At 34.8% G+C, this 72,089-nt stretch overlaps 1 long non-coding RNA gene across 2 annotated transcripts; it reads right to left on the bottom strand.

The window, feature by feature from the left end:
- Positions 1-13,331: 13,331 nt before the first annotated feature.
- Positions 13,332-45,384, bottom strand: LOC140623444 (uncharacterized). 2 transcript variants are annotated; one of them, XR_012023062.1, is made up of 4 exons: positions 45,272-45,384; positions 45,070-45,152; positions 41,332-41,497; positions 13,332-16,393 (listed from the first exon to the last, which is right to left on the bottom strand). It is a non-coding gene; the product is annotated as an uncharacterized lncRNA (long non-coding RNA). The 2 variants fall into 2 exon arrangements; XR_012023063.1 differs by lacking the exon at positions 13,332-16,393 and adding an exon at positions 29,674-31,482.
- Between the last annotated feature and the right edge of the window lie 26,705 nt (positions 45,385-72,089).

Here is a 72,089-nt window from a genome sequence, read left to right as displayed (position 1 = left end):
CTCATCTGTTTATTAACTTGGTGAATTTATCAAGACTGCATAAGTTTCCTTGTTGATGTTGACAAAGAGTGATCTAACAAAATGCAGTGAAACATGTGGTTCCAACTCACCTCATTTAGGAAGTCTAATCCTAAATGCCTGAGTTACAGGATAGTGGGAGGAGTATTAGCATCAAGCCAGTAGGAAAATGCAGAAACTTTCTGGTTTCTCAAAACCATTTATAGTTTATGACAAAATACAAATATGTTTTATAATGGTTTCTGTCCTTTAAAGTGTTGTATGAAATACATAAAATTCTTGGAATTATACATGAATATTTTATTGAAATACTAAATTCATAGGAACTTTGAAAAAGATATATATTTAGATTATTTTACAATCTCTGCCTCTTAGCAAAATTTACTCATTTTTATCATCAACTTAAACATTTGACTTGATGTTTAAAAGTTTTGGATTGAATTATGTAGCTATAAAATAATATGTATAGAAGTACATGAAGAACTAAAGTGTACTGATATTTGGCAGTGTCAACATTTTATTTACCTTTCACTGAAAAAAACCCCTCAGGTTTAATAACTAATAAATTTATTAGAACCTCAAACATTAGTCTTTATTGTGTGGAATTTGAATATTTTCTTCTAGCTTAATAAATACACTCAGAAAAAGCAAGATTTTGGTAGACCTAGATTAATGCATTATTAATTCTATCACTCTAAAGCATTAAACACCTACATGCCTAGGGGCCTAACTTTGAACATTTTCAAATCAAATACTATAGAATAAAATATTTATAAATATGGAGCTACTTGCAAAAATTTCAAATAATAATCAAGAATAAAGTGTGTGCCATGGAGGCAACAAAGACCTGTGTAACCTTCATTAAATATTCCAGTTAAGTGACAAACCTGAAGCATTCAGAGAAAAAAAATGAAGTACCAAGTGTATGAATGTCATTTTAAGTACAATAGAAATGAAAGTTCTATGTCTTTTATACAAAATGAATTTTATGTACTATTTTATTAATTTTAATCCTGACAGTGATCTTGTAGGATATGAAGATAGCGAGTCTCAGAAACATAAAAAGATTGCCTATAGCCACAGAAATAGTGATTGGCAGGACTAAATTTAACACGTGCCTGCTGTTCTCTAAAGCTAAGGCTATTTCCATTGTATTTGTGTGTGTATGTGTGTAATCATTTATTAGTAAGAATTGAGAGGAAGAAATAATGTAGGATTTGGTAAGCAGCTTAAATTTAATGGAATAAGTAAGCTTTAAGCCTCTTTCTAGAATTGGAATAATTTAGATAGGGGAAGGCCTCTCCAGATTAAGGTAATGGCATAAACTTCAAGATAATCATGTCATTCCTTTCTTCTAAATAATGGTTCTTCAGTTAACTTTTGTTCTAGTCCTCTACTCTATTATAGAGCCTCATTTTAAATGATTGCCAGAGGCTTCAAACTAAATCAGAATCTCCAACAGTGTCATCTTCATCTAATGTAGACATCAGACCAATCTTTATAAAATGTGCATTCATTCATTCCTTCATTATCCATTTATTGAATGCTCACCTACCATGTGACAGGTACTAGGTTAAGTGTTGGAGATATTATAGTAAGCCATGTAGTCTCTGTATTTTTAGTAAGCCATGTAGTCTATGCCTTTTTGGATGTCTTCATAACCATTGAGGAAATCATTTGATATATGATTTTAAAGCTTAGGTAGGAAGTCTAGGTTACCAATAAAAATTTAAGGATCATCTTCAAATTGGTGATTGTTGAAATTGTAAGTAATTTCTAGGAGATAGAAGTAGACGGGGAAAAAAAAGAAACCAGGAAGAAGGCCAAAATCTTTTAAGGATGATGAATTTAAGAGAGCTAGTAGGGGATAGAGGAGAAAGTATCAAGGAAGTTAAAGAGAACAGAATAGACAATGGAAGGAGTGCTGTTCAGTTGTCAGCTAGCTTTTGCCTTTACCGACCACACCAATAGCACAATGTAATATACATGACACAGTCTGAGGTGGAGAGTTAACACTTAGCCAACTGGTACAGCATGTCATGCTATACTTATTTTTTCCCTTGGGAAATTGACAAGGTGTTTTGCTGATGTTAACTTACAATGCATCTAAAGACTGACAAAAGGGAGAAGTTGAATCTAACATAGACATTTCATTCCTGCACTTTAGTTTGATCAGACTGATCAGTGACTCATAACTGATGCATAAGTGAGTACATTTTGATATTTAAGAAATGAAGTAGTATACATATTACTAAATATGATAATGCTAGTAATTTTCTCACTCAATTCCTGTTTAAGGATATGTCACAACAGTGGTATTCAACTTCATCTGAAATTCAAAACACTGAAATTAATTTTTAAACATTTTTATTGAGTTGAAGCAAGAGAGCTAAAGAACAATTAAGTTAATTCACATTTGACCATATACACATGTAATGGATACATTTTATACTAATGTGATCTAAGTGCTTAGCTCAGTATTAACCTAGCAAGCCTGTAATTTTAAGTGTTGGTCTAGTTATTTTGAACCTATAGCTTTAAAAATGCATGAAGCTCATTTCACATAATGTGTGTAATTTTAAAATTAGATTAATTGCCCCCTGCACTGTACTCTTTTCTGTCACCTCTTTCAGTTACAGTTATTTGTATATTTCTTGAATCTTATGTCATATGATCATATATATGTATCAGGATACAGATATGTACATACATGTACAATAATAATGGATGTTTAAATTTCTGAAACATTGGATACATTGTATAGTGAGATTCAAATTTCCATATCTTTATTCTATGTGTATTTTATTTTTATTTTACAGATGTGGAAATGGGGGCTCAAATAATTCAATAAACTTGTTGGTTACATAATTATTTAATGGAACTATAGATCTTGAAGTCAGATCTTCTGATTTTCAAAGTTCATATATTCCCAGGTAAATTAAGCTTACATGTTTCTTTTCTTTCCTTTGTTTCTCACATGCCATGCAGTAAGGTATAGATTTATAATCTTTTACATTTTAATAAATATTTAAGGTGTACATGTATCTGTCCTATATCTATGCAACACATCAAACAAATTATCCATTTAAAAAAAGACAATTTACATACCATTAAATAAACTAAATATTTTTACTCCCTGATATAAGCTAGTTTAGTTAAACTATTAAGATTATGTAAGAATACAGCCACATGAAACTTTTAGAAATGTCTGTATACAGTTATGCAATATATTTTAACATTCTACTCAATTTTATTGAAACATTTTGTTCCCTAAGAAGATTAAAAGATGTACAGAATGACCCAAAATGTCATATTTAGGCATCATTTCCAGTACATTTTTAAGGATAGAAAGAGTAAATTAAACGTAGATATGTAAAAAGTAGAGTATGTTGGTGGCCTTAGGAAAGAAATGATTGCAGGGTAAACTAAAATGAAACTCCTCTCTGGGAAAAAAGTAATTTAACTTCATGAACAGCTGTACCTCAGAGGGTCAGGCATATGAGCAATTAAAATGAAACAAGTTGATTTTAATATGCCTTAGTAACTGTGATTGATCTTACAGAGCTGTTGTTGACTATACATCAAGAAACAATTTAGGATCCAGTTTAAAACAAAGTTTATAATCCTTGTTTAATGGATTTTGGTACCTCAGGCTATACAGTGCTGTAAAAATGATTAAAATGTGCCCTGTCTCTGTGTAATCAATAAAACCTCTCTCTAAAATTAGGTTCCAAAGACTCCTCAGCAGGCTTGGCAGTGCCACGTCTGTAGAATTCCAAATGAGCCATCTATCATTATTTCCATACACAAGGTTCATTAGACACCTCATTCTTTATCTTATTAGCACCAAAGTCAGCTAAACAATCAAATCAAAAGGTCACCTTTAACAATACCTAGTTAAACCAAAACATACATCAAGACATTATTAATACATCAAATGCAGTGGTAAGAATTCCTACAAGGCCAATAAAGGGTTATTGTTAAAAGAACTGAAAATATACACATTAGTAAGTTGAAGAAAAAATTCTAAAGTGGCATCTTAAAGAGATGGGTTTATTCTATTACTGAAATCAGTAAACACAAAAAACTCCTTTAGATTATATTATTTTAAACCGTTTTTATTCTGTATATCATGAAATTGAATTTGTTGTTTTTATGAAACATATGGACAAGATCAGTAGCTTTGGAGTTACTTTAAATTATTTTTAAGATTATGCATCAGCCATAAGCACATGTTTACTGAATGTATTTGGTTTTTTAAATTACATTTTCATCACTAATATTTTATGATAGAGTTCTTTATTTTAAAGAAGTTGATGCATTTCAATTTTATAATTTATATAGCTAAAGAAATTTGAAGTTTAACTTTCATATACATTAAAGTTCAGTTCCCCTAGTAGTGAATGTTTTGCTTTTAAGTGAATCTAGTGAGAAATACATATCAACTCTGGAAATGTGTTCAGTTTATCATCCAATGTATCACATGAATAAAATGATACATAAACTTATTGCCTCTTTATAAATTCATCAATTATAATTTAATCAACTTTTATTTTGCTCTAATTTTAGATACTTAGATAAACTTAGTGGTCAATAGGATTAATTTCTACATCCATAGCTCATATATATGTATGTAGATTGCATGCTTTCCTTAATCTAATGTCCTTTGATTCTTTATCCAATTGCAAAATAAATGAATACGTATTTGTGTTTCTATTGGGTCAGCTTGGGTCCATAAGAAAATATTTTAATGATTATTAGCCAGGAATGAAGAAAAATAGCTCTTGCTGAATATTTATAATAACTCACTCAATGTTTTGTCATTGCTATATGTGTGGTGAGTCTGAAATATTTGTTAATGGCACTAGGTGCCAGATTATTTTGTGAATATTTCGGCTCTTGTAATCCCTCCCAAGTCAGCACTGTGCTTTAACTGCCATCATTATGTTTATTTCTGCTTGGTACTTTCAGATACAAAATGTTTCTCCCTGCCCTTCCCAAATACCCAGCCCTCACTGCCACTGGGATATATCACTTAATAAGAAATGTAAATCATTACGTTATCATGTAAACTGTAAAAAAACGGTTTGTTTTTCATTCTTTCATCACCCTAAAACAACACAGTGGAAGATGCAGGAGGGGAAATGTGACTTTCTATGCTGATATAAAGGAGGTTTTATTTTATTTTATTTTTAAAGATTGTATTTATTTATTCATGAGAGACACAGAGAGAGAGAGAGGCAGAGACATAGGTAGAGGGAGAAGCAGGCTCCATGCAGGGAGCCTGATGTGGAACTCGATCCTAGGACTCCAAGATCACGCCCTGGGCGGTAGGCAGGCACTAAACCTCTGAGCCACCCAGGGATCCCCAAAAGGAGGTTTTAAAAGAATTTAAGGAATGGTCAGGAAAGATGTTAAAATAAAGAAGAGGCAGGAGGAATTTAAAGAGAAGATATTGACTTGAAAAGTAATGAAGAGCTTAGGAGGAGGATGAGTGGCTTAGTATTTTTCAAATTGATTCAGAACGTCTTAGAGAATCATAGAAGAAGAGCATTATAGACATCAATAAGGTTGATATTCATATTAATCTGAATCAGTTAAAAATATAAAAAGCATGATACACTTCTTTCAGTTTTTGTTTTGTTTCTCTTTTTAGGATTTAAGATTTGCTTTAAAGAACAGACCATGTTAAGATTATAATAGTATGGCACTGGGACTAATAAACTACTGGAAGATACTGGAATATTCCTAGTTAAGTATCTTCGTTGTTCAAGGGTGTAAAATTCAGGAAGTGAAAGGATTTTTGAATTTAGTGCTAATCTTAATGATCAATAAAGTAATTATGACTGATAACACAGAGGATATTATCCTATACAAGGAAATGGCTGGCATTATTAGTAATAAATATGGGAAGTAACTGCATATTGTAAAGAACAGTGTTAGACTCCTTTCAGCTGCTTGCATGGGTTGGGTTTTTTAAGGGACATTACTATGCTGGGTTCCAAGGCTTCTAGCTACTTCCCAGCCCCCCACTTTAGAACAACTCCACTGGTGTAGAAATATTTAACTGGGAATCCATGTCCCTCCATCAGTTCATCTTGTGCATGTCTTAGGATCAAAAGGATGCCATAGTTTCTCTGTATTTGGGCAAACCAGAGTCTCTTTTCCATGATTATTTTTTTATGCCTCCAGCTGCATGTTTAAGTGAATGTATTTTGATGTCAGATAAACCTATTTTGAATGCTATGTGACTGCTTCCTCATCTGTAAAAGGCAATAATGCCTATCTGAAAAAAAATTGCTAGAGGGTTAAGTGTAAACTGCCTAGTAAAATATCTGGCACATATTAAGTGCTCAATAAATGTTAATTATTACTATTATGGTTAGCTCTCAAATTGCTATCTCATGGAGTTTATAGCTTTTCAGGATGTTTATTACTTTTTGAATGCTGCCTCAAGTTCTGTTTGCTTCGCAAACAGTTTTATTGATAGGCAGCAATATTCAACTTCATTTCAAAGTAAACAACTTTCCTTTTTAAGGTAGATGGAAAAGAATAGGAGATAAGGAATATAATGAAAGAAAACTGACAATAACAGAAGAGCAGCTGCACTCAGGGCAGGGTAAAGGGGAGATTTTAGGAAAGAAGTATGTCTACCTCCCATACACACTTCTATTTCCACCTTTTTACATGAGTCCTGCTCACAGGTCCTACCCTGGCTGGCAAAAGAAGAGAAGAGCAGTGTTTGAGGATAGGTCTCAGACATGGTGTGCTCTGCAGCTATCCAAGCTAGGAGCGAATACTAAGCCCTCTAGATGTTTCTATGAGCCATTTGTTTAAGGTATCCACTTGCAGTCATTCATTTCCCCTTATGTATTTAAAATATTTATCATGGATAATATTAATATTGTGGATAGTGTAGATAATGAAAAAACAAGGCTTACTCATCTTTAAGTGACTTATACTCTAACACTGCTGACAAATAACTAAAAAAAAACAAAACAGGGTGTGGTGGAAGCACATAGTGAGGCTATGATGGAGACAAAATAAGGAGGAAGACTTAGATTAGAAGGACTTAAGTTAGTGACACTTTCTACTTCAGAAATGCAAGCCAAGTCATAAAACATACAGTGGTGTAAACTGTAAAGGAGTTGTAGTAATACTTCCTTCCTAGTCTCTTCAATCAGAATCATGGCTTTTGGCAAATGAAGCAAGACAAGTAAAAGCTTAAATATTAAAGGGCATATTTAAGGATTGTGGATATCTGTCAGCAGCTGGCTAAGGGCAGTTATATAGCATGATTTTAGGGCAAGCGAAGCATTCAAACATCCCCTTCTTGGGGCATGGAACCAAAAGAAAAAAAAAACTTCCCATTTTGAAAATTTCAGATGATTTTTCCTTTTAAGTAGTAAGTTTCAAGATATTAAATTTTTCTCAATGTTTAAGTTCTAAGTAGTACACCTGATGTTTACAAAATTAAAGCAAAGTCAAAGGTTTTGCTTAATTTCAGGGTGGAGGTCTGTTGTTTATTTTCTTGACAGATGTGCTTGCCCAATGTTTGGTGTTGATATTTACATTTCCATCAAGGGAATAAAACTCAGAAAGTCCATCTATCTGTGCTTCTAAAATCAGGTGCCTATCATAAAGAAGTGAAGTTACTAATTTTTAAAAAAGAGAACTGCAGAGCAGAATGCTTTTTAACGCTTGGGTAACAGTGGGTGAATAGAAAACATATTCTCAGGGTAGCAAATGCTGTATTCCTAAGGGTGGATATGCTCAATCCCATACCCTTGGTGGAGTAATACCTGCTGGTCTCTAGAGATTCTTGAAAGTGAAAAAATGGTGAAAACTTCTTTTTCAATTGAGTTATTCTCCGTCCACTCTACATTGAAAACAGTTAAACTCTGATTAGATATCAAAGTACACACCTTCTGGGCAGCCTGGGTGGCTCAGCGGTTTAGCACCTGCCTTTGGCCCAGGGTGTGATCCTGGAGTCCCCGGATCGAGTCCCACATCAGGTTCCCTGTGTGGAGTCTGCTTCTCCCTCTGCCTGTGTCTCTGCCTCTCTCTCTCTCTCTCTCTCTGTGTATTCTCATGAATAAATAAAATCTTAAAAAAAAAAAAAGTACGCATCTTCCAGTTGTTTGTTTTCTATTTGAAACCTAAGGAAGGAAAAGTGGGTAACCAGTCATCACTCCTTTGTTTGAAACTGTAGATCTAATCTTACGTAAATATAAGAAAAATTCCAGAGTGAACAAAATTGTTGTATGTGATTTTTTTTTAGCTTCCTAGGTTTTAAATTTTTTAGCATGAATAATGTTGACAAAATTTAATGAAACAAGAATAGTATGGAAATAGATTTAAAGATAATTCAGGTTTTTCCACTCTTGCTTTATCCAGTTGTTATTATTTGCTCATTTTATTATTAAGGTATCTTAAAGGTCTTTGCTTGTGTTCAATGTATCTAGGTAACAACTATTTATCAGTTTATAGAAATATTTTTCATCCTTTTTCTCACTCTAGAATAGGTAGTCTTTCATGTATATATATTGTAATTTATTCATCTTCTATGGTTGGGCAATTTACATGTTTTTAATATTTTGATATCATAATTTAATTTCTATACTTGAAGTATTGTATTTTTGGAGGCAGGTATATATTCTAGGTGAATTTTTAGAAAGATTCCTAGAAGGACCCTAGAAGTTGAATTGCTGGTTCAAATGCAAATGTCATTTATTGAGTATTGCCAAATTCCCCTCTAGTGTTTGAGAAGACTGTTTACCTTGCCAACAAAATGAGTTGCCACTCTGATAGGCAAGCAAGGACACTGCAATGCCATTTTCATTCTTGATATGAGTGAAACATTGCATATATCATGTTTAAGGGTCATTTAGATATTTTTTTCTGAAGGATGGTTAGTCATGTCTTTTTTTGCTATTTTTCTAAATTTTAAGAACATTTTTCTTAGATACAAATTGCAAACATTGTCTCCTAGTTTGTCATTTGTATTTTGACTTTACTAGTGATGTTTCTTGCAATAACTTTATATTTATTATGCTTTATTTTAATTTTTGCATAGATATTTCTTTTTCACTTAATCTCTTATTCATTTGGAATTTATTTTGGTCATAATATGAGTTATGAATCCATTTAAAAAAATTTTTTTATTGGAGTTCAATTTGCCAACATATAGCATAACACCCAGTGCTCATCCTGCCAAGTGCCCCTCTCAGTGCCCATCATCCAGTCACCCCAATCCCCCGCCCACCTCCCTTTCCACTACCCCTTGTTAGTTTCCTAGAGTTAGGTGTCTCTCATGTTTTGTCACCCTCACTGATATTTTCATTCATTTTTCTCTCCTTTCCCTTTATTCTCTTTCAGTAATTTTTATATTCTCCAAATGAATTAGACCATATAATGTTTGTCCTTTTCTGATTGACTTATTTCACTCAGCATAATACCCTCCAGGTCCATCCACATTTTTTAAACAAATGTGACCCATAGGGTTTGTAGATGCCTTTTACCAGATTGAGAAATTTCCTTTTATTTTTAGTTTCCTGAGAGTTATCATGAATGGGTGTAAATTTTATGAAATGTTTTTCTTCATCATTTTATATAATCATGCGGTTGATCTTTATTTTGTTAATATAGTAGACTATATGAATTGATTTTTTAATATATAACCAGCCTCTCATTCCTGGAAGGAAATCCATTTTATTGGTAGATTTTTCTTGATTTTATTTTTTTGAGCAGTTTAATGTCTATGTTTATGAAGGATATTTTTCTGTAGTTTTCTTTTGCTTTCCTGTTTTTTTCTTTATGGTACTGTATTTTGTCTGTTTTGGTACCAGGGAAATACTCATCTCATAGAATAAATTGGAAAGTGTTCCTTTGTCTCTTATTTTTAGGTCAAGATGTTTTAGAATTAGTCACAGTTCTTCTTTAATGTTTGGTGAAATTCTCCACTGAAAGTGTCATAGCCTGGAGATTTCTGGGGGAAGTTTTTAACTATTCTTTAATAGTTTTAGCTGTTCAGGTTATGTATTTCATCTTGGTGAGATCTGGAAGATGATGATTTTAAAGGAATTTCTTTAGTACATTAAATTGTCAAATTTATGTGAATAGAACTTCTTCAAACATTTTTTATAATCAGGCAGCATTATATTAAATATTTCCTAATTTTGGTAACTAATTAATAATCACCCTCACAATTTCAATTGTACTAGTGTGTCGAGGCATTGTAAGAAGGCAAGAAAAAAAAGTCTAGTTGAAATGACAAGGTTGCTTAGCACATCTCAGTGCTAGCATAAATTTATAAAATAATCTATTTCTAAATTCTAAAATAAGTGGAAATTGACAGAAAAAAACTTACAATAGCATCAAAAGTGTGAAATACTTAAACAGCAGATATGCCAGACTTGTATATCCAAACCTGTAAAATCTTGCTAAGATAAATTTAAGAACTAATGAAGGAAGAAATATATAATGTTTATGGACTAGAAGAAACAATATTATTAACTTTTTTTTTTTTTTTGCAAATTTATATGTAGAGTTACAGCAACCCAAGTCAAAATCCCAGCAGACATTTTGTAGGAATTGATAATCTGATTTGACTGATTGATTGATTGGATTCCCCCTTGCCCCCACTTAACCTGCCATGTTTCATTCCATCAAATTCTCCGCCCACATAAGATCATTTAGATAGCACTTCATTAGGAATAGGAAGGCCATTGGGAGAATCCAGGATTCTTTCAAGCAAATTTCCTATCATCTGTCATCTGACTAAATGAGTAGCACTTCCAGTATAAGGTGTCAGAGTGATGTTATTCAATTCAACAAAGGATGATCTCTGGGCAGTGGCTATAGAAATGATCATAAGAAATGACCTAAAACTAAAACCTAGGACTCTAAATTTCCAGAAGAAAATTGAAGGAATTTCTTGGCTTACACAAAATTTTCTTAGGACACAAAAGGAGTGAATCATAAAACAAACTGACAAGTTTTGTTGCATCCGAATTAAAAACTTCTCTTCAAAAGACATTTAATAAAATGAAAAGACTACCTAAAGGCTGGGAGGAAATACTTGTCAATCTATTTATCATAAGGACTTATATTTAGTGTATAGCAAGAATGCCCAAACTCAAAAATTAGAAAACAATCCATTACAAAATGCCAAAGGACTTGTACAGACATTAAACCAAAGAGGAAAAGTGACTGGCAAATAAGCACATGAAAAGATGCTCCTCAAGGAGCTACACATTAAACTCCAATGATATACCCTTCCTACAGTTTAGAATAGTAAAACAAACAAGCAAGCAACAACAGAAAACTCAAGCAACAACAACTAAGAATACCAAAAGCTGAAAAGTTGCAGGACCATGGATCTTTCATGTTGCCTGTGGAAGTGCAACATTGTACAGCCATATATATAAATCATACAATCCAGAGATCTCACTCACTTCCCCAGGCACAGGGAGGGAAATGAACAATATGTCCATACAAAGACTAAGTTTTATAGCAGCTTTTTCATAATCAACAAAATTTGTTGTATTGATTATCTATTGATGTATAATCAACTACTTTAAAAATTGATTTAGAACAAAACTGTTTACCATCTCACTTTTTTGTTGGCCAGGAATTCAGGAGTCACTTACCCAAGTCTTTTTAGTTTAGGATCTCTTTAGTGGTTTCAGCTAGGATATTGGTCAGGATATAATCACTTGAAATATTAACTGGGAATGGTGGAAATACCTCCATTTTGGCTTTCTCACATAACTGTTTAGCTGGTATTGGCTGTTAGCAAAAGGCCTCAGTTCCTTGCCATGAGCCCTTCTCTAAAGAGCTGCTTGAGTATCCTTATGGTGTGTGACCTGGGGAAGATGGACCAGTGTGTGATCAAAAAAGGAAAAACAAAAAGTAGACAATACTTATCTTCCCTGCATCCTAATTCATCTATTACCTCATGTTTTCTTTGATTTAGAAACATGCATGAGGCACCTACCATGTACCACAATCTATGCTAGGTAGTAGAAATGGCAAAATAAATAAGACAAAGCTCTTGCCTTTATTTTTATTTTAAAAAGATTTTATTTATTTACACATGAGAGAGAGAGAGAGAATGAGAGAGAGAGAGAGGCAGACACATAGGCAGAGGGAGAAGCAGGCTTCATACAGGAAGCCTGATGTGGGCTCAGTCCCGGGACTCTGGAATCATACCCTGAGCCAAAGGCAGCCGCTCAATTGCTGAACCACTCAGTCATCCTATTGCCTCTAAATACTTTCTAACGTGTTCATACAAATGGACACAAAGCAGAGTTCTTGAAATATACCTTTGCAAGTTTTCATATATACCTCTTTTTGAAAAGTCATTTTCATTGAAGTAAGCCTATGATGTACTTTTTTAAAGAATACAGATCAAATTTTTTAATTAGCATAAAAAGTTTTTTCTATAGATATTTCAAAATCATTTCAAGTACATTTACATTCTTAGAGGTAAACTGTAGAATCCAATATGAAATACAAATCCATGTTTTAGTATTAGAAATTGCAGTAAAATATCCATCTCCATGAAAACTAGGACTATCTTTAGTTACACTCTCTAAATATAATGAACAATAATCTGAAATTTTGATAGATCCTTTTTATATCCCTGTAATTAAAAAGAAAAACTTTTACTAAACTATAATATGCACATTGAAAAGAGCACTTATTGCAAGTGTGCTGTTTGAGGAATTTTCCCAAACTGAATAATCTGTGTCACCAGCAACAGAAGTCAGAACAGTAGCCCCTTGTGCCCTTTTTTGAGGACTTCCTCTCCCCAGTAGTAACAGTTATCCTGAAATCTGTTGATTTGGATTAGTTTTGCTTGGTTTTGATTTTTATGTAAGTTGAGCTATACTGGGTGTAATCTTGTTTCTAGTCACTGTCTTTAATGTCATGTCTTAAAATTCATCCTGTGCTGCATATGACTTTAGATAATTCTCATTTCTGTGCATTCCTTGTGAACAACCATAATTTATCAGTTCCACTCTTGCAGGCATTTTGAATAGTCTCAAGTTTGGAGATATAGCAAGATATTGCTGTAAACATTTGATTGCTGCATGGTTTTTGGTGCACATATGTATACATTTCTGCTAGGCATACACCCAGGAATGGAATAGCTGGGTTTAGGATAGGCATATGCTCGGATTTAGAAGATCCTGCTAAAGAGTTTTGAAAGTGGTTATATATATTTTATCTTAAAATTTTCTCTTGCTTGTTCCTCACACTAAATCCCAGCATGACAGAACAAATATTAGAACAGACATTGTCCAAAGTAATTTGTAAGAAGAATTTATTTGCAATCTCAAGAATTTACACCAGCTTTATTTTTTATTTTCTCACATGTCTGAGTTATTTTAACAATCACTTAAATTATTTAATATCCATCCAAAAATGAGTAAAATTGAAGTACCCAGAGGGTCATTGTCACCTGTATATCAGCTAGTATGCCATCCTTCTACTCACAGGGATAACCCAATTTAAGAAGTATGGGGGTAAACTAATACCAAGGTATATCTACTGTATGATACTCACTGTCTGGGATGAGCATGTACATAATAATCTCATTATCCTTCATACTGTAAATCCTCCTGAGGGAGACATTGTTATCCTTACTTATATAAATTAAAAATAAAAGAAGTAGAGGATATGTAGAATGTGTCTAGTCTATTTCATCGAGTTTGTGTTTTATCAGTTTTTAGAAATGTAACTTTTTATTATATTTTGCAAGTTTGTATGGGAAGGATAGAGAATGGGGTAGAGGACAGAAGATGTGCTTGAAAATGCTCTACACTAGATGTAAAAGACCAGGATTTAAATCATGTTCTGCAGCTCCTGGTGATGTTCTGCAAGGCAAGAGTATTAATTCTTCTGAGTTTCAGTTATCCTTACATGTAAATATGATATAATATTCTTCTCTTCCTACTTGCATGGATTTTTGTGAGAATGACACATGAAAAAAAAGATAACAAAATGATAATGCCGTGTTACACAAATTACTTAGTCTCCTCATTGTTTCTGTGCATAATTTTTCCTAATGTTCTTCCCCAATATATGTATGCCTGAAACACAGTGCTCATTCTTTTGGAAGTTTTCATTAAATAACATTTGCATATTTTAAGCACTTTTTAAAGAATTTCACATTATTTTGGGTAAATTTCCTAGAAGTGACAGTGCTTCATCACCGATGATGTGCTATATACATTTATATTTAAACTTCACATTATTAAAGAATAATGTGTAGTATAAATACTAATCTCCAGTAATTTTTTTCCAGTAATTTTTACCCAAGTTGAACATACTTTTACAAATACCAATGTTAAAACAAAATGCAGCCCTTTATTGTGCACCAAAAGGCTATGAATGAAGTTTTCTTTTTGATATGACTGAAGACAGTAGATTTGTTAGGTGATAGCTTGGCAGTTATTACCAATTTCTGGTTCAACTGTTTGATTGTTTTACTTTAACAATTAGCAAGAGCTAATGTGGACTTAACTGAATTGAAGACATTCAGTGTGATCATGAATGTCTTGAAGTTTAATATACAATGTTAGTTTTGTGCTTTAGGAAAGAGAAAAAAGGGAGTGATTATGAAAAATCTATTTTAAAGGGTAAAAAAATATTTAGAAAAATAACTCTTTTCAACCCTTTAATTCTTGATGTAATGTAATCTTACTTAATCTATTCTTGCTCTCAAATAGTTCAACTTATTCACACATACTACTGAAAAAAATCAAATATTTAAGTACAGTACTATCAATATCTGAAAGCATTTGTGGAAGACATGTTTCCAGTTATTAAGAAAGGTGATATTTAAACATTATGTTACAGTTTGATAATGCCTTTGCCAAGGAACCAAAACAATAAACACAGGCTCTATAAATTTTAATACGTATTTATATCAACCTGACCCATTGTTTTCAATACCTATGACAAATTTCTCCAAAGTACTATTTTCAAAGAATTTACATAGGAAATAATAGATGTTCAACGGATCAAAGTTTTATCATGATAAATATTTTTGTATCTCCTGTTCTTGTTTTCCATGCATAATTACAAACTAATCTCCCCCAGAACTCTTTAAGAGACTTTGTAAAATGTTGACATGGAGAAAAGAAAAATATGCATTTTGATATGTTTACAATGTGCTCAGAAACTTGTCTTAGATTCTTAACCAGGGAATATGCTTGTTGATTGAAGCATAACCAGGGAATATGCTTGTGGATTGAAGTTATGTTTGTTAGTTCTGATGAGAATTGAAATTTTAGTCAGCAATTTACAAATTATTTCAGGTTTTAGAAGGAGGCGAGGCTAAGTAAGTTTGAAGAACAGAAAGTACATGTAGGTGCTGAGCATATTCATGGTTAAGAGGTTGCTCCTGGAGAAGGGAGAACAGAGAGCAAAATATATATATCCCGTTTTGGAAAGTTAATAACAGGGATTTTTCAATTCCTATTTTAAAATTATTATGTTATACAGACACAGCCCTATCCCTCCTGGGTATAAATCTGATAATTATAATGCAGATAATTATAATGGGAGTAGTGACTGAAGTCTTAGATATAATATTTTAACCTTTAGCAAAGTAAAGAAGTATATGCACATGTAAAGCATCAGATATTTCAGGAAGGCTTATTGTGAAATGAGAAACATCTCTTTCCTCCCTACCTTCATAATAACCTGACTCCCTGGAGGTATCTGCAAGCATTTTTTCCATAATTAATTATTTTATTATTAACCTTTATATCTCTAAGTATTATGTTTAATTAGTGATTTGTTGATCATCTATAAATCATGACAGTTATTGTTGTTTTTATGATTTTTTTCCAGCACTCTCCTGCTTTATTTTTGTCTTTTTGACTTGTTCATTTCTTTGCTTGGAATATCTTTCTCTAAAGCATTCTATGTTTACTTCACTCCGATCTCCTCAAATGTCATCTCCGTTGAACAGCTGTGTGTCTAAATAGCTCTTCTCCCTTCCCCCAATATATTTTTCCTGATTGTATTTACCATTGCCTGATATTATAAATTTGTTGCATAACTTATTTACTTCCTCTCTCCCATATCTGTGTGTAAGTTCTGTAGTGAGAGTATCTTTTTTGCTTATTGGTGTGTGTCTAGTGTCTAGAACAGTGTTAGGCACATTTTATGCATTTTTATCAAATATTTGTTAAATCAATGAATGAAGGGGGATCCCTGGGTGGCGCAGCAGTTTGGCGCCTGCCTTTGGCCCAGGGCGTGATCCTGTAGACCCGGGATCGAGTCCCACGTCGGGCTCCCGGTGTATGGAGCCTGCATCTCCCTCTGTCTGTGTCTCTGCCTCTCTCTCTCTCTGTGACTAAAAAAAAAATCAGTGAATGAAGTGGTTAGCAGATATAAATTTTATTGTTTTAAAATTTAAAAGTCTTACAAACTTGAGGAATATTTATCTTGTTTACAACATTGTTAATGAGAGCTTATCAGTTTCAGTGAAATTTAGGATGGACTTAAGATAACCAAATCTACTATTCCTGTGCACAAATGTTATTTATTTTTGATATTCAATAGATGTGATATGTGTGTTTATGTATGTATTATGTCTTTGTAACCCCCCTAATAGTGTTTATAGAGAAAACAGAATGAAAAATATGTCTTAATCCTTATGAAGCAAGGCAGTATTATCCAGTCCTAAAAGAAATATCCCTGAGAAGACAGTGTTAGTTTATGATAAGAGTAGAATGTCTGTATTTATCGTGTGGTTCCCAGTTTCATGCATTCTACCAACTGGGGACACAGCAACATACAATGTGTGTTGATATAGGGGTCCTGGAGGGTGGGCCCCAAGCTCTAGGGGTGTCTTTTCCAAACTAGTCCCTCATTTGCACCTTCAAAAATATGTCACAAAGAAAGCCACTTAATGTTTGCTGTGCTATATGTATTTCATAAATTATTTTGGAAAAATATTTGACCTTCCTGTAGGAAGTTGGAAGGGTAGTCTGGAGTGTTCCTGTACACACTTCACCTAGCTTTTCCGAATGATGGTATTTTACATACTCATTTGTCAAAACTAAGAAGTTAACATCGCTGCAATGCTGTTAATGTTACAGATTTTTCCAGTTAGGATATTTTTCTGTTCCAAGATCTAATCCAGGATATTACATTGTATTTAATCATAATGTCTCCTCCTTGCCTCCTCCAGTCTAGGATGGTTTTTCAGCCTTCTTTATTTCTCATGACCTTGACAGTTTTGAAGAGTACTGGGTTAGGTATTTTTTGAGAATTTGTGCCTGACATTTTCTCGTGGTTAATCTGGGGTTATAGATTTCTAGGGGTAAAATACTTAATGCAGAACATGTCAAAGAAGTTACTTAGATAGAAGTCCTGGTATAATTGTAAGCTTACTAGAAGACCAATTACATTTTTTAAAATTCTCATTTCTCAAGAGTCTGTGGGCTCTTTTCATGCACACCAGAATTGAGATTGTATTTTTATTTAAAATATGGATTTTTTAGATGTCTGAAATTTAAAAAAAAAAAAAAAGATGTCTGAAATTTTGCTTGTGTCAAGGGATAAGCAATGGGTAATGTTTTCAAATTGGCACTGATACTTGCCAGTGGTCCCTTGAAACAAAAAGTTGCTATTCTTGATGCTGCTGTTCTTTTGCTGTTTCTTTTCTTCTTCCTCTTCATCTTCCTCACTTCCACCTCCTCTTTATATTAAGCAATCGCTGTAATTTTTATAAACTCTATACAGCCTTTAGATTTAGTGAGACATTTTCCTTTATAACCTCCCACATATTTTCTATTTTTGAACAAAGCTTTCACTGTAATAATCAGCATTGATAAAGATAAAGATAATTCTTATGGCAATTTATTTGTTCATTTCCACTCTGGGTGGGTTTTTGAGATTCTATTTTTTAGCATGTCATGTTGTTGAAAATGTGTCTCCTTATTCAAGTTATATATTTAGAGCTTCTCCTATTCTCCAGTAGAGACAGACAACAATAGCTATTTGAACTATGCAATCTATTTCAATATATATATTGTCTTTAACTCCTGATGGTATTGGTATGGCTGATAAGAGTGCTTGTATCTGTGCAACTACAATTGCTTGCCAAATTACCATTGCTAATTCCATAATAAATTATAATTCACAAACAAAATGTGTTTTAGATGGTAAGAGTATTGTTCTGTTGACTGGAATTCTAAAAAAAATCAAGATAAAGTCTTGAAAAATAATTTAGGTGATTTTTAAGAGATTAGGGCTAGAAATTCTTATTTAGAGAGACAAGAAAAATGTTCAAGACAAAGCAGAGGATAAAAATGGACCTTTTGTGAACTGCTTGGTCAGTAACTAAAAGACATACATCTGTATATTCTATTTTTGAATGTTACATGTTATTATGTACATTTTATGATATTATGGGGTTTGGATACAGACCTTTTATTCAAGAGCATTTTCTTGCCTATGATGAAAAACAGCTCATCTGCATTTGTCTTCATACAGTATCAAACAATAACTTACTATTCACATAAAACAAAAATAACAGTGGACACTTACATAGCACATACCATGTATAGGGACTAAAGTTGATGGGAGAAGGACAGATTTCCCCAAGAAGACAATGTGAGTTTATGATAAGAATGAATGTCTGTATCTATCCCATGGTTCCGAGTTCCATGCATTCTACCTGCTGGGGATGCAGCAACATAAAATGTGTGTTGATGTAGGGTCCTGGAGGGTAGGCCCAAGCTCTCAGGGTATCCTTTCCACACTGGACTTTTGTCTGCTCTATCAGGCTGGCAACTCCTGAGCGGTGCAGTCTGTGTGTGATAAGGGCAGTGAATCCAATGGGAACATGCCCACTGTCATAACTCCTTTGCCTTGTTCCTATGTAGACTTCTCTATGGATCAAATACTCCACACTTTTGGAGAGTGGTGCTGGCTGAGGCTGTGCTGGCAGCTATGTGCATAATGTAATCAGATATTGCATCCAAAATTTCTAAAGCAGTAGCTTTTCCAGCATCTAGTACACCATATTACTAGAAATGGGCAGTGTCTGCATCTTTGAAAAAAGGAATAAAATAGATCATCAGTTAGCTTATCCTAAACATGATATGAAGCATAAATTATGTATATTTATATGTAAATTAAGAAAAGATAGTGGGGAAGTATCAAAGAAAACTAAAAATTCATGTCATGATTCCTCTCAGATCCAGTCCCTGGATTTCCTAGTTCTCCAGTGGGAAATATATCTTCCCAGCTCCCAGGCTCTCTGTTATCTGAGAATAGGCTAGGAAAAGCACCAAGGAAAGCCCAGAATATTTTCTGACTCCCACATTTAGATAATGCCTTAGAAGCATCTATATCTTGTCTGTGATTCGAGCTCTCACTAAGCAGTCAGTCCCTTTCATAGTCTCAGGTTCCCCGAGGCCTCAGCTACTGAATTCTTGTTCTCACTTGACAGCCCTGATTTCTGGGCTCTGGTTACAGTACCTGTTTCCTCTGTCCATCTAGGATAGCAGCTTCTTGCTATTGCTCCTTTGGAGTTCCTTACTGTTTTCTGTGTAGCCATTCAGCTTTTCCATCACTTGCATAACCAATTCCCTGCATTAAATGTTCTCTATTTGAATACCTAGAGTGGTTTCTGTTTTCTTGACCAGAGACTATCATGAATAATTTGCTCCTCTCTATTGAAACTTGAAATCTGGATGAAAGAAATAGGTTCAAAGAAATATAACTTAATCAAACTAACTTCAGGAGAGATGAACTCAATATAGCAATCTAGAAATCAGATTCATTAAAGATTTGGCATCACCTCCTGTCTCCAGCAAAACAAATTCAAGAACAAGGCCCAAAGTTCTATTTATGCTGTAGTCTAGATAATTCCAATGTGTTTTAAGCTTATCAACATGTCTCAGAAACAAAATTTGCAAATTACTTTTATGGAAAATGTTTTACGCTGATACCAAACCTGGCAATGAAACCATCAAAAGGAAAAATACAGGCCAGTCCCATTTGTGTCATGAGTAAATATCAATAAAAACACTCTAAATATCAACTAAAAATCACAGCATTGGGCAGCCCGGATGGCTTAGCGGTTTAGTGCCGCCTTCAGTCCAGGGCCTGATCCTGGAGACCTGGGATCGAGTCCCATGTCGGGCTCCCCGCATGGAGCCTGTGTCTCTGCCTCTCTCTCTCTCTCACTCTCTGTGTCTCTCATGAATAAATAAATAAAAAAAAAATCACAGCATTACATTTAAATTAAAATTTATAACTGTGAATGGGAAATGCTCTTACAGACATTTCATTAATGTGAGGAATCCAGCAGAACCTCATTTATTCCCCTTTACACACAGAAGGAAACCAGACAAATAAAATCCTTAAGATTCACTTACAAAAAAAAAAAAAAAAAGCACTCAATATTCATGTCTTCATCAATCAGATTCCAGTTTGAACACTTACATAAGATAACCAATTGACAAGCAAAGCCATTTGATATTAAAGATTATGTTCTACAAGCTCTAAAAATCAGCATTAAATGACAGAGTATTCGGAATATTTATTTATTTTGCAAATAAGTTGCAAATACATTTGTTATGATTACAGAAAATAGACAAAGATGGTTAAAGTTCCCATTTTTATTCTATTCTGTGTCTGGGACCACAAAATAATACATTGATATTTTTATCACTATTTGTAATTTGGTATCTCATCAATGCAGATTCTCTGGCCTCAATATATAATCCCAAGTGGCATTGGCATCCATTGATGTGGATGGAGCTAGAGGGTATTATGCTGAGTAAATAAGTCAGTTGGAGAAAGACAATTATCATATGATTTCATTCATATGTGGAATTAAGAAATAGTGAAAGAGATCATAAGGGAAGGGGGAAAACTGAGTGAGGAAAAATTAGAGAGGAAGATAAACTATGAGAGACTCCTGACTCTGGGAAACAAGCAAAGGGGAGGAGGGTTAGGAGGTGGAAAAACTGGGTGATGGGTACTAAGGAGGGCGCTTGATGGGAGGAGCACTGGGTGTTATACTATATGTTGTCAAATTGAATTTAAATAAAATATTTTTAAAATATAGTGAAAAAATTGTGCCACAAAATCTAAAAAGAAATAAAAAAAGAAAGTAACTTTTCTGAATTTTCAAAAATAAAAACCAAATTTTAATCACCTATGCTAGGATTTTTCTCCACCAAAAAGTTATCACAAAATTGTCATAAAGAAACTAGCAAAAAAGTGTATAGCTAATAGTTATAATCAAAGTATAATAAAATTGATTCAGACAATAAAATATTTTTTTTCTGTTTATTGTGATGTTAGTGGGATTTATCAGCTTTAAAAGTATGCCCTGTTGGTTGTGCCTCCTTCTTTCCCCTCAGGTGAATATGAATATTAATTTTTATTCTTTATTATGTATTTGTACCTTTGCAAATGCATAAAAAGACTTTTTCTTAGAAACTGCTTATAAAATTAAATAAGCTTCAGGACTTTAAAAGTTTTCCTTTCTACAAGCCATCTCAGATCCTTCAGGTTGTTTGCAAAATTCGGTAGTAGGCAAAAGACTCAAAATCCAAAGAATGTGAATTCAAAGTTTGTGGCAATCACCTAGGAACTGAAGGGCAAGAGGGCTCTAGCAGATGTAAGAGTTAAACTAACATATTGGAACAATCACAATCAGTAATGCCCTTCTGGAAACCCATGTTGCTCATTAGCATACCAGTATGTCTGAAGATCCCTATGCCAAAGACATGAGCTTAGTGTGTTCATTCTGGCATTAGTCACAGGTATTTAATCACAAAACCTTTAGTCTTGGCATATATGTAGACATTTTGAAACATGTTTGGTAAATATTAGAATAAAATGGTCGTCAACAACAAATACTGAATACAAGGAAGAGACTTTCTGCAGCTAGATTGCATAAGACTTCCAAATACCAGAACATTTCCATTGATTTATATTTTACTGCATACATAGTCAGTATGATATTTCATGCTATTTTCCTCTAGGAAAAAATGGATCCAGCACATGCCAAGCCTTTTCCACAGGTGGTCTTTAGCTAAATAACTGCCAAAAAGACATTCCTTGGGGGAGTTAGTAGGGGAGATTAAAAATCAGCTTTCGCTGTTGCTTTTTCAAACCCAAAAATACTGAACATTACTTGTAACTTTCTTGGGCTATTGTGGAATCTTATCATTCATGGATAAAGAGTAATTTTAGATTATAAAGAAGAGACAATTGAAAAATCATCTTTCAATTTAGTCGAATGATGCTTTTCTTAATTCCTGCCTACTTTGTTTTATGAGTATTTTACGGGAATGTTTTGATTGCCTGTTCATATGACAATTGAGGAAACTTGTTTTCACAGGCAAGCTAGAGCTCGATTTAACCACATTATTTCTAGTACTTATCTAATATGCACGTGTATCCAAAAGCATGTGGAGAGAAGGGCTTTAAAAATTTAAGGCACGCATTTTGAAAACCAAACATGGCAAGGGAACCAAGATTGTGTGTCTGTGGATAGTTATATTGACTTTCAAACTGCAAATGTTATTGGAAACTACTTTAGAAATCTTCCTTTCCTTTACTAAGGGTGTTGTTCGAGACTCTTGGCTCATGTACTTGGCATGAATACAAACAACATAAGGACAACCAAAAGGAAATTAATCCATCACAGTTCTAATTTCAATTTGTCTATTTTTATCATTCACATTTTTACCATCTGGAAATTTTTCTATCACTAGCTAAAAATATGATAATCCTTTTCAAATACTTTAGAACTTTAAAGATACACACAATGCAATTTTATTTTCATCTTGTATGGCATTATTTAATATCCTTAAAAAATCTGTCATTTCAAAGATTTTATGTATTTATTTGAGAGAGAAAGAGAGCTAAAGTGAGAGGAAAGGCAGAGGGAAAAGCAGATCCCTACTGAGTGGGAAGCCAGACATGGGGCTCAATCCCAGGATCTTGAGCCAAAGGCAGATGCTTAACTGCCTGAGCCACCCAGGCACCCCCCAAAATCTGTTACTTTAATGGTGCTTTACATGAATGGATAAAACATGCACATATAGGTATGTGTAAATATTGATATTTGTATTTATGTGATGTCAAAAAAATCAGGAAAATTATATCTAAAATATCAAGATACTGGCTTGAGATATATTCATTTTTCATGACTGTCTGCAAACTTAAGTCAATTTCATATATCATTTTAGTATTATGACAAAAATATAGCTGTGAATATTTATGTAGTTTTAAAACCTGACCTAAGGTAATCAAATAAGTAGATATTTACAAAATAGAAAAATTCTAATACCACAATAAATTTTAACTATGTTAAAATGCTAGAGTTTAATATTTTTATTTGAAACAAATTTAAGCTAATAACCAGAGAATTTGGGCTTTCTCTATGCTCCTATGAACAATGTATATTGTTGTGAGTGCATATTTGTGTTTTTGGTTTGTATGTATATATAAAGTATGTAATTTATACATAATTGCATAGATAATGCATTTTATCGAGATATTAACTTATATTGACTTTAGGACTATTAAAATCTTGGATTTGAGGGAGAATCTCTTTTTTATCACGATATTTCCAATATTACACTGCATAATAAAGAATTTTTTAGGCAATGAGTTGCTTTTATACACCAGAAAATCAAATGGTGTGCATTTTTACTAGCATATCTATGGAGATGTGCCCATGTCATTCATTGATGAGGCTAAGAGTAATTTCTGAAGTTCGAGGGCATTTCCTTCTTTCTCTCTCTCTCTCTCTCTCTCATATCATGTACATGTATTTAAGATATTTGTTTCTCGGTTTCAGTGTATATGCTAAATGCTTTAGGAAAATAAAGAGTTGTCATTTTACAGAATAGTTTTTCTTCACTGCCTTCCTTTCTTTTCTCATTCTTCTTAAACATATTTTCTTTGCTGATATTTGCCTAAATATTTTTGATACCATAGAATCAAACCTCCCTTGTGTGAGCATGATGGGTTATTATCCTGATACCACAGATTTTTTTTTCCATTCAATTCCATTACTGCGTCTATCATTTTAATTTCCACATGTTTCTTGGTATTTTGGTGGATTTTTCTTTTTCTTTTTTTTTTTGACTGTATTGATTTGAGAGAGAGAGAACATGAATAGGGAGAGAGACAGAGGCAGAAGGAGAGGGAGAAGCAGAAGCAGTTCCCCTGAGCACAGAGACCCCCTCTACCTTAATCCCAGGACCCCAGGATCATGACCTGAGCCAAAGTCAGCTGCTTAACTGTCTGAGCCACCTAGGTGTCCTTTTGGTGTTTTTTTTCCTTACCGTATGTTCTAACCTGTTGGAAAACATTGTTTGTTATATATTTATATTTTTATAATAAGCCTTCAATAGATTGAATAAGGATAATTATATAATTCCAATTAAAGTAAAAATCACAAATTTTAATAAGGAACAAAGTATAAACGTTATCTTTGTAAGTAAGTAATGTTTATTTTTGATCAAAATGACACATCATAATTATATACAAACTTGTGGAAAATGAGTATCAACTTCATGATGATAATAAATTAGCTTTGAAAAGCAAGACATTTTTTCTTTATTTGCAAAATGTAACCCATATAAAGTATGTACATATATGTGTACTGATGTATATAAGTAGATATCTTATGTATGGCCTATATATGTGGATATAAATGTTCTAATTGCCTTAAATTTTACTTCTTTCATAAAAGTCAAATCAGTTTTTTAAGAAAACTACTTTTATAAATATTTCACACCATATCTTTTGTTTAATAAGTATATCTCAATCTTGAACACATTAAAATAAATTTATTGGTCCATAAAACTTTCACGTTAAATTTCTAGTAATGTATTTTTTTGGAAGTGCTTTTCTACATCAGAATTCTGTAAACAGGAATGGGCTTACCATGTAGTTCTTTACAATAATTCTTTAAAAGTCCTACAATATATTGTCTGTTTTCATAAAGCTCATAATACGAGTGAAATGCCTGAGGCAAAACATGTCTGCTTTGCCTTCAAAAATGATACATCAAAGAAACACTATTTGCATATAAATATATGAAAATGTTCATAAATAAAATCTTTGTGCATTGAAATAAAGTGAAAAAGCATTCTTAAAGGTTTCTTTCAAAAGTTTCTTGAAATCACAATATAGGAACTATGGATCTAAAATAGTTGACAATGAAATCTTGTGATCTTCTCTCAAAAATCCATGAAGTGTATTTGGTGCCTAGTAGACAAAGACAAAACTTCTGGGAAATGATATTGCATATTTTACATTTTAGGTATGATCAAAGGTAGCACTTTTTTTTTTTTGGTTAAAGGTTAAAATTAGAGGCATCAATTTGGTGAATTTACAAAAAATAGTATGCTTTCTATAAAATATATATTACAGGGGATAAAAAATTATAGATGGGATAACATAAACCAAAGAATGTTACTAGAGAGTAGCAAATCAAAAGACTCTGAATGATGACATATCTAGTAACTGCCCTGGGGGATGCAGACTTGTAGAATGAAATAGATCACCTCACCAACCTGCATAACTGTGAGTGGCAAGTATTATTTGAAATCATTGAGTTTTGGGTTAGTTTGGTATGAGGTACTACTGTGGCCAGTTAGCTGAAACAGATACGTTGGGACATAGGAATGAGAAAATGGGTAACACTCTCTACCCAGCATGTTTTAATAAACAATATACCTATGAATAATAAGTAGCTTCATTAGATGGCATCAAAGAGAAAAGCTAAGCAGAAAAGAGGAATGGGAAATGTCGGAGGTATAATTTTAAATAAGGTAGTCAGGAAAGCCTCACTGAGAAGGGAGTGGTAGCAGGTCAGTTTCCCTAAAAAGCAAACTCTGAGAAAAAGATTTGAAGTATCAATTATCCTTCATGATGGCAACAGGGTGGCAGCTGTAGTTTAAAATATAATAATATATTTTCCTGTCATCTGGTAGAAGTATTCTCCCTTTTCTGAGATCTAAGACTTTTAAACCTACAGAATTAAGAGTCACAGCAAGAAGTGCAAATTCACCAAAATGGTAATTTAGGGTGATAAGAGATGAGACCACTCCTACAACCTCCTCTTGGATCCCAGACATTGCACTATACTAATTAGTAACATAGTGTTGGATCAAACATGAACTCTGCTGGGTGAGATCCTGTGAATGGAAAAGGGAAAAATATATGCCAATTCCAATGAATGTTAATTACTGCCCCTTCCAAGGTTGAAGAGGTCTGATCTAGTCATTTTCCACAGAGCTTAGGAAATTTGTAAGGTTTTTGGTGTCATATTGGAGGCTCAGCTTTGATCTTTCTTGCTGGCATTTGGTATCATCAGTAGCTGGATCAGCCTTGGTGACTGAGAGACCATACTGACAGACCCATGCCTACTCAGTTGATGCACCCATTTGCCAGTACTCTGGTGACTGATGACAGTGGTTGACTAAAGTCAATTAGCAAGTTATTCTCTACTTGATTGATGAATTGGGTCTATTCTGTGTTCAAACTTTCCTGGGGGATGTTAACACGTAAGTCAAAGATCTTCCTCATTGGGGTCCACTCCCATATATCCATCCATATGCCTTTTGCCCAGAATTTTTTAGCCTCATTATTCAAATATTCCAGGTCTTTGTCCAACCAGCTGGGTCTTTTGCCATTACTGTGGCTGTATATATTCTAATGTTGGGATTCTTCTCTTTCCACACCAAGTAGATTAGCAGATATAGTGCACATTGAGAAGATTTCTCTTAATATTTTTCAGGACATTAGCAATACGGCTGTAGTGTAGCTGCATTTTCAGTAGGTGCACACAACCCAAGTTGACTTACTTATTCACAGAGCAAACTCTGATTTTTCTGCCTTTGTCAGCTAGTCATAAAGGATCCCAACTCACAAGGCTGTAAGTGTAATATCTGATGGAGCACTGCTGGTACAACTTGCTAGAATAAATGGACCATGAAATAATGAGGTTTACTCCTACGCTTTATCTTGGGCTCAATAATAGATATACCATTTCCAATTTATAATGAGTTACTTCTGGACATGCCCAAATCTCTGAGTTGGTGAGTCTGTCAGATTCCAGCCCATATTGGACACTTCATATGCAGCATTACATGGAACCCATGTTTGAATGTTCTGCAGGTTCCAGTAGCATGTTAGGAGCTGTTTTTTTAAAAGGTACATAATTGTCGCTTGCAGAAGATATAGTATTGCTCCAGAAACCAAGAGCTTGACATATACCTCACACTCTTTTTTTCACCATCAACACCTCCAACAACTTACAGTCCTGGGACAATGAGTCAAGCAGCTGTTCTATTTGTTTTATAGTCTCAATGAGCTGCACATCCTTTCCTACTCTGGGCCTACTCAAAGCTGGCATCATTCTGTGTGATTGATTTAGTCTAAGGGCCAGATCATTATTCCCAAATGTAGAATGCATGGTCTTCAGATCCCAAAGAAGCTGATCACCTATTGGGCCTCCTTTTCTGGATTCTTCTTTGGGATCCAAAACTTTGCCTTTTATTTCATGGTGGAGTTGTGACATGTCTCTGACCACAAGAACCTTAAAAGTTTTACCTAAGTGGCAGCAACTTGAGTCTTCATAGAGTTTATCTTCCATTCTTTAGGTAGCATGTGTTTTACCAAAGCCTCCAATATGTTTGTTGCTCCTTTCTTAATTGGTCCAGTTAATAGGATATTATTAGTATCATGGGCATTGTGATATTTTATGGCATATTTGACTGCCTCAGTCCCCTTTGGACAATATTATGACAGAGGGTGGAAGAGTTAGCATTATCTGGGAGAAAGACTGTCAAAATATACTCTTGTCTATTGTTGCAACTATTTCTGATCTTTTCTGTGAGAAAGCAAAGGAATATTTTCCAGATCAATGGCCACATATCAAGTACCTGAAACAATTATCTTTTCTAGCAAAGAGAACTCATCTGGCACAGTACTACAACTGGGCCACCTGCAGTGAGTTTATAGAAGCCCATCATCATCCTCCAGGATCTGGCAATATGGGACCCGTGCCTTGTGGGTGACACAGGTACCACAGAAGGCAATTGCCTGCAACTCGTTTCAATTTTCAGTTGGGAGGTAATGTCTGTATTTTCCTACCTTCCAATGCTCTCTTACTGCTGAAAACCACAGCACAGGCTGTGTGAGCAACAAATAGTTTTTCTTAGATGTCCTTTTACAAGCAGAGGAGACCCAGGGAAAACCGCAGTTCTAAGCAGAGCACCAAGATTTACTTCCCAGTTGGAATGCAGACGGCTTCAATTTCCTCACCCCCATGGCAGCCAAAATTGCAAAGTGTTGCCGTCTTGCTCTAAGCTTGTTACTTCCATGGGCCTTTGTCTTCAGCCTATCGTTGCTTTGGTTTCTCTTGTTTCTTCCTCGAGGAGTTACCTTATTTTTAAGAAGCTATGTTTTGTTTTATTTTTTAAAATCTTCTATCAATGGGAAATATTTGGAGAGGGCGTGTTCAATTGTAAACATATAGGATCATTTGAAGTAGATATCTCCAGATACTATTTTCATGTTCATGCCATTATTCTTACTTTCTAAGATTGACAAATATTAAAGGAGTGACTTTACGTAATTCTTTGCCCCCCTCCCCATAAATATGTTCCCTGGAGTTCTTGTTCACAAGTTGTTTATTTCGCCATCTAAAACCAATATTAGTATCTTGGCTATATGGAGCCAAAACATTTATAATGAATGAATTTATTTGGTATAAAAGTTTTTACGCTATTTTTGTTGATTCTAACCTAATTAAAATCTAAAACTATTTATCTGTATATTCTTTAGATATTATCTACCTTTTTAACTGCTGATAAAGAGAAACATGAAAAATTTTAAGGATCATAATATCTAGAGAAACTGAAATCTGTGTATATATTTGTGTAGCGTGTTTCCCTAATTATGTGTATGAGGATCTCTGTTTTTTTCTTTCCTTTTTTTCCTCTAATTTATGCTCCCTCTTTCAAATTTTCGTCTTTTTTAAAAGATACTCAGTTAAAGTTACTTCTTCAAATGAAAGCTAAGTTGAGCCAAATACATTTTAGTGTTGACCCAACAAGTTAAGTCAGGAGATACTAAAAATAAATTTTTGTATACAAGAACAATAATCATTTATCAAATGTTCTGAGATGTGTGGTTTCTTGTGGGTGCTTAGTGTATACAGCTGAAGATTGCCATTCAAAAATTATTTGAAACCTTTATATTTAGATTGTAGAACACTTGCAAGACCTGTGATGAGGATATCTCCAAAGTGTGCAAGGAGCACCAAGTAGCAGTAGGTTAGGATGCATAATTGTACTGAAATACATGCATTCATTAAAAATACGCAAACAATTTATGCAAACACTCTTATTTTCCCAGAATTTGAAAATGATTTCATCTTCGATTCTGATATAACACTTAAAAAATATTTCCCCCTTAGGAAGATGAACAGCAACATATACATGGACAGTTGATGGGGCTATTTGCTTGTTTCCTTCTTGTGAGCTCTAATGGTTTCCCGAAGGACAATTTTCAGTGTTCCCATCTTTTTGTTTTTTTGCTTTTTTGTTTTTTAAAGACAAATACATTCTCCAAGGATTGTGTTTCTCAGAAAGCAAATTTATAAGGCAATTTATAATCAAGAGAGTACCAATAAATGCCAATTATAAATGTACAATTTATAAATGTACAATTATAAAATGTAACCTTAAATAAAGAGATGACCTTGATGGTTTCTTTGTTGTTGTTTACTTAACAAGGAAGAGTAATCGATCATTTCCTATTATTTTATCTCTTGCCTAGTCTCAACCTCTCAATTTCATGCAATTTACCTCCATGTTTTCTAAAACAGATGGAGATTTTTTTTATATGGTTTGGAAAGAAACACTCAGCTGAGTGCCTGGCCTCTATTAAAAGTTCAGTGGTCATTCTATGCTTATTTTTCCCTTTTCTTTTACTCAACAGCAACTTTTAGTCATTCCTTCTCTGTGGTTGCAGTGGACTCAGAAATAGGTTTGCAGGAAATATTTGAAGGGAAAAAATTCTTATAGTAATTGAATAGAAGACTATAACAAATTTAAGTCTGAGTTAACTATAAAGGAAGGAGACTAAAACTTTTTTTAAAGCACATTTTTATCATAAGAAATCAAAAGCCTTTTCTTGACATTTTCTTTTCTCTAAGATCATAGTTGATTTCTCCTTATCCATAGTTGAATTATGCTCAGCAGAGAATGTTGAACTGAATTGCCTAAAGTCAGTCTTGCTGACCTTGATAGTAGGAATAGAATAAATTCTGAAGCAATAAGTTGATATAGATTTTTACTCAGATTATAATAGAGTTTATTCTTGAAAAGAAAAAGATAGGAAGATAGTGGTCATAAGTTCCTAAAATTAACTAACGTATTTTTGATGGAAATTAAAGATTTTATGTCTGAACATAAATCTCAAAATGGGAAGTAATTTTTATTATGGGATTTTCATTTCATTCTATTTTTTAATTTAAATAGTAAAAAATAAGTTAGTGGAAAGTAATCATGATAAGTCAATAAAAAGTTATAGTTAAGTCTACCTGGAAGCAAAGCAAATAAGTTGACTGTGACATATTTCTGCCATCCTAAGATATTCATCAAAAATTTTACATAATTTAGATTTACTAACAGTCACTTAAATGACAAATTGTTACCAAAAACAAATCAGTAGGTTAGTATATATCTTGCTTTGATCCTTATTAACTGCTATTAGCTGCTATTATAAACATTCTTAAGGTTCATAATTTTAAAATCTTATCAATATTGTTAGTAATTCCTGCTGTGTCTCTGCGTACATTCCAATATTTTGGCTATAGGAAAATCTTTCAAAAGATATAGATGAGTTATTTGAAGTGACCTATATCCTTCAAATGATTATTTTGGGATTTTCATAGCCATGTCACATGGTTCACCTTTTTTTTGAGGGAGAGAAGGAAAGAGTGATAATTGTATTTTCTATGTTCCTGAGAGTTAGAGACATTTAATGAGTCCTTGTAATAATTTGACTCCTGAAGCTGTTCTTTGAACGGAAGCTGCACTTCAGGTATGAATGTGCCACTACCACCATCATGTTGGTCTGATTGTAGTAGTGAGGATATGCTACATGGATACGTGTGCAAAGCACAGAGGAGTCCTCCTTGTGAAGCATCCTCCTGCCCATCTGCTCTTCCTGACAAACCTTCGGTCAGATCCCTGCCAGACACTGCCTTCCCCAGAGACATGCAGTGGCTTAGCCGGGGGTTTTGCTGTCACTGAAGAAAAATCACTATCTGGACATCTGACGAGTCTCTGAGGATTTGGTTCTTATGGATAGCTTGTTACCAAGTGTTGCTTTTGCGCCTTATACCGTATTTAAATGCTGCAAAATTTTCTTAAAAACCTGAAAAATACATGAAAATGGGCTTAAATGATTGATACATAAGAGATACTATAAGTGCAGCTTTAAAGTGTGAGCTAATAGGTAGATTCTTTCCCACATATAAAGAAAGTCAAGGTTGTAAAATGTCAAATGATAAGCTGAGGATCAGATGGGAAATTGGTTAGAAGTGAAATAATTATGATGAAACTGGCTAGAATCTTCTATCATTATGCCATATATTTTAATGCTTTTGTCTTAATACACATTTCTCACAAGTTCACTGTGACTGATTTAACTCATTCTATTTGTTTCTTTACTGTTTCCTTTCAGTATCCTAATGTAAATATTTAATTTTTACCTAAGTATTGATATCCCATTTTAGAGATGAGGGAAGTGTGGCATAGCAAGATAAAATTACTTGCCTGGGATCATACAGCTGGTAAATGGAGGAGTCAGGATTTTAATCCTAACTGCAACTCCGGATACCATGTTGTTAACCACTGTGATACTCTGTCTTCCCTTGGCCTGATGTTTTATAGAACACGTTATTTGGATTGATTTCTTCATTGATTTCTTCATTAGCTAACAGTAATTGTGTGTTACTCTGTGTAATAGTCTATAGTAGGTGGTAAAGTTGCCAATAAAAAGAAACAGGTCCTTAAGAGACTATTTCCACATATGACTACATAGTAAGTGTTATCTCTTGATGAAGAGATTCTCAATATTGTCTAGAAGCCACAGCCAAAAGAAAGAAATCATTGAGATAAAGAGATCCAGCTGTAACTTATAAAGAGAAGCCTCTGCTAAAGCCTATGAAGAGAGTTTCATACTTCTCCCAGCCCAAACCCCTCAATAGTTATGTTTCCTACTTAAATTGTTCATGCTACATTTTGAGCCCACTTCATTTAGTCTTTTTCTTTGGTAGAGATGGGTATAGTGGTCTAATCTTCCTGTGTTTAGACATTTTGCATATTTGGAAATTATTAAATTATATATTTGAAATGACTAATTTGCTGGTTAATTAAACTCAGTTCCTTTCCCATTTCCCATACATTTTACTTCCCAGTTCCTAAAATACATTTTAACAAAGGATTACTGGTTAATATTTATGTTGAAATATAATTTCAGCCTGCCATAACATTTCTATTGTAAAATCAATTGCTTATATTAGGAGAAATACATAAAATACATTTATTTTCCATCTTAATGTTGGATTTGTTCTATATTAAAAATGTTTAGTATAGAGGAGAATAGAAATATTGGGATTATTTTGTAAACAGTAAAATGAATGAGTAATTAGACAGCTATTGGACTGTGATTTTAAAGCAGCAGAACAATGCTATATGGTACACTGAAGCATCTGTTTTATTCTTGTTCAATGTCAGGGGAAGTCATTGGTGGTTGTAACTGTCAAGGTCTCTGTTGTAGCTCTGATGTCTTGCTAAGATGTTTAAAAAGAAGATCATACTTATTTAAATGCCCAACCCCAGGACCTAGTGTTACCTATCTATTCATATAAAAATCATAGCAAATAAAAATAAAGGATATCTCACAAATAAAATTAATATTCTTTTATAAATTTATCAGAATCCTTTACTTTAGGAACAGAACACATTTTATTCTTTGGCATGAATATGCCAATTATATTATATCCTATATATTCATCAAATAGCTGATTTTAAAGTAACACAAAGCCAAGGTAACAAAAACCAAAGTGTTATCTTAAAATAAATATTATTGACATTCTAAGAATCCACTGGGAAATGAAATAAAGAAATCCTTGCCTTCTAGCTTCCCAGCATCACTGCCCTTATAGTATCTAAAGCGCTCTAAAAGAAAAGAAGTGATTAGAGATTTGATGGATGAGCCCCTCAATTTATTTCTTAAAAAGTTATTTTACAGCTAAAGCCACATGAATTGCTCAAAGTCAGACAGCTAGATGAATTCTTTATTGAGATGACAATGAAAATAATTACATTGTTAGATTGTCAGCTTTTTAAAAAACTCTTTTGGCAATCCAGACACACTGACATTAGTAACAAAGAGAGTGAACATTTTTTAAAACAATGTCCTTTAAAATTTTCCAAATACTATATCATTGAATTGCCACTTTGGTGTGATTACTCAAAATAAAGAATGAATTTTTTGAGACATATCAGGTAGTGGAAGAAAAGACCTTTAGTATTAATGAATTTAAAAGAAACATTTCAATTGTCTAGAGGGCTTTCTCCCTCATTTTCAATATTCCCTATTTATCTAATAAAAAGCATACTCGAATATGGTTAGCTAATTTAATGTGCATACACTAGGAAATAATGAAATTTATCATTATCACCTGTTCTGACATACTTGGCAATAATGAAATTTTAATCAGAATATAAGTAAGATTCTATGGAAAGAATAATTAAGATATGCTAAGAAAGAGACTTAACAAAAGAACACTTATTTTGTACAATCTTCCCCCTTTTTACTCTTTTCACTTTTATTTCAAATATTCAAAAAGAAATGAAAAATAGTATGAAATTACAAACTATTCCTTTTATTTGATACATCTGTCACTCTTTAATGTTTAATACACATTTTCTTTTGTTTAATGTAAGCCTATAGCATATGTTAGCCACAGAATATAAGAGAAACATTTTCTAGTGAAGAAATCTCAGTTTCTTATTGGAAATTCAGATTTCCCATTTGAAATTATGCCTTTTGTTTCTACATCTTGATTTGGTACATATACCTAACACTTAAAATGTAATTCCTTATGACCAAATTCTGGACTGCATTTGCCCTGATGGATTTCTAAAGTTGGAACATAGGTAATTTTAATTTACTTTAAATAGAAAAATCTTATTTTCAGAGAAAAAATGTAAAGGAAATGCTGCTTTTATGGAATGAAAGAAAGTATAAACTAGTTACTCTCATATCGAAAACCTAAGTTTTGCTGCAACTTATACTGTTTTTATTATTGGTTAAATAGGGCACTTGGGTGGCTCAGTCAGTTGAGCATCTGGCTCTTGGTTTCAGCTTAGGTCATGATCTCATGGGTCATGAAGTCAAGCCCCACATGTGTTCTGCACTCAGCAGGGATTCTGCTTCAATATTCTCTCCTTTTGCCGCTCGCTTCCCCAATAAAGAAATAAATCTTAAAAAAAAAAACCTTAAATATAGAATTTTCCTCTATGTAATCTTCACATCAAAGATAAAAAACTGGATGAAACACTACCTTTATTTAATTTCTCCATGTTACAGAAAGTTAGGGGACTGATATATATATATATAGATAGATAGATATAGATATAGATATAGATATAGATAGATATATACACACATATAAACATATATATACATATATATTTTTTTTTAGGTTTTTATTTTTTTTTATTTGAGAGAGAAAGAGAGAGAGAGCATGAACAGGGGGAGGGGCAGAGAGAGAGAGAGGAAGCTTCCCCACTAAGCAGGAAGCCCGATATAGGGCTTGATCCCAGGATCCTGAGATCACAACCTAAGACAAGGGCAGATGCTTAACCAAGCCAACCCAGGTGTCCCTAAAGAGAGAATCTTAAGCAAGCTCCATGCTAAATGCAAATCCTGACTCGACAACGTGTCATGATCTGAGCTAAAGTCAGCAGTCTTAACTGCTGCTTAACTGAGCCACCAAGACACCTCTAGATACCCTTTTCTTAATATCTATGTTGATAGTTATAATTTTTATTCATATTTTTCCTTCTTGATCAGTTAGAAGTTATTCTGTATAATATTTTTCAAATCCCTCTGCTTTCTTAAAACGGATTTTTCTTCTTTCTTTCTTTCTTTCTTTCTTTCTTTCTTTTTTTTTTTTTATGAGAGAGTGTGTGTATGAGCAGGGGAGAGGGGCAGCAGGAGGAGAGAGAGAATCTTAAGCAGACTCTGTGCTTAGCACAGAGTTCCACATGGGGCTCAACCTCATGACCAGGAATCATGACCTGAGCCAAAATCAAGAGTCAGATATTTAATTGACTGAACCACCCAGGCACTCCAGGCAGATATTTTTTAAATATACATTTTTATGGGAACTATGTTTCAAACTTTTTATTGACTCATTCTATGAAAACTATGTAACTCATATTGTAATCTAATAAAATTAATGTTGATGAACTATTTGAGTTAATAATATACTTATTGAATAGTTCAGTGGCTGATAGAAACCTCTTGCTACCCTAAAGTGCATCAATACTAGGGCTGGGATTGAACTAAGCAGGGAGTCCCTTCTGCTCTTTCCTCACACATCCCATGTATTATGTGGTTGGGAAGGCTTCTCTGGGCAAAGGTAAGTTTGCTTTTGCTCTTGAAAGTGCTTATTTTTTCTAGCAATGTCTCTGAGCTCCTCTATTTTATTGATACCTAAGAGGAAAGAACAATGGATTGGGAACTGAGCAACCTGGTTTCTTTTATTTGTCACCTCTATTACTAGGACTTTGGGCATATCCTTGATCTCTCTGCTTAAATGTCTGTGTTTATGAAACAGGACTATGAGGCTCCTAAAGTGTTTTCCAGATTGAAAATGCAATGTTTATGACTCTGTCAAAGTCTCATCTGTAACTCTCCTGACCATCTTAAAAATAAGAGTCTGCAAGCTGCTATGAACTTACTCTGACTGGATAAACCTAAAGATTCATCTTTTGGATAATCCAACAATTATAGTGTACTTAGCCTAATTAGGTGGTCAACTTCATTTCTTCCTTCCTTCCCTCCTTTCTCCCTCTCTTTCTCCCTCTTTCCCTTTCTTCCTTCCTATTTTTATAGGAGTATAGTTGGCACAATGTAACATTAGTTTCAAGCATACAAGATAGCAATTCAACATCTCCATCCACTATGCTATGCTCACCACAGTGTAGCTACTATCTGTCACCACAATGCCATCGTATTGTTAACTATATTCCCCATGCTGTGCTCCCCACTCTTGAGACCTACCCATTCCATAACTGGAAGCTGATATCTCCCCCTCCTCTGTATCCATTCTGCCCATTTTCCTACCTATCTTCCTTCCAACAGCCTAGGTAGTCAGCTTCTAAGGTGACAAATTCCAATGTAAACTTCAATGGTAGCGAGTATTTGTGATTTGAAAAATATCATTCTGTTTTCCTTGAAACATCAGAACTTTGTTTTATTAATCCAGTTCTATAACTTCATCTAATAATAGACTCAAACTTGCTTTAAAATAATGCTAATTGAACATTTACTAAAGTGTATTATTGAATTTAATTTCTGTAAAGAAGCAAAACCTATATTCTTACATCTGATTTTCTAAGTGTATTCTTTTTTTTTTTTTTTTTTTATTCATAGAGACACAGAGAGAGAGAGAGAGGCAGAGACACAGGCAGAGGGAGAAGCAGGCTCCACGCAACAAGCCTGATGTGGGACTTGATCCTGGGTCTCCAGGATCACACCCCGGGCTGCAGGCGGCGCTAAACCGCTGCGCCACCGGGGCTGCCCTGATTTTCTTAAATTATATTTGACATCCTAGTCAGGAATCATTATAGCTCAACTGATAATTTTTGAAATAATACCTTGGTAGCATAATGGAGGATGAAATAGAAGATCATATACCAGATAATCTCTGCTATACAAAAGAGTAGTATTAAGACTGAAAGAGGGCATTGGTGATGGGATTTACAAGATAGCGATATATGGGAAAGTTATGTTGCCTTTTTTTTTAAGTAGGCTCCATGCCCAACATGGGGCTTGAATTCATGACCCTGAAATCAAGAGTGTGTGGTCTACCAACCCAGGCAGGCACTGCAAGAAAGGGATATATGGGGAAGTTAAAGCAGATTGCCCAAAGTGGTTTTAACAGGAGAGAAGCATGACATCTGCAATGACTTTCTGATGTTTGGAAAATTGATGAATTCTTGTGTCCCAAACAGATTTAAAGTAAGAAGTAGATATTTTGACTTAAAAGCTATACTTGGAAGATATAGTATATGCTAATATCCAAGTAAATGTTTCATAAAAGATAAATCAGTTATCACTTTTATCTTTTTTACTAGAAAATAAAATGCAGATGCAGAAAAACACACGAAGCAAATGTATGGTTCAATGAGATATTTTAAGATGGACACTTTTGTAACTACAATTTAAGTCAATATATAGAACTCAGAGACCTCTCCATGATGCCTATACCAGTTCTAATCCCCTCCTTTCTTCCCCAACTGATCATTATCCTGGTTACCACATCCTTGCACTCCTTTATAATGTTATGTCCATGTGAGAATCCCTAGCTAACATAATTTAGTAATTTTGCTATCTTTTAAGTCATCCATAGTCTGTTGAAGAATGCTGGGTATTTGCTCTGTAGAGTATCTGATGATTTAGATTTTGGAGTTAGTATACCTGTGTCTGCATGTGTCTTTTTTGTGATGTCATCAGAAGTTATCCTTAATGTGCAGGTCCATTAATTCATTGGAGGTTGCAAAATAAAGTCATATTCTCAGTCTGTTTATTTATTAATTAAGTGCTTTTAGAAAAAGACACTATTTGGTTATCCTTGGAATATTCAAACTGGAAAGCCATGATAAATGCTTGAGTTCATCCTTTTATTTGCAAGATAGTTGGTTCCCTATAATCCTTCAACATTAACCAATTACTTTTTTTTTCAGTAGTTTAACAAAAGTTATTTTTCATTCTCATGAAGTCCATCCCAGGACTGTGGGACTCTCCAGAAGAGCTGCTGTCTATGTAGGGGCCTCAGCACTGCAAACTACTTTGAGTTTCTGGTCCTTTTTTCTGTATGGGCTTCCACACCTGAGACAGGAAAAACACTGGAGTCTTGTACCAACAAATAAAGGCTTCAGCCCAGAACCAATGACGTTTTTAATATATTATGAATAAATGTATGCTATCATTGCCAATGAGAACCTCTTCAAATTGGCTCTTGAATCATTTTGACATGACTGTAATAGTCTTTGAAGGCTTCCTTGATGTCTGATATGGAGGTATTTTACTTTCATTCTGTTCATTTCCTGCTCCAGGCTTGGAATCAGCTATTTCTCCATGAAACCCCGATTTTGTTCAGTGCTAAAGGGAAATTAAAAACTCCAATCTGGGAATTAGGAATGCTCATTGTAACTGGATTGCATTCCAGAACTATGCAGTCAGCAAAGCACAATAGAAATGAATATCATAATAACAAGAGTTCATATATATATTTCTAATTCAAATGTAGTTCTACAGGATTTTTTTTAACTTAACTCTTCTATATTATGTTTATATCTCCTTTCTTCCAATCAAAAAATATTCATTCAGTATCCAAATGATGATATAGTTTGAATAACTCATAATTACCTATTTGCTTTATACATTAGATATCCAATAATCTGAATATTAATGCTACCACCTCCAATATAATTAATGAGAATAGTTAAAAATTTTTTTTCATAAAAACTCTCCTCATTTATTTCATGATTTTAAGAAATCTGAATATATAATAGCGTTCAAACAATACTCCCTCCATTTCAGAAAATTTTTAAAGAGGTTTTTAATTTATTTGGCAGGGGGAAGGACAAAATGACAGGGAAAGAGAGAATTTCCAGCAGACTTCCTGCTGAACACAGAGCCCAACCTGGGTTTGATCTCACAACCCTGAGAGATAATGACCTGAGCTGAAATCAAGACTCTGACACTTAACCAACTGAGCCACCCAGGTGCCCCCTCCCTCCATTTTAACAATTATTTAGTCTTACCCAGATCTACAGATATCCACAGGCTTACTATTGGCGAAGCCAAGTTTTTCTTGGCATTGTTTACTTTGGGACCATACTCCCATGTATGTGGTAATGTTTCAATATATAATTTTAATGCTTCTTTATGTAAGGAATTTTCCCAAATTGGTATTTTTAGTGTTTTTCCCTCCTCCTCTTCCTCCATTCTTTGTGCTGCTATTAATGTTTGTTGGGCCTTCCTTCTTGGATTTTCTTTGCTTATCTTCAATATTTGTCACTTTCTCTCTCTTCTTAACCTTTCATTTACTTCTGAATTTTTAAAATTTTCACTTCTTTATCTTCTATGTCTCCTTCTAAGTGTAAACTGCTATGTTTATTTTTGCTTATGTTTCTCTAATTCATTCTTTATTTCTGAAAAGATGGTTTCTTCTATTTTTTTTCTTGAATTCTATCAATATATTTGAGATTTTCTTTCATGTTTATTTTGATGTGTTTTTCATGGTTTAGGTAATTTTTAATGTACATTAGCTCATCTTAAACTAGAATATAATAGTTCATCTGCACAAATCTTTTGGCATGCTTTCATATAAGAATTTTGTATGGAATTTTACCTCAATACTTATTTCCTAATGTGATGTGAAATTATTTTTTTCTGAACTTTTAGCAGGAGGTTTGGAAGAGTTCCTAAACTTCTCTCAATCCCTTCTTCCCTATTTTTATCTAACACCAAAACTATAGAAGCTTGTTTTCTAAGATTTCCTGGTTCTGTTTCCTTCTTTACTTTTCTCTGAAAGTTTTCTTTCTTTCATCTCTATTATAATTGTCTTGCTCAATTTTGATTTCACCTCCAGGCAGTTTCTCCTTAGCTTAGGAGACCTAACTGTCACTTTTGAGATTTCCCAGGGGCCAAACTGCTTTTGCCTTTTTAGATGATTTTTACTATGACCCCCTCAACCCATCTCATATTGGTTTTGGTGAGAACATAATTAGTTTCAGCTACCTTTTTAAAATGGCACTACCACTGTCTGGCGGTGTTACATATTTTGGGCTTCTCCTTTTCTTACTTCTGTCTGACATCATGTTGCTTTTCTCTGCTTCCTTGCACAGAAGCTGATATAATATGGGTCTTGTGGTCATTGGTGGTTATCCTCAAGCAACTGTATTTTGAAGTTTACAGGGATACCTTGTCACCTTGCTTTGCTGTAAATATTGCTTATGAATTTTTGGATATACTTAGCTGTTTTATATGTCTTACTATCTATTGCTCCATGTTTATGAGAATCAAAAAAATATTACCATAACCATCCTCTTACAAAATCCCCTTCCTCTGCTCTCTTTTATTATTTTTTTGACAACATAGCACAGTGTTTAAGAGACTCTGCAACCAGACGTTATGGGTTCAAATCCCTATTTTATCATTTTAATCAGTGTTACCTTGGCACACTGTCTCCTGAACTCTAAAATTATGATAATAACAATGTATCTTAAAAGATTGTTATGGGATGAAGTGAATTAATTTTTAAAGCATTTATAATTATGCCCATACATGATAATTGCAATGTATGTTTGTCAAATAAATTTTAGCCTTAATACAGAATGTATTAGTCATTTAAATATGCAATTAATATATCATTCAAAACAGAAAATACTATCACTGCCATTCCTTTATTATTAAAAACTATAATTCATATTCTGATTCTCCATCTGTCATCCTATTAAAGAATAGGATAGTTATTTTAGGATACACTGAGATGGTTCTTTGATACTGGCCATTAATTGAGAAAATAATGATAATATTAATAACAAAAACAGCAGTATCAGGGGCTATTATCCACTAATATGATGGTGATTATTAATGATTACAATAGTTCAAAAGTTAAATAATTATGAAGAAGTAGGTAGAAACATAGGGATTCCATAAGAGTTCATAGAAGACTATAAAAGTGACATTTGCAAAAGAAAATGTAAAATATCTTTAAAAAGAGACTAGCTCTATAAGCGTATGAATCTAGAAGAAAGCATGCAAGTCAGTTACCTTAACAAGAACCATAAATGCCTTGTTAGAGAAAAGCACGGTGAATCAATCAGAGTTAGTGTACTGGCTAATGTGTTGTCTTTTGATTGGTTTCTCCATTATTGGCCTATCAAGGTTAATTTTGTGTGTGTTTCAACTTACCACAGGTTATTGGTTTGTCTTCTCATCCACAGCAGAATTCAAAATGAGCACAGCTTCCCCACAGAGCAAGTGCTATGAGCAGTGTAGCAGATCATCTGCTTCAAGGTCTTCTTCCTGCTACCAGGTGTGTTGCTCAACATGAGGCCAAGAGTGTGAACTATTTGCACTGAGAAAAAACAGCAGTGAAATCGAAAATAGTAGCATGTGGCATAAATATAAGTCAATTCTCACTGTGGTTGCATCCGGTTCTCTTCTGCATGATATGCTTTCTTCAACCTCAGAAAAAAAGGGGTCATTTCTTTTTTTCTCTCCTTTAAATCCCTCTTGCTTATTAAGTATTCTAAATTCCAAATTTACAACAGTGGCCCAAAATGAGCCTGCTAAACTTATGTGGCTTGGAATTCCAGAACAGGTCCCATGGCATGAATGTGTAAAGAGTAATTAGCATATGTGGTGAAAATTGGCAAGTAATTCTAATTCCCAGAAATTGTTAACTTAAAATATTTGTTTTGAATTTGCCATGAAGTTCTGAAGAATGTGACACTCCAGCACCAGGCTGTGTCTACAAACATTTCACAATAACTTGCTATCAATATATTATGTGATTATGTGCTTTTAAACAGGTAACATCAATGAAATTGTGGCATAAGCCATACACATTTGAGCGAATAATAAAAAATTGAATTGATTATCTGTCAAATTTCAAGATATTTTTGCCAATCAATATTTTGAAACATTCCTTATTTTTAGATGTGTTCAACAATTTATATTTCAAAATTTATGGTTAATTTTGGTCACATTTCACATATAGCTTAATTGTATAAGATGCAGTGGACTCATAGGCATTTCTTATGTCACTGTAAAGCCAGTCTAATTAAATTTTACTTTCCTCGTTATTAGTGTTTGTGACCACTTCTTAGTTTCTTGTTAGAAAATTAAGAACATTTTGATACTAATATTGTGACAAGTGATTTTTTTTGGACTGTTCTAATTCTAGAAAATATGGCACTGTTTTTCTTGTTGTTAAAAATATCCATGATCTGAATTAAAAAGAACCTTTATATATCCTATTGAGCACAAGAAAGTGAATAATACTTAGTCTTCAATTGAAGGTACTTATATAATTGCTTTCCTAGCCTTTTCTTCATATAATGAATTATCAAAAAGCTGTCATATCACTTTTAAAACATGTTTTGGCAAGAAATATATGACAGAAAATTACTTGCTTAGAACATATCTATGTGAGTGTATATATCTTTATATCCTCTCATATGGAATATACCTATTTACACACAAAATAATAATATATTTTATAGAAAGTTATAATTTGCTTCATTGAATAATAATTTGAAAAGTAAATTTAAGCTGTTAGATATTCAATTACATTTCTTTTGTGTAGCAAAATAACTTTAGGAATATTTTGATATAAAGCTAAGATATGATTTTTAGAAAGTTGGTAGATAGGGAGTTGATTCAACATAATTTATCAGAAAGTTTTGAAATGGTGAGACAAAAACTCCATGCTATTTCTAGGCAAAATTTTAAGGTAAAAATTTTTGTAATTTCCCTATATTAGTATCCACTTACTATGGTGCCTACCCCTCTTAGTATATGTTTTAAAAGTTATTATTTTCCTTTGATAATTTCTTTTTTCTGGGCAACTGACCCAAACCTCACTTCATTTGGAACTACCCTTCCTGTTTCAGGGCAGAGATACAATCTTCTCAGGCAATGATCCAATAAATGAGAATTTAATATCAGTTTATTCCCTTTAAAGTTTATTTACCTGAACACTAAGAGGACCACTAAGAGGACCATCATTCAAAGCTTATTACCATATTCAGTTTTTTTCCCATTTAAACTACATGTACTACAATACCTAGGGATGGTGTGGTCAATATTCCTGGCAACTTACTATATGCTAAGCACAGTGCTACTGGCTTTACATTCTTGATTTCTCAAGACTCTTTCAAATGCAAATTATATTAGACAAAAATGAAGGGAAGTTATTGGCCTTCTAACCAGCAATGTCCATGTTTGGATTCAGGCACAGCTGGATTCAGGGGCTCAATGATATTGGTACCACATTTTAATTTTTATTCTATCTTTGTTTGGGTTTCATTTTACAAGGAGTCTCTTTTTACATGTGTAGGAACATGAATGCCTACATCCACAGATTCAGATCATCCCAGTAGCTACATGTAAATAATATAATTATAAATATAAATATGAATGTACAACATACCTTATGATATATCTTAATTCTTTTGATATCCATAGCAATCCTGTGAGATAGTTACTATATTTTAATATCAATTTTAGACATGAGGAAACTATAACACAGAAACGTTTAAGTGACTTACACAAGGTCATACAAGGTCACACAACCCTATTGTGGCAGGTCCAGGTTGCCAACCCAAAGGAGTCTCACCTTAGAATCTAAGTTCTTTACCACTCCACTTGTTTTAATCCACTCCATTAGACATGTGTCTAAATAGATGCACAAAAGTCCATGATTACTTAGCATTATTTATGCACCTACTCTCAAACTGATCTTTTTATGTCTTGAGATGGAGCAATAATTCACCAGAAAACACAGATGATGGATACGAAAAATTAAGAGGTTTTATGACAATATTGTCCAGTGACCTCTGGGTCACATATTTTCACTTTGGGTTGGGGAGGGAATGAAGGGCTTGCTGTTGGCTGATAATCCCAACATATATAGCTAATGAGTAAAGGATAATTTCTTAAAAGCAAAATATGTTTTTGTTTCTTTTACAAAAAAAATACCTTGAATTCTGCATGACTAAAATGATATTCATTACTTTCAGCTGTTTAACCACCCACATATCTGTGGTCTTTAAACTTGTCCATAAATTCTTTGACATTCCTCCTTCAGAAGATTCTCTTCACCTAAAGTGTGGATTTTGTGACTTACATCTAATCACTAGAATGTGCTAAAAGTAAAGGTATATATGACTTTTGGAGGAAGTCGTAAAGGGCATTACAGCTTCCTCTTCTCACTCTCAGCTCACTGTCTCTGAGGGAAACCAGCTGCTATGTCGTGAGGACACTCAAGCAATCGCACAGAGAAATCCATGTGGCAAGGTACCGAGGACTCCCACCAATTACTAATATGACTTGATAGTTCTCTTTAAAAAGAGTAAGACAAGGAAAACTTTTATATTTACCAACATGTTTATCATTTTTAATTCCAATTTCAGTGTAATTAATACACAGTGTTATATTAGTTTCATAGTGATTCAGTAGTTCTATGTATCATTACTTAGTGCTCATCATGATAAGTGTACTTTTAATCCCCTTCACTTATTTCAAACATGCCCCCATCCACCTCCCCTCTGATATGCTGTATTTTAAATGAGTACCCTCAGTTAATTTTCAACAAGAACATTTTTTATATGAAGCATACTTCAGGATACATGGTCCTAAAAGATATACATAAAACATTCCATCTAAGAAAAATAGAATATATTTTTTCTTCAAGTATACACAGAAGAATCCCCTAGTTAAAGCACATAAAAAATGTTACAAACTTAAGAAGACTGTGTCAGGTCTCATTTCATAAACAGACCAGAGCACAACTCCTTAAAACTCACCACATTCAGGCCAAGGAGCAAACACTGCACACAGCAGGCAAGGAGAACCTCTGCAGATGACTGGCTTGAAGGACAGAACAGCCACAACACAATAGCAGAGTACACACAGCACGCTTACCTAAAGTGCCAGGCCCTGGGCACTAAGTGACCTCTTCTTTCTCAGGCCATTGCTTTCAGAAGCAGGAGCCATAACTGGCTTTTCTAACACAGAAAAAGGCAAAAACTCAGACAAAATGCCAAGATGGAGGAATTTATCCCCAAAAGAGAAAAAGATAAGGCCATGTCCAGAAATCTAAGTGAAACAAATATAAGTAACATGCCTGATAGAGGATGTAATGCAACAATCATCAGGATTCTCACTGGGCTTGAGAAAAGAATATAAGACAACAGTAAGACCCTTTATAACAGAGATAAAAGAGCTAAAAAAAGAATCAGAGATGAAGAATGCAATAGATGAAATTAGAAACAGGCTTGATGCAATGAACAGCAGGCTGGAAAAAGAAGAGGAATGAATTAGTCACCTAGGAGACAAAATAATGGAAAATAATGTAGCTGAATAAAAGAGAAAAAGAATTATGCATCATGAGAATAGACTTACATACCTTAGTGACTCCATCAAATATAATAACATTCACATTATAGGAGTCCCAGAAAAGGAAGAGAGAGAAAAGGGGGCAGAAAATGTATTGTAAGAAATAATAGCTGAAAACTATCCTAATGGGGAAGGAAATGGACATCCAGATCCAGGAGGCACAGAACACTCCCATCAAAATCAACAAAAGCAGGCCAACACCAAGACATATTGTAATTAAATTTGCAAAATAGTGTAATAAAGAAAATAATCTTAAAAACAGGAAGACAAAAGAAGTCATTAATTTACAAGGGAAAAACCATAATGCTACCTAGAGATTTCTCAACAGAAACTTGGCAAGCCAAAAAGGAGTAGTATGATATAGTCAAAGTAATGAATGGGATTTGTGCATTTTTAGGAATTATCTGTTTGTTTGTTTGTTTTTTAAGTCATCTGACTTGTTAGCATATAATTGTTTATAATAATCTGTTATCACAATATGTATTTCTGTGGTTATCTGTTGTATTGTTTTCCATTTCTCATTTGGTTTTTAAGTCCTCTCTCTTTTTCTTCTTATTTAATGAGGTTAAAGCATTTCCAACCAATTTTGTTTTATGTGTTTGGAAAAACTGGTCATTATTTTCAATGTTATTGTTTATTCTGGTCTCAATTTTATTTATTTCTGATTTTTTTGTTACTCCCCTACTAAATTTCAGCTAAGTTTCCTCTTTTTCCTCGTTCTTGTAGTAAAATGTTGCTTATTTGAACTTTTTTCCTTAATACAAACTTTTATAGCATAAGTTTCACTCTAACATCTGCTTCTGCTGCAGATGTTGGGTTTTAGAATATTGCATTTTCCTTTTCTTTTGTTTTGAAACTTAATTTGATTTGCCATTTGATTTCTTATTTGGTCTATTGCTTGTGCAGTAGTGCGTTGTTTAATATTTACATGTCAAATATTAATATTTACATTGTACATTTTCCAGCTTTGTATTATTATTGATTTTTAGTTATGTACCATTGTAGTTGGAAAATATACATATTTATCATTTCTGGTGCTCTTCATTCCTATGTGTAGATCCAAATTTTCATCTGATATCCTTTTCCTTCTGCTCAAGGAATAAAACACAATCTATAAGAGAAAAAAATAATAAACTGGGCTTTATCCAAATTAAAACAATTTTTCTTTGAAAGATATCATTAAAGAAGTAAAAAGGCAAGCCACAGACTGGAGAAAGATGTTCACAACTCATTTAAAAATTTTTTTTTTATTTTTTAAAGATTTTATTTATTTATTTATGAGACACACACACACACACACAGAGAGAGAGAGAGAGAGAGAGAGGGAGAGGGAGAGGCAGAGGGAGAAGCAGGCTCCATGCAGGGAGCCTGATGTGGGACTCGATCCTGGGACTCCAGTATTATGCCCTGGGCCAAAGGCAGGCACTAAACCACTGAGCCACCCAGGGATTCCTGTTCATAATACTTATATTAGACAAAGAACTTTTGTCTACAATGTATGAAGAGTGCTTACAACTCAATCATAAGAAAATAAACTCAAAGATGAGCAAAGGTTTTGAGAAGATACTTCAAGAAGATTTATGAATGGCCAATATTCTCAAATCCTTAATCATCATGGAAATTCAATATAAACCACAATTAGATACATACCCATTAGATGGTGAAAATTAAAGAGATTGATAATACCCAGAGATGGTAAGGATGTAGAAACATGAAACTTTCATATACTGTGGATTAGGTTGTAAATGGTACAACTATTTTGAAAAACAGGTTGGCAGTTTCTAGTGAAATTAAACATAAACCTACCATAGAACTCATCCATTCTACTACAAAGCATTTATCCGAAAGGGAGAAAAATTATTTATTTATTTACTATCTATTTATTTATTTAATTATATCTATTTAAAGATTTATACACCAATATTTATAGCAGCTTTATTTATAATATCCCAAACTGGGAACAATCCAAATGCTTATCAGCTGGTACATATATAAAGACATGGTAAATCTTTATAACAATGTACTACTCAGATATAAAATGGAACCAACTGCTAATATATACAACAATATGAATGGATCTTAAAATCACATAAGTGAAAGACATCAGGTAAAAAGAGTTTATATAGCATAAACTTTACATAAAATTTTAGAAAATGCTAATTGATCTAGATTTACAAGTTAGATCAGTAGTTGTCTGAGGCCAGGTGGCATGAGAAATGGATAGCAAAGGGGAACAAAAAATTTGGGAGAGAAATTTCTATATCTTGAAATTAGTGGTAATTAAAAAAGTATATCTGTCAGGGCACCTGAATGACATAGTTAGTTAAGCATCCCATTCTTTGTTTCTGCTTAGGTCCTGATCTTGGGATTGCATGCTCAGCATGTGGAGCCTGTTTGGCATAGTTTCTCCTTCTCTCTTTGCCCCTCTTGCTTATTCTCCCTCTCTTTCTCAAAATAAATAAATCTTTAAAAGAAGTATATCTGTCACATTTATCAAAACTTAATATTTAAATGTATGTAGTGTATTGTGTATAAATTATATCTCAGTACATTTGTTAAAAAATATATATATGTATGTAAGAAATCAACAAAGTTACAAGCAGTAGAAAATTGGGAAGAATAATGGTGAGAAAAAACAATAACAAAAAGAAAAAAGGCATTAACCATTAAAAACAAAATAAACAAATAATTGAAAACAATTTGGAAATGGAAAACATTTTGCTCAATACATCATACAGATTTGTAAAATTTATACAGGAATCTTTCACTGTCAATAATTTATAGGCATCTTTTTTCTTCTACATTAGCTTAAATATTAATTCCCTTTTTTTGACAAAATAATAAAACAATTTGAAAAATTTCTTACTTACCATTCAAGGCACCAACATGGTAATGGGTTATTAGAGTTATTCCATAATATATAGCTATACTCCTTTGGTCTAGTGTAATCATTCTTGAGTTCATATTGAAAATAATAAATATGTACCATAGATAAGACCATGAATCCAGCAGAGAACAGAGTGTATCTGGTTTATAAATTTGTACACACAGAAGACAGTATTATAGTTGTAAAATATGTATAGTGGATCCACCTTTTCTCAGATCATGACATATTTACAAATTGTAATTTCCTCCAGAGACGTACTGTGACTAAATTACTGTCTGCTTTTGCTCCAGTGCCTAGAGAGAAAAAAAAAATGCATCTAATTCACCTTGGTTTAGATTGTACTAGTGAAATATATAAACTTAGTTCTTTTCCTGTGAATTTTATTCTCTGAACATCCAAGCAAATGTGGGGAATGCATAATCTGCAAACTTAAAAGTAATATTAAATAAAAAAACTGAATATTTTAGGAGACTCTTTGCAGTGAGGTCACATTATACACACATCAACTAACAAGACATAACAAAAACTCCTGTGAATTGGTGGATATTGAAATTGCCACAACAGGAAATTGTGAATATGTAATTACAGTTGTGAGTATCTTTATTTACTGAGGCCTATGGTAGTTTGGATATTTAGCTACTCAATTAATTGCACATTAGACACAGATTCAATACATATGGAATGGAAGTTTACGGAAAAAGAACATATTTGGTTTGGGAGAGAACTTCCATATGATTGATTCCCTATGTTGCAGTTTTACAAAGGAACTCAGGAGATTGCTTATTCAAATTCCTACTCTTTCCCAATCCCTGCATTTTTAGAATGTCTTCTACAATGTGATAAATACATTAGTTCATTATCTGAATTAACAGTTCTGATATTAGAAAACTAATGCAGTTAACATTTATTGAGTGCTTTTCATGTGCCAGACAATAATAGATTTTTAGCATCATTAACACTGATAAAGCTTTTACAACAAAATACTTCACAGCATACCAACTCATTTATTCCTCCAAATATCCTGTAGGATACACCATTTCACAAATGATGAAACAGCTAGAAATTAGGGTGGCAGGGGTTTAAGTTGAGGCAATCTGAGTCCAATATCTCTGTTTTTATCCACTATACTGTGTCATATTATGCTATGTGCTTTTATGTATCTCATTTAACTCACACAATAGTATCACACTCACTAGAGACTACCATGTCTAATGGTAGAGTACAAGACTTAGAATGAGAATATCAATACTTGAGACATGGCTCTCCCACTTTTGTGTGATCTTGTACAAACCACTTAATCCTTAGCTTGGGTTCCTTACCTACAATATGGGAACAACTTCTGCTTTGTCTCTCTCTTAGGAGAGTTGTGGAAGTTAAAGGTAACAACTGGTGTTAAAACACATTGGATCTTAGAGCTACGCTAATTTAATGTCTTTTAATTAATTAATTAATTGCTTGTTTACAACATAGTCCATGCAAATAACTAATTGTTCAAATATTTATATGAACAGAAACTTTTCCCCAGGGACCATGATGAAGCTCTCTTATTTCTTTTCAAGGATTAAGAGCTCTGGAACCATCAAAGTTTTATTCTGAGGATTTCATCCTCCTCTTTAATATTCTCTGATCTGAAAAGCTGTCCAGTATTAAGTATAATACTCTAGATATGGCATGACCAGTACAGAGCATTATTGATTCATTCATTATTTATGTTGTATCATATTATATACATCTGTCAGTTGTTCTGGATAACATGTTTCTGTTAATAAATAAAGCCTAAGTTCTTAAAATTTTTGGCAGTCTCACCTCAGGGATGATGGACTTTGGACTTGTTGCCAACTGAAAAATAAAGGTTTTTTTTTTCATATGAACTGCTTATTTAAAAGCTAGGCATAGTTTTATCCTCACAGATAATGGTTTGGTTGGTAGAAAAGTGTAATTATGAGAAGGATCTGTGCAGACTCTCAATTTTATTTTGGATACAGGTTTCTCTTTGCTTTCTTTTTTTGTTCCCCCATAAGCTCAAGTTTGGTCTCAGCAATGTGAATTATAGAAATCTAAATAACCCCAAATATTCTTTGCATAAACAGTAAGTAGAATGACTACTTCTTATCTCCCTAAAAGAGGCAGTGATACTTATATACAGGATCTTCTACTGCCTTCCAACCAGTGAACCATAGAAAGCAATAAAACATCCTAATTTTATAGGTTGTCTTTTGTGTATTGTCTTCCATGCATAATGCTTGAACTAGAGTCAAGGGAGGAAGAGAGGAGGCGCATTCATTTCTTACAAGGACAGCGATAAAATTCGCACTATTTTTTAAATGGCTTGGCTACAAAGACTGTGCTTAGTGATAAACCATTTCACTTTCTTTTCCCTCCTTCTGCAATAATAAACTGTTTTCTTTAATATTTTATTCTTTCCAGTCCTAGTGAGAAAATGTTCATTGTGCTATCATGTAACTGTGTTGAGAAAAACATCTCTAGACCCTTCATTTAATTTTTTTGGTGACGTTTACAATAATCACTACTCAATGTACAGAATTGCTCACTAAAGCAACCTGAATTTTTTGTGAGGTCTTAATAATTAACACTAATACCTGATTTCATTCATGCCATTAAAAACATGGCTCATGTGACAAGAAGAGGGTATCTGAACTGGGGGCTAAGTTTGGCATCAAAAGATGAGGAAAAGTCTCAGCTGAACTATTAAAGGCTTATTCTCCTGGGAAGGATAATGGTTCACAAGAAAAAGTTACACTGTTAGAAAAACATAATGAAAATGGTGCACAGAAACAGTTAAGAACATTTTAAAAGTCCTATATCAGTTCAAAATAGCTATTAGCTCCACTATCAGTTGGATGATACTATTCACCTTATATTAACTGAAATGATCAGAAGACAATAGAACTATTTGTGAAAAATATATAGTATCAAAATAGAGCAGAAATTAACTTGAAATATGACAGTATAATTAAAAGGGCCAAGCCTTTTTTTAAAAAAAACTGATGTGCCGGTAAAAATGAAAATACAACTCACTTTTGTGTATGTGGCGAGCAGAATAATGCTTCATGCCCCAGTCCCTGAAATCTGGGTGTATGTTACTTTACATGGCAAAAGCAATTTGTAGATATGATTAGATTAAGCATTTTGAGATGGAGAGATAATTCTGGATTATCTGAGTGGGTCTGATGTAATCACAAGAGTCCTTCTAAGGGAAAGAGGGAGGTGGGAAAGTGAGAGAAGGTCTGAAAACAGGCTGGAGTGATGAAATTGCTGGCTTTGAAGGTGGAAAGTGCTAGGAAGGAGCCAAGGAAGCTGGAAGAGTAAGGAACAGAATCTCCACCAGAGTCTCCAGCAGGAACCAGACTGCTAACACCTCAATGGGAGCCCTGTAAGACTCATTTTGGACATCTGACCTCCAGAAGTGTAAGAGAAAAAATTTGTGTTAAGTCACTATGTTTCTAATAATTTTTATAGCAACGGTAGGAAACACAATGCAACATGTGAATTTTATTTTAACTGTATAATATAAATTCATTGAATACTAAAATAATCTCAGTATTAATTCTTCTACAAGTCAATAATTTTAAATTTTAAAAGCAAATGATTTTATATTCAGGCATGAGCTATAAGTTTTATGTCTCTTGGAACGTTAGGAACTATTTTATTAAAACTCTTAATTACCGGGATCCCTGGGTGACTCAGCAGTTTAGCGCCTGCCTTCAGTTCAGGGCATCATCTGGAGTCCTGGGATCAAGTCCCACCTCGGGCTTCTTGCATGGAGCCTGCTTCTCCCTCTGCCTGTGTCTCCGCCCCTCTGTGTGTGTGTGTGTCTCTCATGAATAAATAAATAAAATCTTTTAAAAAATTCGTAATTACTAAATTAGATGTTGGCTTTGAATATGACAGCCTCTAACTCCACTTCTTTAGTAGTAATGATGTGAATTAGCCTTTCTAATGATAAACAATTGTATTAGCGATTCTGTAGTCAGGAATTTGGAGTCATAATATAATGTCAGGAATTCTAGATCTGTAAATTGCTTCTCCTTTAAAAAAATTTTTCTTCCCCTGGAAGCTCCTGGGTGGCTCAGTTGGTTAAGCATCAGACTCCAGGTTTCAGCTCAGGTTGTGAACTCGAGTCTCCAGTCTGCCTTTGCACTTAGTGGAATCGGTTTGGGACCCTTTGTCCCTCTCCCTCTGCCCCTTTCCCCTGTTCTCTCTCTCTCTGAAATAAATAAATCTTTAAAAAATTTCTTTACCCATTAAACTATGGTCAGAAGCCAGAAGAAACCAGACATAATAAGTTTAAAGTATTAGAACTTTGAAGAGTCTGTGAGATTTTACTATAATTGCAAGTATTTTACTTTATGTTTTGTAGACCCACCACTTTGAAACATTTTAAAGCTATGTTATAGTCTAGTACTGCCAAGAGGCTTATGAGATATTTAATAAACATCTTGAAACCCATTTACACTAGCACATTTCAATGAAACTGTTGCCAGTAAAATAGAATGTGATAGAATTGATTGCACTGCTGAATGTAAATAGCATTTCAGGTTGGAGTTAAACCTCCCATGAAAGATTAAAAACAAGCACCTTGTCAAACTTTGCTATTAGGAATCATATTTAAAAATGTGTTGTGCATGATTTATTTTACAGGAAAGTGAATGTTAGCGTATTGTAGGACTGTAAACGGTATTTGTTTGTGTACACAGTAAAAAAAAATCCTTGCCTATAAAGCCTCCTGGATTATTAGATATGCATCAAAAACATTTTCTTGTCAATAAATTCTGACATGTAAGATGTTGGTATTAACTTGACGTCTTGTTCATTGATTTATTTTTCAGTTTTTACAGGAATAAGAAATTTGCTACATATAATTTTGTAATTCTTAGTTGACCATGGCTACATTTTTAAACAAAATAATTGCCTTAAATATAATTATGTATAGGTTTTTTTACGAACTAAGCATAGTTACATATATAGAATTTTTAGAAATACAATTATTTAACAGCCCAATTGTCTTCAAAACAATTTTGTTATTTGTTTTGTTTATCCATCATGCTTGGATAGAAACAAGTAAGTAAATGGATGGCACTTGACTTGTTATTACCTGATATTTTAAAATTTATAAAACTAGGCCATCAGAATTTTGAGATTTCGATTTCGGATCAAAGTCTATTTAATTCCCAAGGTATTCAAAAATGTTTTTTTTTTTTTTTAAGATTTTATTTATTTATTCATGAGCGACACAGAGAGAGAGGTAGGGACACAAGCAGAGGGAGAAGCAGGCTCCATGCAGGAAGCCTGATATGGGACTCAATCCCATTACTCCAGGATCACTCCCTGAGCCAAAGGTGGACGCTCAGCTGCTGAGCCACCCAGGCATCCCTAAAAATATGTTCTGATGAACTGAAGAAAAAACATTTAAAGCAACATGAAAATCTGCAGGTGATGTGGAGAACACAGGCAAAAGAATTGTAGATAATATTAAATTTCCTTCTAACCTGCAGCCCATTGACAAATACTTGAGGCAAGCAGAGTATAATTTTCCTCCAGGAACTCCCAATCTTAATGTCCCTGTCTTGCTAGAGGTAAAAACAACCTTAGCCTGACAATAGCTAGATCTTCAGGATCTTGTGAGTCTTCTTTAGCATATGAAAATCCTTTCCAAAATTTCCCTGGTCTTTACCTCCCCCAATTCCACATAATCAATGGCTCCTCACCATCTCCTGGCAGCCCTTTCAGTCCATGGGTCCAGTCCCTGTGCTTTAATGAAAAACACCCTTTTTGGGGGGCACCTGGGTGGTTCAGTCGGTTAAGAGTCTTCCTTTTGGCTCAGGTCATGATCCCAGGGTCCTGGCATGGAGCCCCACATCGAGGTCCTTGCTTGGCGTGGAGCCTGCTTCTCCCTTTGCCACTCAGGCTGCTTGTGCTCTCTCTCTTTCTATCAAATAAATAAAATGGTTTTGTTTTGTTTTGTTTTTGTTTTTGTTTTTTAAAACCCACCAAAAACATCTCAAGAATTCTTTCTTGGCCATTGGGTCCAGAACCTCAATATTTCCACATCAATAGGTATGCATAGTGATAAAGTGGCCTTTTCTTGCTATACCTATGAATAATAATACCTGCACAAGTTTAGCTCCATTGCGGGTGTGGAGGCTGACTTCAAACCCTTAGGAAAGATGCACATCGTTTCATCCATCATTTTGTCAGATTCACATTTGGCTTCCCAGGATGTATGAAAGATCCACAATGAGGAGTATTGGTTGTTATGTGACAGATATCTCAATAAATCTGTTGCCATGAGTTTTATTTGTTATTTACTCTTAAAATTTCTAGGGAGCACAACACAAATACTACTTGATGACAAAATGAGGATAAATGCCAGAAGGAGCAATTTGGATTATTAATTTAACTGTGTAAGAAACATTGAATCAGAAGGTAACTAGAGAGATTCTTTACATCCCGTGAGAACTTCTCCCAGGTCATGATCTAGATGTACCTAGAAAGCTCTTTAGATTACCTCAGACGAAAAAAAAAAAAAAAAAAAAAAAAAGATTACCTCAGACATTCTTTTAAATATTCCTTCAACAAATATTTATAAAGCAGGCGCTGCCTGAGAAGCTAGGAATGCCACAGTGAAGAATACAGATGTGAAAACCTGACCTTTAGGATGACCCTCTAAGAAGAGCAGTGATTAGCAACATAAATAGGTCAAGTATTATGTTAAATGTGATAGGTGCTACAGCAGATGATGTTGGCTGACACCAGGCTCCTAACAATGCCTGACTTTAATTGCCTGAGTCAATATTTAAGTTTCTTATGAGGTGACGATTGAGAAGAAGAGGCACAACAATCAGTGTAATCTACTTATTTGTGAAAATAATCCTACAAGTATGTATGAATTTAATAAAACTCAAAATATTTATTTTTACGCAGCAGAGCAAAACTTTTCTAGAGGAAAAGAAACACCTTTATTAAATAGTGTTTACATTTCAAATTAACTGTGTTTTTGTTTTCTCAAAATGTAGGGAAAAAAACTAGTCCTTCGCTTGTAAACACCATGGTCATGTCATATCAAAAGATAATTTACTTAGGAATTGGTAAATATGTACTTGTTTATACATCATTTTATACCAAGCAGTAAACATGCTGTGTAGTGTAAGGCCAAGGGCAGGCCACTCCAAGAGCCACTTTAGCCTGAAGATTATTGTGACCTTCCCCCACCAACTGCCTAAAAGAATTTAGAGGACCAGATAAGTACATTTTAGGGGCCATAGATAAGAAAGAATTTTCAGTCTGTTTGTTAAAATTCCTCTCTAGTCCATTGATTCTGTGCAGCCCCGCAAACATCCACTAAACATTTACTTTTTATCTTCCTGAATTGTGCTCCTTCCCTTTGAAGTCCCAGACCCCAACCCACTTCTCCTTAGTTTTTTTTTTTATTATTATTGGAGTTCAATTTGCCAACAGATAGCATAACACGAATGCTCATCCCGCCAAGTGCCCCCCTCAGTGCCCATCACCAGTTACCCCAACTCCCCACCCACCTCCCTTTCCACTACCCCTTGTTCCTTTCCCAGAGTTAAGTGTCTCTAATGTTTTGTCACCCTCACTGATATTTTCACTCATTTTCTCTCCTTTCCCTTTATTCCCTTTCATTAATTTTTATATTCCCCAAATGAATGAGGCCATATAATGTTTGTCCTTCTCCCATTGACTTATTTCACTCAGCATAACACCCTCCAGTTACATCCATGTCAAAGAAAATGGTGGGTATTTGTCGTTTCTAATGGCTGAGGAATATTCCATTGTATACATAAACGACATCTTCTTTATCCATTCATCTTTCTATGGACATCAAAGCTCCTTCCACAGTTTGGTTATTGTGGACATTGCTGCTAGAAACATCGGGGTGCTAGAAACATCTGGCATTTCACTGCTTCTGTATCTTAGGGGTAAATACCCAGCTGGGGTATTAAGGCAGGTCTATTTTTAACTCTTTGAGGAACCTCCACAGTTTTCCAGAGTGGCTGCACCAGCTCACATTCCCACCAACAGTGTAAGAGGGTTCCCCTTTCTCCGCATCCTCTCCAACATTTGTTGTTTCCTGTCTTGTTAATTTTCACTGCTGTGAGACGGTATCTCATTGTGGTTTTGACTTGTATTTCCCTGATGGCCAGTGATGTGGAGCATTTTCTCATGTGCTTCTTGGCCATGTCTATGTCTTCCTCTGTGAGATTTCTCTTCATGTCTTTTGCCCATTTCATGATTGGATTGTTTGTTTCTTTGGTGTTGAGTTTAAGAAGTTCTTTATAGATTTTGAATGCTAGCCCTTTATCTGATACGTCATTTGCAAATATCTTCTCCCATTCTGTAGGTTGTCTTTTAGTTTTGCTGACTGTTTCTTTTGCTGTGCAGAAGCTTTTTATCTTGATGAAGTCCCAATAATTCATTTTTGCTTTTCTTTCCATGCCTCCATCGATGTATCTTGAAGAAGTTACTGTGGCCAAGTTCAAAAAGGGTGTTGCCTGTGTTCTCCTCTAGGATTTTGATGGAATCTTGTCTCACATTTAGATCTTTCATCCATTTTGAGTTTATCTTTGTGTCTGGTGTAAGAGAATGGTCCAGTTTCGTTCTTCTGCATGTGGATGTCCAATTTTCCCAGCACCATTTATTTTTTTATTTTTTATTTTTTTTAATTTTTATTTATTTGTGATAGTCACAGAGAGAGAGAGAGAATGAGGCAGAGACACAGGCAGAGGGAGAAGCAGGCTCCATGCACCGGGAGCCCGACGTGGGATTCGATCCCAGGACTCCAGGATCGCGCCCTGGGCCAAAGGCAGGCGCCAAACCGCTGCGCCACCCAGGGATCCCCAGCACCATTTATTGAAGAGACTGTCTTTCTTCCAGTGGATAGTCTTTCCTCCTTTATCGAATATTAGTTGACCATAAAGTTGAGGGTCCAGTTCTGGATTCTCTATTCTGTTCCATTGATCTGTGTGTCTGTTTTTGTGCCAGTACCACACTGTCTTGATGACCAGAGCTTTGTAGTACAACCTGAAATCTGGCATTGTGATGCCCCCAGCTATGGTTTTCTTTTTTAATATACCCCTGGCTAATCTTTTCTGATTCCACACAAATCTTAAGATGATTTGTTCCAACTCTCTGAAGAAAGTCCATGGTATTTTGATAGGGATTGCATTAAACGTGTAACTGCCCTGGGTAACATTGACATTTTCACAATATTAATTCTGCCAATCCATGAGCATGGAATATTTTTCCATCTCTTTGTGTCTTCCTCAATTTCTTTCAGAAATGTTCTGTAGTTTTTAGGGTATAGATCCTTTACGTCTTTGGTTAGGTTTATTCCTAGGTTTCTTATGCTTTTGGGTGCAATTGTAAATGGGATTGACTCCTTAATTTCTCTTTCATCAGTCTCATTGTTAGTGTATAGAAACACCACTGATTTCTGGGCATTGATTTCGTATCCTGCCACACTGCCAAATTGCTGTATGAGTTCTAGCAATCTTGGGGTGGAGTCTTTTGGGTTTTCTATGTACAGTTTCATGTCATCTGCGAAGAGGGAGAGTTTGACTTCTTTGTCAGTTTGAATGCCTTTTCTTTCTTTTTGTTGCCTGATTGCTGAGGCTAGGACTTCTAGTACTATGTTGAATAGCGGGGGTGAGAGTGGACATCCCTATCTCGTTCCTGGTCTTAGGGGAAAGGCTCCCAGTGTTTCCCCATTGAGAATGATATTTGCTGTGGGCTCTTCATAGGTGGCTTTCAAGATGCTGAGGAATGTTCCCTCTATCCCTACACTCTGAAGAGTTTTGATCACGAACGGATGCTGCATTTTATCAAATCCTTTCTTTGCATCTATTGAGAGGATCATATGGTTCTTGTTTTTTCTCTTATGGATATGATCTATCACATTGATTGCTTTACGAGTGTTGAACTAGCCTTGCATCCCGGGGATAAATCCCACTTGGTCATGGTGAATAATCTTCTTAATGTACTGTTGGATACTATTGGCTAGTAACTTGTTGAGAATTTTTGCATCTGTGTTCATCAGGGATATTGGTCTATAATTCTCCTTTTTGGTGGGGGCTTTGTCTGGTTTTGGAATTAAGGCGATGCTGGCCTCATAGAATGAGTTTGGAAGTATTCCATCTCCTTTTATCTTTCTGAACAGCTTTAGTAGAATAGGTATGGCTTCTTCTTTAAATGTTTGATAGAATTCCCCTGAGAAGCCATCTGGCCCTGGACTTTTGTGTCTTGGGAGGTTTTTGATGACTGCTTTAATTTCCTCGCTGGTTATTGGCCTGTTCAGGTTTTCTATTTCTTCCTGTTCCATTTCTGGTAGTTTGTGGTTTTCCAGAAATGCGTCCATTTCTTCTAGATTGCCTAATTTATTGGTGTATAGCTGCTCATAATATGTTCTTAAAATCATTTGTATTTCCTTGGTATCGGTGGTGATCTCTCCTTTCTCATTCATGATTTTATTAATTTGAGTCTTTTCTCTCTTCTTTTTAATAAGGCTGGCTAATGGTCTATCTTATTAATTCTTTCAAAGAACAAACTCCTGGTTTTGTTGATCTGTTCAACAGTTCTTCTGGTCTTGATTTCATTGAGTTCTGCTCGAATCTTTATTAATTCTCTTCTTCCACTGGGTGAAGGGTTTATTTGCTGTTCCTTCTCCAGCTCGTTTAGGTGCAAGGTTAGCTTTTGTATTTGAGTTCTTTCCAGTTTTTGAATGGATGCTTGTATTGCGATGTATTTCCCCCTCAGGACTGCTTTTGCTGTATCCCAAAGATTTTGAATGGTCATATCTTCATTCTCATTAGTTTTCTTGAATCTTTTTAATTTTTCTCTAGTTTCCTGGTTGATCCTTTCATTTTAAGCAGGATAGTCTTTTAACCTCCACATGTTTGAAATCCTTCCAAACTTCTTCTTGTGGTTTAGTTCGAGTTTCAAAGCATTATGGTCTGAAAATATTCAGGGGACAATCCCAATCTTTTGGCATCAGTTCAGACCTGATATGTGACCCAGTATGTGGTCTATTTTGGAGAAAGTTCCATGTGCACTTGAGAAGAATGTGTATTCAGTTCCATTTGGATGTAAAGTTCTGTAAGTATCTGTGAAATCCATCTGGTCCAGTGTATCATTTAAAGCTCTTGTTTCTTTGGCGATGTTGTGCTTAGAAGATCTATCAACTGTAGAAAGCACCGTGTTCCAGTCTCCAAGTATAAGTGTATTATTATCTAAGTATGTCTTAACTTTGGTTATTAATTGAGTGATATACTTGACAGCTCCTGCATTCGGGGCATAGATATTCATGATTGTTAGGTCCTCTTGTTGGATAGATCCTTTTAGTATGATATAGTGTCCCTCTTCATCTCTTACTACAGTCTTTGGGATAAACTTTAATTTATCTGGTATGAGGGATGGCTACCCCTGCTTTCTTTTGAGGACCATTTGAATGGTAAATTGTTCTCCAACCTTTTGTTTGCAGGCTGTATGTGTCCTTAGTATGAGTCTTTTATAGACAGCAAATAGAGGGGTCTTGCTTTTTTATCCAGTCTGAAACCCTGTGCCTTTTGATGTGATCATTAAGCCCATTCATGTTCAGAGTTACCATTGATAGATATGAATTTAGTGTCATCATAATACCTATTCAGTCCCTGTTTTTGTGGATTGTTTCCTTGGACTTCCTCTTTCTTTTACAGAGTCCCCCTTAATATTTCTTGCAGAGCTGGTTTGGAGGTCACATATTCTTTCAGTTCCTGCCTATCTTGGAAGCTATTTATCTCTCCTTCTATTCTAAATGAAAGCCTGGCTGGGTAAAGTATTCTTGGCTGCAGATTCTTCTCACTTAGGACCCTGAATATATCCTGCCAGCCCTTTCTGCCCTGCCAGGTCTCTGTGGAGAGGTCTGCTGTTAACCTAATACTTCTCCCCATAAAGGTTAGGGATCTCTTGTCTCTTGCTGCTTTAAGGATCTTCTCTTTATCTTTGGAATTTGCAAGTTTCCCTATTAAATGTCAGGGTGTTGAATAGTTTTTATTCATTTTAGGGTGGGGGGGAATCTCTCTATCTCCTGGATTTGAATGCTTGTTTCCCTTCCCAAGTTAGGGAAGTTCTCAGCTATGATTTGTTCAAATACACTGTCTGGTCTTCTGTCCTTTCGGTGCCCTCTGGAACCCCAATTAAACGTAGATTTTTTCCTTCTGAGGCTGTCATTTATTTCCCTTAACCTTTCCTCATGATCATTTAATTGTTTTTTCCCTTTTTTCCTCAGCTTCGTTCCTTGCCATCAACTTGTCTTCTATGTCACTCTCTCGTTCTTCTACCTCGTTAACCCTTGTTGTTAGGACTTCCAGTTTGGATTGCATCTCATTTAATTGATTCTTAATTTCGGCCTGATTAGATCTAAACTCTGCAGTCATGAAGTCTCTTTAATCCTTTATGATTTTTTCTAGAGCCACCGGTTGCTTTATAATTGTGCTTCTGAATTGACTTTCTGACATTGAATTGTAATCCAAACTCTGTAACTCTGTGGGAGAGAGTACTGTTTTATTTTTCTTTTGTGGTGAGTTATTCCTTCTAGTCATTTTGCTCAGTCCAGCGTGGCTAAAAACAAGTTGCACTGGAAAAAGGAGAAAAAGAGAAAAAAATGGGGAGAACAAACAAAAAACAAGGAGGGTTATCCTTTGATTCCAAATCCTGTAAGTCTCTAGACTTCCCGTGGAGCTTTCCAGTGTTGCCTGGCCAAGAACTTGCTCCTCCCCTGTCCTTTCAGCTGGTCTTCTGGGGGAGGGGCCTGCTGTGCTGAGTCTCAGGCGTGTGCACCTAGGGAGCTGCCCCACCCCTGCCAGGTGCACGGCTCCGTGGGAGCTGTTTATCCCATGAGGCCCCTGCTCCCTGGTGGCCCTTCTCAGTCCCAGGTATAAGGTGACATGGGGAGGAACAACAACAGTGGCAGCGGTAGTTCTCCAGCCCTGGATTCAGCTCCTGCAGTAACTACGGAGCTCTCAGTCCGCAGGGACCTGGATGCTCCTGGGGCAGGGGGCACCGATCTGCACAGCTCAGGGCCGCCTGGTGGCAGGAGTGTCCTTGCTGTCCTGTGCCTTCCCGGCCTCTGCCTGTCCTGGGGGGAGCGCAGGATCCTGGGCTGTGTCCCCCAGTGCCCTGGGCTCTGGGGTCTGCACCGCTGGAATCTGGCTCCCAGGGCCACGTAGCCCCCTCCATGTGGAGCCGCTGCTGGAGCCGCTCCAGGGCCCCGCCAGATGCACTCTGCAGCCCTTTAGGGAGCTCGCCCCGGGGGGTGTGGCACTCTCCCCCAGGGCGCAGGTCCTCCGTTAGTGCCCCTGGGAGTCTGAGGGCACCCCCGCCCTCCTGGGGTCCTGCTCTAACTCCCTGAGAGCCCCTTTCCACCCGGGAAGGTTGGTGCAGCTCCTGCTTCTTCGGGACGGGGCTCTCCTGTCCTGGGGACACTCGCCCCGGCCTTAGCCCGGATCCTCGCGGGGCCCTTCCCCCTTGGATGCCTTTTGTTTCTTTATTTCCTTTTTCCCCGTCTTCCTACCTTGCTAGAAGTGTGAACTCTTCTCACTGTAGCATTCCAGCTGTTCTCTCTTTAAATTTCAGGCCAAATTCGTAGGTTTTCAGGATGATTTGAAAGTTACCTAGGTGAGTTGGTGGGGACAGGTGACTTGGGCTCTCCTCAGTTTAGAATGACATATATACACACCATTTTCCTGACTGTGGTTGTAATTTCATGTCTGTGCAGGTTTCCTATATGTAGGAAATTAAATTTGATTTTCTCTTGTTAGTCTTTCTCATATCAATTTGCTTTTTAGTCCAGCTAGAAAAATTCTAGACAGAGGAAAGCTTCTTCCTCCCCAACAGTATTTGTAATAGCAGCTTTCATTTACTACCAGGTGCTATCATCTCTGCATGAAGTTCACTTGCAACCTGAGGTTCTGTGGGAACTATTCTCACCTGGGGAGCTCACTTATCTTTGTTGATGAGGTTTCCCTCATGGCAGGGGTTCAGATCAGTGTCTTCTAGCTGGCACCCTGTCTTTGTCAACCAGAGGAAACAGATCTTTAGCAATACCCTCAAATCAAAGTTGGAAGACAGTGTATTTTCTGTCATTATTAGTATCCTGATTAGTAAGTATAGCTCATTTTATACATCCTACAACCAAAATAAAACCCCAAAACTCAAAGCCCAAACTAAAACAAACAACAACAAAAAACAATTTAAAAAAATATCAGATCAGGGAAATTCCCTCAGAAATAGGATTGTTCTAGATCCTTAAAGATTGAAACATCATGTCATTTTGGAAGTTAGCTGATTAAAAAAGCAAAATCTATAGTGAGAGAGTACAAATATATACTATGTGTATTCTAGGTAAGAGAAAAAGTTTTTTTTAAAAAGGTAACAGAACTTGGAAAGTGCCTAGTGAGAAAATAAACTAGAAAAAATATTTCCTGATAGAAAATTTCTATCTTCTGATCATCACTGACAGATCAATTATCTCTCTAAAGTTATTAGAAATGTCACAACTACTTGGAATGTGTCAATCTGGGTTCCTTTTTTATCATCTGTTTTGGGGTATATTTGTGGGTATACAGGGATCTCAATTTAAAGACTTTTTTTAAATATAGCATTCTTTTACTTGAAAGTCTTACTATTAATATAAATGTCTTACATTATGTAAAGTATTTTCTTCCAGATTATTTTGTAATATTTTTTCATAATTTTCTCAATTTCTTTAGACACATTTTACAGCTATAAACTTGACGGGTTTGAATCCACGGGTTTGAATGTGCCAGAAGCCGATTATCTTTAGTGTATGATTTTTCTTTTGTGGATTTAAGCCTTTGAAATATTTTCTTTTTCTTCTATTCTCTGTCCTACTCCTTTCTTCCATTTATGGAAATGAGTTTTAAAATGAATTGTATTCTTTTTCCAGGGTTGACAGTTGTGGATTTTAAATGAGTACCATATATTCAATTCTTAAAAGAGCAAGGCAAAGAGGGAAAAAATTTACAAGCATGAAGAATTACAAATTTTAAACTCTAGAAGAAATACTTTTCATAATTTAAAAAAGTTCTAGGTAGCAATTTGTATTGTTAAGGAGCAAGAACATCCTGTCCCCTTTAAGGTCCTTCTAGCTGGGGTAAGAATCAAACTGACAAGAGATAAATTGACAGGAAAAAAATAAAATTTAATTTCCTGCAAGGGGGCATCCACAGAGATAAGAAATTTCAAAGACTGGCAAAATGAGGTATACATTTTATTCTGAACTAAGGAGAAGGGGTAGGAGTCTAGGCCCTCAAAAGGAAGGAATGCAATTCACAGGAAGATGAAAAAAGGCTAAATGTTTGGTAAACAAATGTTTACTGGGCACTCAGAAACCAGGGGATAAAGAAGACTTTGATTGAACTTAGGCCTTGCCAGGTAGGTTCCTCCCTGCCTACCATATTAACATACCTAGCATACATTTCCTATAGATCTATAGTGATAGCTGTCTTCCCTGGAATAGCTCCTCTCTCTAAATTCTTTTTAGGTAGTTGTGGGGGAGGTAAAAGACCTTTCCCTAAATCTGCTGGGTTTTGATGGCCTTTAACTCAAAATAATCTTCATGTCAAAGTGGCCCTCTTAGGGATAGCCTGCCCTTGGCCCCAACGGTATTAATACTTTAAAATTAACATAAGACTAATTAGTGTTAAGAAAAATTAATATCTTAAAGGAGATGATAATAATGGAATTAAGGGGGAAAAATGGCAGAAATAAGGAATAATGAATTCCAAAAACACAATGGCAATCTTTGTCCTCTATGTATTGCAACATGCAGAGCTTTGGAATCTAAGTAGCAATCAGGTCTGTCTGCTTTTCTTTCTCGTGCTGACACACACACTGTGAAAGTCTATGGCAGGTAATTGGTGAGTCAGGGAGAATAAGCTCTAAGTTTGTATATACTCCAGGTCCCTCTCCACCGCATCAGACTAGGTGGCCAGTAAAGTCCCTGATTGTTCTTAACCTCTCAAGAGTTCCTTTACCTGTTGGCAGGCACAATTTCCCACCTATATTTAGGAATAACTCATGGAGGTTATTATTATCAGCTGCCAATTTTTGCTGATTTTCAGAGCCCCAATTAGTTTAGATTGTTTTACATACAGTGCTCTCAGATGCCTCAAATTATTTTTCTTGGTTTTACTATATCGTTTTCTACTTTTTATAACAGGACAAATGGCTTGCCAGGCTTTGTATAGCTAAACTAGAATCTGAACTCCAACCACGTATTTTTAATTATTGCCCAAATCATTTAAATTTTTTTTCAACTTCTTTCTCACATTTGCTGTTTCAATTATATCTCCTCCTTATTTGGAAAATATACCTATTATCACAATTATTCTAAGAAGTAAAACTAAGGACAAAAAGACAATTAACATGTTTTTTATTTTGAGGAAATCATTGACTAGAAGAAAAATAATTACTAACTATAAAATACAATGAGGGCGGCCCGGGTGGCTCAGCGGTTTAGCGCCGCCTTCAGTCCAGGTTGTGACTGGCTCCCTGCATGGAGCCTGCTTCTCCCTCTGCCTGTGTCTCTGCCTCTCTCTCTCTGTGTCTCTCATGAATGAATAAATAAAATCTTTAAAAATAATAACAAAATACAATGAGAATAAGTTGAATTTTAACTCCATTTGGATTCAATTTAACAACATTCCTTCCAGATTTGCTAATTTATCTCTAGGTACTACTAATAGTTAGAAATAATGTAGAAAAATAAATGTAATATCTGCTTTTATTTTGGTCAAAGGGATAGTTTTTGCTCAGAAAGAAAGCAGAAGCAAACTTAGTCCACAGCTCCATGACTGTGACCAAATCAGACAGAACTGAAATAATTGATTCAGTGTTTGCTGCACCAAGGCACCCATAAAGCACATGCATGCACTGCTAAAGGGATTTCTGGGCTGCAGGGTGATCAAAACCTTTAGGGCCAAACTAATTTTGTTGTGATTATATAGATCTTAACAGTAAGAAGGGGCTATTCAGCTTTGGGAAAGAATTTCAGATTTTAATCACTGTGTTGTTTTTCTCTGCAGAAATGTTATATTTATCATTCGGATGAGTCTCTTGCATTGATGAGTTTCTGATTTCTTGAGGCATGTGAATTGATTCAGAAAAATCCTAACCAGCATGCTACTGGCAGAAAATATACTTTGGTTATTTAAAAAGCATTTATTGAGCTCTGACTTCCAGAAGCACAGCATGTTACAATGGGGCAAATACAATAGAATTTTAAATCATGTTTTTGTTCTCTATGACCATATTAACATGTATTCTTGAAGTAATGTGCAAAATGTCATAAAGCCACACATCTAGAACTTGCAGCAATTTATTACAAAGTGAAGATCTGAGAATAAAGTGGTTGTCTTTGTGTTAGGTGAGGAGTCCTTTAGGAAACCAGAAGTTGAGTCAGGCTTGGTTTGGAAGGAGGCATTTTAGGGTAACAATGAAGTAGAGTGGGAGCTGGCCATAACGTAACACCAAAACATACACAACACAATAATGTCTTTTTAAAAAAAATTTATTTATGTATTCATGACAGACACAGAATGAGAGAGAGAGAGAGAGAGAGAGAGAGAGAGAGGCAGAGACACAGAGGGAGAAGCAGGCTCCATGCAAGGAGCCTGATGTGGGACTCGATCCTGGGCCTCCAGGATCACAGCCTGGGCCGAAGGTGGTGCTAAACCACTGAGCCACCCGGGCTGCCCCAATAATGTCTTCATAAAGATCAGTTCCTTCTTAAGTATTGACATTTTATTATAAATGTAGATACTAAATGGATAGACTAGTTATATAACTTTGTATGCCCTATTAAAATTATAAACACTAAAACTCAATCCATAATCCATTTATTTTTACCTCTTAATCATCCAGGATTTTATAGAAAGCAATACTGGTTAATAATTATATCCTACACAATTAGTTTCACAATTAACAGAGCAGATTTTCAGTTATAAGATTATTTATAATCACATAATTTTTAAAAATATTTGGACTTTGGGAGAAGATATGCTGAATGAAAACATGTTAAGAAATAACATATTAGGGGAAAAAAAATCAACCAAAGTGTGTCCTTAAGAAATAATGGAGAAACACGCTATATTGTCCTATTATAAACTAATAAAAATATAATAGCTTACCTATTTCATGTCAGAAATTCAACTTATTTCTTTTAGTAATAATATGAACACTTATGTTAGAGCATGCCGAGGTCAGCACCTCAGAGAAACGGTATAACTTTTTTCCCAGTCCCTTTGTACTGTTACTGTTATTCCCCGTGTCCAACCTCTGTGCTTCTCTGACTCCCATTACCGCCGAGGACACTGGTGGAGGAGAGTGCAGTGCCGCAAGCACTGAGTGTGGTCTTGAGACCAGGAGTGTGAAAGGAATATTTTAACGAGCTCATCCACTGTAAGCCGAGCTTCTGGATTCAACTTCAACAATTTCTGACAGTTTTGACAATGAAGGAATAGCTTGACATTTTCTTCTTGGGTACATAAGTGCCATCTATCATCCCAGTTGTCTAGTGATTTCAAGAGCTACAAAGGAGAAGGTGAAGTGCTCTGTCTATGGAACACATCTCAGGTAAGAAAACTGAAGTTCAAGTAGTGTCAAACAGAAAGGGGATTCTTCTGTGAAAGTCTGGAAAAGGAATAGAAGATAGGCTGAATAGGAATTTATAAAGATGAACCTCACCAAAATAAATAGCATTGGAATTTATAAAAATTCAAAGAAATTATTCAAAGGATTTCATCATCTGAGGGGAATTATGAAAGATTATCTCTAATTTTATGAATTTATTCATATAAACTTGAATAATTTTTTGAGATTGAAATTGTAAACCTACAGGGTGGAATTTAAATCTATATAACTATTCACATTTCAAAGCACCTATGCCCAAAAATGGATCCCATTTCTAACCCCATACTGGTTATAGTAAATTTAACAAAAAACTTGACCCTTTTGTATCCCAAATGTAACATCTGTAGATCAGGGGTAATTATGGCACTAGCCTGAATAATTTGACATTATTTATGTAAAGTACTTAGAAAGTGTCTGCTTTGTAAGTGCTCTATACGTGTTAGATACCAGTTTTATTATAAACCAAAGCATATTTTTCATAGTAAGCACAGTTTAAATAATTCATATGTGTGTTTGCAAATCAGTGATTAGCAGAAGCTCATATAGTTTTTTTTGTTTGTTTTGGTTTTGAACTTTTTTGATTATTTGAACAGGATTTTAGACCTAAGCTTACTAGGTACATAGTTGTTAAAACTCATAATTATGTTGTTAGGAGTTAGTTGGATGGTCAGGTAGTCAGAGCCAGGGTCCCCAACAAGAAAATATGGAGTTAGGATAGCTTAAATTAAACAGCACTGACATCCTGTTCTGTAATTTAGGACCGCACTAACATTCTGCTTTGCAGCCCTTGCAGAAATGACTCCTGCACAATGTCCTAAAATAAGACAATTAACCACACAGCATTTGTTACTATCACAAGTAAAGGACAGTTAAGACATCAGCTCCCAGATAACAGAAAAAAAAAAAAAAAAAAAGACCATAGGCACACAGACATTAATCTAATAGGTAGACAGATACGTGACCAAAACCCTGATTGGCATGACTCAGCACACTCTGATTGCTTCACCTAGTTCTGTAGAAGAGCACATAAAGACCCCTAAACTTAGAAACTCTGGGGGCAACCCACTCAGGCCCCTCTCCCTCTCCAGGAGCTTTATACTCTTGCTCAATCAACTTTGCTTTGCTGCCCACCACTCTTGGTCTGGTTTCCTTCTTCATTCTTCGATGCTGCGTGACCAAGCACCATGGCAACTAAGGACACAAAACTCCTGTAACAATATGAAGTAAAAGATACGAAAGGTGGGTAACGATAATTCCCCCAGTCCCTCCCCCCCCTTTTTTTTTCTCCAGTCCATTTCTATCTGCATGTCACTTGAACTATTTTCTGTCCTAGTTTGTTGTTTGGCATGTGATGCGTTTTCAGGAATTTGAGAGGTATTAAAAGGAGATAAAATATATGCTAAGACCCAGGCATACCATTCTTCCTTTATTTCAAAGACAAGCGTGCGAGAGAAGGGAAATAGTCCCAACTCTCAATCGTGAATTTCATCATCTCAAAAGAGGCACAAAAATTAAAAATTAAAGTTTTCAAAAAACAAAACAAAAATGCCTGGAGGAACTCTCTTTGCTAAGAGAATACTCCTTTCCTAAACATGGTTATTAACAAGGATGGCGATTATTAAATTCTGCAAGACGAGAGGCTAAAACCTACTAGTCTTGTATGGAAAATAAGTTTAAATACCATCAATAAAAGACCTATGGCTTTTGTTAACAGAAATCCTGCCTGAATAAAAGATTTACTCCAGCATAGATGTAACAGTAGAGGATGTAGAAGATCCTTTGGGTGCCACTTGAGAAAGCAGCTAGACTGTATTCTGGTTCTCTCTGAAGTTTGCTTTCAGGCAAGCACCAGATGGATTGCACATTACATAAGATTTTGTCTGGAACATTTTCTGATGTCATTGTACAGAGATTTTCTTATGAGCCTTTACTATAGCAATTTTGAACTGGAATTTTTGGTAGGAATAAATTTTATAATTTCTATATTGATGCTGGCAGCTGCCCCCCTCCTTTTTTAAAAATTGTAATTACCTCTTTCAATTACATTATTTTGGGAGTTGAATATAGAGTATCTAATAGGTTGGCATTGTGTTTAGAATGTATAAAAGAAATTAAAATAACAGTATCGGTTACAACAGCGTATTTATTGCTTGGAGAGTGATAGAGTCAAATGGCATTGATTTCTGGCATAATGTACTATGACCCTCAACCATCTGTTCAGGACCTGATGCAGAAATCAATATAATGTTTTCCTGGGAATGCCCAAGGCATTCTCTGCATTTAGACATGGGGCTTCCAGATTGCTAATGTGATTAAAAAATAATCAAGGTCTTCCAGAAGCTAAATTTTCCAACATACTCTAAAAAGTTTTCTCTTAGAAAGAGCTCTTTCTGATCAAATTTTTGTTACTCAGTTTATTTCTTTCATTCCTTGCAATACAATTATAGCATAGTTCTATTGATTATCTCTCTTAAGACTCCCAGCTGAGTTCAAGTAAAAGTCTGTTTGCAGAGTTGTTTAAAATCTACCACTAGTACAATATGACTACTCTTAAAGTATCAATAAATATTTATGGTAAAATATTTCAAGGTTGTTAGGAAACTGTCTGTCTTCAGCTTTGGGCAGCAGGAGGGATTTGTATTGTTTAAGAAATTGTCTCAACCTTTATAGCTTTTGCTATTGTTTCAGATGTACCTAAAATTGCTACTGTATTTTTTTGGACTGAAAACAAAAACTGTTAATTTACTAATATACTAAAAATGTCTGAAAAAGCTTGTGTTAAAATGACCTCAGATTTGCAAAAGCCTGAGAATCTGAAATGCAGCATTTGCTTCCGCAGTTAAAAAATCAAGACAAAATTTTTTCACATGATTCTGAAAGGACTGTGTGGCCTGAATCAAAGAAAACTTGAAGTCTCAGTGGGAGGAAGTGGTGCTCACTCCTTCATACAGTAAGGTCATAACAGATTTTATTTTCTTCTCTGACCTAAGTGGTTGTTAGGAACATGACTTTTATAAATGCTGTAGATAGTAATTCCCTCAGCACTTTTCCTATCTGTGCTTCAAGGCATTTTCTATCCTGGTGAAGCTTTCAGAATTAATATTATGGTTTCTAGAAAAGTTTTTATGCAAAAGTATAGGGATGAGGAAGTAATGTTGGTTCAAGAGCTGAATTCTTTGCAAATAGATTCACAATGAACTTTGTAAAATATTGATTATAGAAAACCTTGAAGAAAATAAATTCTGGCTATGTAATAATTTTTATAAATAAATAGCCCCTGTCAAATAAATGATAATCCAAGAAAAATACAGAGTTGCCCACGATACCTATAACCTATGTCATGAGTAGTTTGCCTATTTGAATTAGCCTTTATTCCATTTAGTGTGCATTACCATCACTATAGTCCCTGACATTAAAAAGGTTACGATATTCTTGGGGATGATGCCAGTTATCTGAAAATAAATATGGTAGGTTATTATTATTTGCAGTAGTTAAGCTTTATAAAATCGCTATGAACACTGAATTAATGAATATTAAATAATTGATCCTCGCAGAAATACAGAGTTGGGTTCCTGTGAGCCTCCACTCACAAAATTTTTATCAACTGATCAATACATAACCCTGCTTTATGTGTGTTTCTGTTTAAAGACACTTAATATATATTATTAATTCTTTGGGGATCCCTGGGTGGCTCAGCGGTTTGGCGCCTGCCTTCAGCCCAGGGCGGGATCCTGGAGACCCAGGATCGAGTCCCGCGTTGGGCTCCCTGCATGGAGCCTGCTTCTCCCTCCTCCTGTGTCTCTGCCTCTCTCTCTCTATGTCTATCATAAATAAATAAATAAATCTTAAAAAAAATTTCTTTAACAGTGCACTGTCAGGCAACAACACTCTACCGCATGTATTGAATGAAGCTTATCAATCACGTTTTGTCCATAAGGCACATCACAGCCTTCTTGAGCTTGGAAACACTAGACAGCACCTCAGTACTACACTTGGGAACATTTTAAATAGCAAAATCATCAACAAAACCCTCACAATTATGAAAAGACACGGCTCTAAGAGCCACCTAAAAAACACTTGTTTATAATGAGAGCTGAAACAACTCAGGTAGGGCCTTGCTTTTTTTGAACTCAATTACAGATGCCTACGGCTGGTGACTCAAATTTTCGTCGTTCTCTGCACATCCATGAATGACATAAAAGAATTCTGAGTACTGATTTTGGGGCTACAAATAAATTTTAGCTAGGAAGTGATTTCAAATTCACAAATACAGAATTTGCAAATAATGAGGATTAACTGTAATTGGATATATTCTAATAGTTTTTTTCCCCATTATGTATTTAAGTTCTGCATAGAATGCTATCTTAGTAGTTGCAATGTAAGTGTTACAAACAAGTTTCCAATGCAACATTTTTATCACAGAAATGAAAAGCAGAGATAACAAAGATCCTTATTTCATTATACTGTTTTTAATGACCCTAAATGTTCACACTAGGCAAATTAGTTTGGTGGTTAGAGAAAAACTACTTTCTTGCAGAAAATTCTTTTAATTCAACCAGAGCAAAAACTACTTTGCTGCAGAAAACTCTCAACTATACTTTAGATTACTACTCAAATATTTTAGTTTTATGGGAATGAATATACTTTTGGGTCAATGAAAAACTTAATGGAACATGAAAAGCTGGTTAAAACAAAATGAAAATTGTCAGAACTATGGATCTTCTACAAAAAAGAAAGAAGAAAAGAAAGAATTAAATTGATGCACATGAAGAATAAATAAGACAGAGGTGTTTCCATAGTTAAGCTGATATTAGAAATCTGATCAAATTGAGAATAACTAAAAATTGTTCCCATCTGTTTAGTAGCTGATGATTGATCTGTTAATGATATAATTTCACTTCCTAGTGGACAGGTGGTAGGGAGTTAA

This window comes from Canis lupus, chromosome 33 (assembly GCF_048164855.1).
Source record: "Canis lupus baileyi chromosome 33, mCanLup2.hap1, whole genome shotgun sequence".
In the NCBI taxonomy this organism is placed as follows: Eukaryota; Metazoa; Chordata; class Mammalia; order Carnivora; family Canidae; genus Canis; species Canis lupus.
This window is presented reverse-complemented; position numbering and strand designations above follow the sequence as displayed.